The following is a 72,089-nucleotide window of genomic DNA, read 5'->3' as shown; positions in this document are numbered from 1 at the left end:
GAGCAGAACTTCCTTCCATCGGTGTTTGGAGTCGGCCAGTCTTTTCTTTAAATTCTGCAGTATAGTTTTATTGGTAGATTCAGCCTGGCCATTCGCGCTCTGGTGATACAGGGTGGATAAGATCTTTTTGATCTTGTATTCTTCGAAAAACTTGCTGACCTTGTTGCCTATGAACTGCTTCCCGTTATCACACGCGATTTCCGCGGGTACCCCGAACCGACAGATTATATAGTCATAAATGAAATCAATGACCTCTTTTTCTCTGACTTTCTCGAGTGTCTGTGCTTCAACCCATTTAGAGAAATAGTCAGTCATAATCAAAATAAATTGTGCCTTACCTGGGGCCCATGGCAGAGGGCCTACTATGTCCATACCCCATTTCATGAATGGCCATAGGGAAAGGACTGGATGAAGTTCTTCCCCGGGTTGATGTATTGATGGGGCGTGTTTTTGGCATTCGCTGCATTTTCGAACGAAGGTCTTGGCGTCTTCCCCCATCTCGTTCCAGTAGTATCCTGCTCGGATCAGCTTGCGAACCAATGAATCGGCTCCCGAATGGTTGCCGCAAGTCCCCTCGTGAATTTCCCTTAGAACATAGTCGGTTTCTCCTAGTCCTAAACATCTTGCCAAGGGGACGTGGAACGATCGTCGGTATAACTGGCCATCAACCAAACAAAATCTAGCTGCCTTGGTTTGGTGGGCTCTTGATTCCTTAGCATCGGATAGTAATTTTCCTGTTTGAAGATAATCTATGTATTTGTTCCTCTAGTCCCAGGTGAGGCTAGTCGTGTTTATTTCAGCATGTCCGGTCTCTATGATTGATCTCGTCAATTGAACTACAGCTCCGGAGTTGAACCCGTCCGATTTGATCGAGGATCCCAGATTTGCCAAGGCGTCCGCCTCGTTATTTTGATCCCGGGAAATGTGTTCCAACGTCCATTCCTTGAACCGGCGAAGGACAACCTGAAGTTTCTCCTGGTATCTTCGCATTTGGTCATGCTTGACCTCGAAGGTTCCGTTTGCTTAGTTGACCACCAGGAGAGAATCACATTTGGCCTCTACGACCTCTGCTCCCAAGCTTTTAGCAGCTCTAAACCTGCAATCATAGCCTCATACTCGGCTTCGTTGTTAGTTAAATTAGCCGATCTAATTGACTGTCTTATTACGTCACCCGAGGGAGGTTTGAGAACGATCCCTAACCCGGACCCTTTTACGTTAGACGCACCGTCCGCGTAAAGGGTCCAGATTCCCGTACTAGTCCCCAAGGTAAGAAGCATTTCCTTATCGACCACAGGAATCATGGCCGGTGCAAAATCGGCCACGAAATCCGCCAATATTTAGAATTTAATCGCAGTTCGGGGTTTGTATTTAATATAATACCTGCTAATTTCCACAGCCCATTTTGCTAGGCGGCCTGAGAGCTCGGGTTTATGCATGACATTCCTTAGGGGGTACGACGTTACGACGCATATGGGATGACACTGAAAGTAAGGTTTTAATTTCCTAGATGCACTCAATAAAGCCAAAGCAAGTTTTTCCAAATGTGGGTACCTGGTTTCAGCGTCACCGAGGGTTCTACTTACATAGTAAATCGGGTATTGCGTACCTTTCTCCTCTCGAATAAGGACGCCGCTCACCGCTATCTCGGACATCGCCAAGTACAGGTACAGTTGTTCGTTCGCTTTTGGCGTGTAGAGTAGAGGCGGGTTTGATAAGTACCTTTTGAGTTCTGCTAAGGCCATCTGACATTTGGAAGTCCATGTAAAGTCAGTCTTTTTCTTTAGCAGCGAGAAAAATTGATGACTCTTGTCCGAGGATTTGGAGATGAATCGGCTTAGGGCAGCTATCCGTCCCGTCAACCTTTGCACCCCTTTGATGTCGTTGATCACAGTGATATCTTCAATTGCCTTTATCTTATCCGGGTTGATTTCGATCCCCCTGTTTGATACCATGAATCCGAGAAACTTGCCCGATCCGACTCTGAAAGCATATTTTTCCAGGTTCAGCTTCATGTTGTACTTCCTTAATATACTGAAAGTTTCCTGCAAATATTTCAAGTGGTCCTCTGCTCGCAGGGAATTAACGACCATGTCATCTATATAAACTTCCATGGATTTCCCTATTTGGTGTTCGAACATGCGGTTAACTAAACGCTGATAGGTGGCACCGGCATTTTTTAAGCCGAAGGACATTACATTATAACAATATGTGTCAGACCTAGTTATAAAGGAGGCTTTTTCTCGATCCTCCGGGTCCATTTGTATTTGGTTGTACCCAGAGTAGGCATCGAGGAAACTCAGCATGTCGTGACCCGCAGTAGCGTCGATCATGCGATCGATGCTGGGCAAAGAAAATGAATCCTTCGGGCAGGCTTTATTTAAATCTTTATAATCTACGCACATTCTAAACTTATTCCCCTTTTTAGGCACTACTACAACGTTAGCTAACCAATCTGGGTATTTTACTTCGATCGAAAGGATCCTATATTAAAAAGCTTGGTTACCTCGTCCTTGACGAATACATGTTTTACCTCGGGTTGTGGCCTCCGCTTTTGTTTGACCGGATTGAAACCTGGATCCAGGCTCAACTTGTGTGTCATCACGTCCGGTGGAATACCTGTCATGTCTAAATGGGACCAAGAAAAGCAATCTGAGTTATTTTTAAGGAACTCAATAAAAATCTTCCTAAGCTCGGGCGTTAACCCCATGCCCAGGTATACCTTCTTCTCTGGTAGATGGATGAACAATATGACTTGCTCGAGTTCTTCGACTATGGACTTAGTGGCATCAGAATCATCGGGCACCACGAATGTTCTTGGCACCCCGAATTTTAACTCCTCGTCTGGTGTGTCTCCGTTCTGATTTTTCGAAGATTCCGGGATCAGGATCTGTGATTGCTATTTGGCATTCTTCCCTTCGCTCCGATCTAGCGCCTTTATAGTCTTAACAGATTCTTCAATCACGAACATTTCTTTTACGGCCTGCTGTTCATCACAGACGGTTTTGATACCTTCTGGAGTCGAAAATTTCAATACCTGATGCATAGTCGAGGGAATTGCTATTACGAGGTGAATCCACAGTCTGCCCAGCAATGCATTGTATCCCATGACTCCTTCTATCACATAAAATTTGGTCTGCTGCGTAGTTCCTACCATACTGATTGGTAAAGTGATCTCACCCTTCGTCGTTTCGCCTGCCATGTTGAATCCGTTGAGGACCCGTATTGCCGGCACGATCTGATCTAGTAGTCCCAGTTGTTCGATGACTCTCCATCGGATGATATTAGCCGAGCTACCTGGATCAATTAGCACACGTTTAATTCTAAACTTATTGACAAGGACAGATATTACCAGTGCGTCATTATGCAGCTGGGTGATGCCTTCCATGTCCTCGTCATTGAATGTGATGGGGCCATCGGGTCATCGTTCCGGATACGCTTTTCCCTCATTATGGAATTTTTTGTGCATTTTATAACCAGCCCAATGGGAACGTCAGTTCCTCCCATGATCATGTGTATCACCTGTTGAGCCTCTTCCGGCCTATCCTACTTGTTGGAGTACAGGTTTTTAAAATGGGTTTTGCTCGTTCACTTAGGAATTCTCGAAGATGTCCTAAATTGAACAGACGGGCGACCTCCTCTCTGCTGCCGATAATCCTCGGTTCGATGACCGTGAGTATGATGATACTTACAAATAAGACTTTTATCCCTCTTCTCTGGATCAGATTAGATTGGCCTCGGATGTCTTGTTTCTTTGTTTCGGATATCGGCCGCCGCTATGGTTGCTACATTGACGCAAAAGTTGTACTCGGATAACCTTGGAGTTTCTCTGTTTCCCGAGGCTTTATCGACAACATTTCTTTTTATCAGACCACAGCTATTTTGGCCTCGATCATTCCTTCGATCGTTCCTCCTATTATTCTTGCCTGATTCGTTGTTGCGCCCGTTCCCCCTTCGATCGAGCGGGTAAGGCTAGTACCTGTCATATGATGATCTAGAATCCCGATCTACCACTCTCCTCGAGCGATCACTCCCTTTACCGGAATGCCATGATACTGAAGCAGCCCTCAGAATCTTATCATCTTCGACCCTGATCTTCGACTGATACCTGTTGTGTACATCAGCCCAAGCGATCGCCGGGTATTCTATCAGGTTTTGTTTTAGCTCCATAGATGTGATCGAGCTCCTCGAATTGAGCCCCTGGGTGAAAGCCTGAACGGCCCAATCGTTAATAACTGGAGGTAAGTCCATGCGCTCTATTTGGAATCGAGCCACAAACTCGCAGAAGGACTCGTCATCTCGTTGCTTAACGTTGAACAAATCTGATTTTCGAGTTTCGACCTTGATAGCCCAGGCATGGGCCTTAACGAAAGCATCAGCGAGCATGGCAAATGAATCAATCGAGTGCTCGAGCAAGTTATGATACAAATCATAGCTCCCTTTGACAGAGTCTCCCTAAATTTCTTAAGTAGCACTGATTCCCTTTCGTCATCGACGAGATCATTGCCTTTAATTGCGCACGTATACGCAGTCACATGCTTATTTGGGTCCATTGTCCCATTGTACTTCGGATATCGGGCATGCGAAATCTCTTGGGGATTTTCATCAGTGCCGCACTCGGCGAAAATGGCATTTGAACAAATTTTTTCGAATCCGGTCCCTTCAACACTGGTGGAGCCCCCGAAATCTGATCGACCCTCGAGTTGTAGTTCTCCACCTTCTTGTCGTTCTCCTCTATCTTCTTTTCACCGGACTCAACCCGTTTAGTCAATTCTTCGAGCATTCTTATCAATTCGCTGCTTTGCCCGGGGTGGTTCTCGTTACCCCATAGGATGCGTCTTTCCTTCGTATCCAGGGTCTGTTCTGATGGGGCAATATCGGGTGCCTGACCCCAGTTTTGCAATTGTGCTATGATCTCTTGCTAGGCCTGCAACTACGCCATAGCCATGTCTAACTAGTTTTGGAGCTGTTGCAGCATGACTCCATTATTCTCGCCGGCCGGTATGTTACCCACCGATGATCCGACTTGAACAGGATTAACGGGGGGCGCGTTGTTGTTTGGCATGTCCCCGTCATCGTGCTCGTGATGGCTTGGTTCCATTTAGAAGTTGACAGAATGGGAATCCGACATTCTGGTACACCTGAAATCAAACCTTAAAGAACAAGTGAAGAATATCGAGTGTAACCGGAATGTTGTATTGAACCACCACTACTATCTAGGGCCCCACCGTGGGTGCCAAACTGTTTAACCTTAAAATGGAAAACAATTAAATTTATGCGTGATGCCAAAGATATGTGGCTAAGTTCAATTTGCTATTAGACTACAAGGGAAACCAATAAGTGAATAAGGAAACAGATCTAACCAGATGTTAATTAAGTCCAGCCTCGGGTATGAAAACCGAGGTCGATACACTATGCTGAGTACGTATACGATGAATAATAGAAATGAACTCCAGAACAAAAATGGAGGTTAATGCAAGTAATTCTTTTGCTTTTTGATATGAACTCTTTCTTTCTTTCTGTTGCCAACCCCCTACAATGGATGAAAACCTCCTCTTTATATAGTAGAGAAGTCCTAACCCTAATACAATTCTAAAGCAAAGGAAAGAAATCTGTGACAGCTGTTGCCGAGATCATCGCCGAAATATCCGGTTGAGGGCGGATATTTCGGTCTTCTTCTTATGGCAGTTAACTGCCCTTCCTACAACGCCTGGTCCCCAATCCGAATTCGACGCCTCCTTCTCGATGACCTGGTCGGGTCGTACCCGAGCACAACCATTACATCGGGAAACCGAGCATGTCCGTATCCTCGGTTTTACCCGTATACAATAATATCTATATTTGCTGCAAAATTGCATCTAAATTAACATTGTTGTACTGTAGGTTCATGTCTGAAAGTCTACGTTTGTTTTAGTTTTATCACATGTAACCTTAGCATATCACTATTCTTTTAAACAATTGTGCGCAAATTAAATAATAATATTCTAAATAAGAAATTTTTCTACCAATTAGAATTCACTCTAAAAAATTATATGTACATCATTCAACATACATTATATCTCATAAAAATATGGACATAGACCATAATCATAAAGTTTGTACGGTATTTTTTTAAAAGAAATAATTAAACATAGTAATGATTCAGTTATAAACTCAAAAGAATTATATTAAAAAAATCCAAATTATAAGATTGATCACTTGTGAGATTAATGATTCTGAGCCCATAACGTGCGTCAAGTATGCACATATAATATATCCAAATAAAACTCATGTAAGGTCTTCAAAATATACGTAAAACACCCAAAATAATATGTGGCACGTCATTTCTTGCTCCATTGAAATCTGCCTAGAAAATTTTAAAATTTTAAAATTCTGGATTATGTTTTCAAGCAGCCAACTTCTGCACTCCTATCTTCTTCATTCGATATCAAAAATACACAAATAACATATCGTTGGAAAGGTTTTGAAAGGATCTTTCCAGTGATATATAGCTTGCACACATCTGAAGCCTTAAGAGGGAGAAATCGAGCTCGAAAGTCTGGGTGTTCATGCTGAACTTTCAGATTTTTTTTATATTTTCGGGCAGCCAACTTTCGACACTCATACCTTCATTCAAATTCGGAATACAAATAATATATCGTTAGAAAGATATCAAAAATATCTTTACAGTGATACATGACTCGCATATCGTTGAAACCTAAAGAGGGAAAGAAAACAGTTCTCTAATCTGGACGTCCAGATTGTTTTCTGTTTCAGACAACTGATTTTCGATAATCATATCTCCTTCAAAGTTTACAAATAATACATCGCTAGAAAGATCTCAATTTTATTTCCAATAATATAACACTCACATATTGAAGCAGCCAATACAAGCAAATAACATAGTCGAAAATAGGAACATCAATTATATTTTTCACAAATCTTTAGGATGCAACATCTCTTAAATGGAAAATTCATTTTTTTTTCTAACTTTTTAACCATTTAGTGGTGGAAAAAACACATTTATACCATGCTCTGATACTAATTAAGGGGATAAATATTCAGGGATCAATGTGGATTAAGACATACCTTCTCATAAGTTCGATGTGTGTTACCACCATCAATTGCCTTGACGATTTCCTACAATATCACTCATGGAGTCTTGTAGTTTGTCCACAACAACTACACTCTATCAAAAGGGATTGCAGCTCAAAGTGTAATTTTGGAATGACCTCAAGTCATTTTCTTTTATAGTAGAACTTGTGTACATTCTTGCGCTTCGCGCTATTATTACAAGCATTAGTGTATTTATTATTAAATAGTTAAATAAATCCTTTTACAGTTGTTATCTTTTCAAGTAATTTTTTAAAACTTTAAGCTATTGAAAGTTATTTATTTTAATTTTATGTATATTCTAAATATGTAAATGTAACCGAATAAATAACGATCACATCTGTAATAAAAAATTAATGTGTTAACTATTGTACTCCGAATCCAAGCATTCCTTTAATTTACAGATGTAGGGAGTAATGAGAAGAGAATTCTCAAAAGAAATGTTCACATATGTGTGATTGATTTTAATAAAAAATGTGGATACATAGGCCTCCACGTCAATATTCGTTTCCCCTTTTTATTTCTCTCTTGTTTTCTTAATTTTTTTTCTCAATTGTTTGGACGGAAGCATAATTATTCTTATTAGTGTACTTGTTTTCTCGATTTATCTTTTTGGCATTTTATCTTTTAATTTCTGTTGTTGTCCAATATGTCTTTTTCTACAACAAAATTTTAATGAAAAAAATAAGGAAAAACATTTTACGTAGCAAAAGTCATTAGTCCAGCTTATTGACGTTCTCCTATATGTATCAATCATTGCTAAGTCGCTGACGTTAGATCAAGGAGTAGGACTACCTTCAATATATGACGTTTACTTTGTTGGAGTCGTTGGTTTGATAAGCCTTCTCATTTCCTTGCCTAGTCTCATTCAAACATCATAACCAATCCTATTTGAAGAATATAAATTAAGCCCCACGTTAGTGTTTGGGATTTTTGCAAAATTAGCCAAAGTTCATTTTGATAGAATGTTTAGGGAACATTTTAGTGTTCATATGTTTGCCTTCGGATACTACAATCTTCATACAAATAATTTGTCATACACAAAAATAAAATTAATTCAAATGCTATACTAATAGCAAAATTATAACTTAGTAAAAGCGAGCAAACCATTTAAATCTTGAATAAAACTTCCAAATTTAAGATTCTTAGTCGAAGCTTTATCATTCGGTTGCTATCACCTATTTGCTTGGCCAATTTATGTACTGAAGAAAAGAATGTCAAAAGAAGAAAACGCAGATAATACTCAAAATGTGATCTTGGACTGTGTATACATGAATAAAACAGAAAATTAATAAGGAAACTTGTAAATTATCTTGTTGTACACCAAAATAATAAGCACCCGGCGTAGTAGCGACACACTTATAAAATTTCTACCATGTACATGTAATAAAAAGTACAATAAACTTGAAGAAGACTAAAAATAACAATCGGTGAATCCACTTGAGGCACATATAAAGAGATTCAGTTGCATATAAAACTAACAATGAATGTAAACCTCTTATAGTAATTTTTGTACTTTCAATTGTACTAATCAATGTGTCCGAGCCTGCCCCACCGATATATTAAAAAATATTATTTGGGACGGTTGTAGGACTAAACAAGTTGCTTCTGCTCCACGAATATAGGATTCGTACAAAAATATAAGAAAAAACCCTCACTTGAATGAAGACAACAAATTCAAAACAACAATATATGATCAACAAATTCAAAATAACAGTATATGAAAAAAAAAGTATATCATTTGGAAATAAGACATGTATATATATATACACGGAAATAAAGAACTACGTATAGCTGCAAAATCAAGAAAGAAACTTACCACGCCAAAACAAATGCTCCAAAGACAAGTAAGCTACCACAGGGTCAAAATATCCTACTCTGAAATTGAATGTAAGTGGCGGACCTGTTTACCCCAAATTTGGATAATTAATTAAATTTATGGGTGAGGTATAGGATATGTGGTTGAGCCTTAATCTATTTGATAGAGAAAAGAAATATATGAATATGCTACGAAGAAGCAACTGAGAATCAGTGGTTTGCTATAGATTTTGTATCTAGTAATATATGAATATTGTTTGATCGAGCAGATCTAAAGGATGAACACGATAATTCGGACCAAAATCAGATGTTAGAGAGAGAGATTTTATATATTTTTGCTATTACAAAATGTTCTTGATATGAGGAAGCCAACCCCCCAAAAGTGAGACAATGATCCCTATTTATAGTATTGCCCCATGGGCTTCATACAACAAGTGTTTCTGAAAAATAAAGAAAAACTCTGAAATGTATTAGGTTGGATTAGGTTGGTCGTACGTTCTGACACCTGTACGATTGGCAGTTAAACATGGCAGGACGTTATCGACGCGTGGCAATCGCGTCACGGATCTCCCGGACCAACGGCCACGATCTAACGGACTAACGGCCACGATCAACTCGGCTACGGAGAAACCGGACCGAATAATATCCTTCGCTTTCTTCGGATCAAGCACTTCTCCGATCCTGAAAGAAAGCCTTCATGCTCGTGCTAATTTCTTTCTTCCCTCGGACTCCGGTCTTACCGGTTTAGCATATATCCGATTTTTACCGTATACAGATAGTCCCCACACTTTTCGGATCGTAGTTTTATCAGAGTAACGGGAAGTGGATGAATCACGCCTTCATTTCATTTTTCCTCCATTTTATTTTCCTCACTTCACTTTATTCTCTCTTCATTTCGTCACCTCTAATCATCTTCCATCTCAAGTTTGTTGCTGATTTAACCGTTTATCCCCTTTGGTTCATCGCTTGTATTATGAACGGTGGAAGTCTCGGAGGATCACCCTTAAGTAAGCCGGACATGGTTTTGCGGATCTTCCGGCCCTGATACTTGAAGCTAAGAGGGTCGAGAAAGAAGCTAAGAGAGCCCTCGAGACTGACTCCCACGACTCCGAGCTGATAGTGTCCGAACATTCCGAATCCAGCCATACCGCATAGACCAAGGCCTGTACTTAGCCTTTTATTTTTTGCCTTTGTAGGGGTTTCCGGTGTAAAGACCTTTGTATAAATGGAACACGCATTTTTCTTGATTTTCTTTATTCTTTTGTCTGAATGTTTGTTATGACTTTTTTGCCTGATTTATCGATCCGTTTTAAGGACAAGCAGACTCGGAGTCATTATTCCGCCTTGTGCCTGAATTTTGGCTTTTTCTCTTCGTCCGGTACGTTTTGTCCGGGAATTTTGCCCGTGGGACTTATCTTATGCTTTGTGAATTCAGACGTCTCCGAATCACGATGGGCATTTTTAGGGCCGGTATTTTTCGGCTATTTTTTAGGGCTGATTTTTCGGACACCTGAATCTCAGCCTTAGCTAAATTTTGATGTAACAGCCCCCGTTTGAGGCATTAACGACTTTGGCTCAGTTCACTATGACCTTGTTGCCTTTGTCAAATTTCGACCGTCATGCCCGGAATAGGGTATATGAATGAAGCAATGCCGAAATACGGCGATAATCACCGGGGTAAGGTGTTTTAACAAGAAGACATCCGAGATATCGTTATCCGAACTTTCGATGATTTTTGTATTGCAAGTATTTGTACAAGATATGAGAATTTTGTTTCCTTCTGCTTTTGCCGTAGCAAATACTAAATGGACACGATTCATTCTGATCGTTTGGTCCTTGCGCCGAAACCTAATGCAGAAGGTCCGGTCTTGATTTTGTCGTAGCAAATACTGAGTGGACACGATTTATTCTGATCGTTTGGTCCTTACATCGAAACCTAATGTAGAAGGTCCGATCTTGGTTTGTTGCGCTCCTCCGTTTTCCATTAACCGGGATAAACCTCGATGTGGGTATAAGTCCCCTAGTGCTTATCCGAGCCGCAAGATCAGGCAAGCGCTATTAAGCCCCCACTCGTAGGCCGTGACCCCGAGTTTCCGGGCGTTTGTCCTTATCTTTGTCAAGTAACACGTTGTACTTGTTGCCTTATTAAAAACCTTGTCGGAAAACCCATTTTGGGACAAAACCGTACTAAGGAAAAAAGTGCAACACGTGTTTTCAGGCCTAGATTCTAACTTTATCCGGTACTTCCTGCAAAAAAAAGAAAGGTCAATAGAAAAACACGATGAGTCCATACCTTAGCAGTAGTATCTTTTCAGATGAGCCACATGGATTCCCATTGATACGATCCTTTGCCCGTTACCTCGGTTATCTTGTACGGTCCTTCCCAGTTCGGACCCAATTTTCCTTCGTTGGGATTCTTGGTGTTCAAGGTAACTTTCCGAAGCACCAAGTCCCCAATTTGGAAATGTCGAAAACTGACTCTCCGATTGTAGTACCTTTCCATTCTCTGCTTCTGGGCTGCAGTACGGACCAACGCGTTTTCGCGAAGTTCATCCGTGAGATCGAGTTTCACGGCCATGGCCTCCTCGTTTGACTTCTCGGTGGTATACCTGAACCGGAGACTCGGCCCGTATACCACCCCGCCCGGAGAAATGACTCGAGCCATCCCTTAATTTTTCTGACCTGAAGCCTGGTTTTTCCGAATGAGAGTATGGCTGATACCTTTCCTTCGATGATCTGGACTCCGGTTCGTAATTTTTCCTTGGTCTCTCAAAACTTTTGTTCATGTTTACTGGCCCCGGGGGAAGCTCGAGTTGGTCATCCTCCACCCGAATCTTCGGCTCGTATCAGTTATGGACATCTGCCCATGTCACAGCCTCGTATTCCAGCAAGCTTTCCTTTAATTTTAACGAAGCCGTCGAGCTCCGAACATTGAGCCCCTTTGTGAAAGATTGTGCAGCCCATTCCTCCGGAACCGGGGGGAGCTCCATTCGTTCCCTTTGGAACCGGTTGACAAATTCACGCAGTAACTCATCGTCTCTTTGGGCTATACGGAAAATATCCGCCTTCCGAGCCTGCACCTTTTTGGCTCCGGCGTGTGCTTTTATGAACGGATCGGCGAGCATTTCGAAAGAAGTGATTGAATGCTCGGGCAGATGGTCGTACCAAGTCAATTCTCCTTCTGACAGAGTTTCCCCGAACTTTTTTAGCAACACAGATTCGATTTCATCTTCTTCCATATCATTGCCTTTTATAGCGCAGGCGTATGAGATCACGTGTTCGTGAGGGTCCGTTGTACCGTCATATTTTTGAACCTCTTCGGGATCAATTTCGGAGCCGCACTCGGAGGAAAAGGCCTTCTGATGTACCTCTTTGAATCCGGCCCTTTCAAAATAGGCGGAGCCCCCGGGATTTGATCCACCCGAGAGTTGTATGTTTCCACCCTTTTTTCGGTCGAGTCTACCCGCTTCGCCAACGTTTCGAGCATTCTCAGAACCTCGGTGGATGAACCAACTCTGGACCCATTTCTTTCAACCATCCATGCCTCATCTCTTCTGGGTTCAGCAACACCTTTCGCCTTCTCCGGGGTCGTTTTATCTCTTCCGTTTTGCAACTGGGCTATTGTGATTCCCTGTTCAGCAATCGCCGCTCTCTGTTCCTACAACATTTCAAAAATTAAACGTAAGTCAATATTATCATTCGGGGTATCCGGTTCTTTCCGGCCCTGTGTCCGGGACAAAGTAATTGAATTGTGAGTATTTAAAGGGTCAGTGGCCGGCTGGGCAGCATTCTCCTAGTCCACGGTGTTTCGTCGGTTGAGGCTCTTTCTCGAATTAACGGGGTTAGGGTCAGCGGGGTTTGGCAATACTCGTGGCCCGCTGCCTTCATTTTCGGCCACGATCTCGTTGTTGTTGACGTGACCAGATTGCCCACTGTTAGCCATTTGGTACGTTTTTTCAGAGACGAACAGAAGATGTTTTTGGTTTTGATGGGTAAGATAGAGATCAAGATCAAAGACCACTATTATCCTAGCCCCACGGTGGGCGCCAAACTGTTTACCCCAAATTTGGATAATCAATTAAATTTATGGGTGAGGTATAGGATATGTGGTTGAGCCTTAATCTATTTGATAGAGAAAAGAAATATATGAATATGCTACGAAGAAGCAACTGAGAATCAGTGGTTTGCTATAGATTTTGTATCTAGTAATATATGAATATTGTTTGATCGAGCAGATCTAAAGGATGAACACGATAATCCGGACCAAAATCAGATGTTGGAGAGAGAGATTTTATATATTTTTGCTATTACAAAATGTTCTTGATATGAGGAAGCCAACCCTCCAAAAGTGGGACAATGACCCCTATTTATAGTATTGCCCCATGGGCTTCATACAACAAGTGTTTCTGAAAAACTCTGAAATGTATTAGGTTGGATTAGGTTGGTCATACGGTCTGACACCCGTACGATTGGCAGTTAAACATGGCAGGACGTTATCGACGCGTGGCAATCGCGTCACGGATCTCCCGGACCAACGGCCACGATCAACTCGGCTATGGAGAAACCGGACCGAACGATATCCTTCGCTTTCTTCGGATCAAGCACTTCTCCGATCCTGAAAGAAAGCCTTCATGCTCGTGCTAATTTCTTTCTTCCCTCGGACTCCGGTCTTATCGGTTTAGCATATATCCAATTTTTACCGTATACAAGACCCAGGATTCAATGGTCCTGGTTGCTCATCTTAAAATTAACAAAAAATATATTGCTTTGAGTGGATTTGAAGTTGGCTCCTTCAAGGCTTAGCTTAAAGCCTACAACTTTTTTACCAGAGCACCAAGATCTTTTATTATTTACTGGGTGCTATTTATTATTTTATACCAAAATTTCAAATATTTTCTATATATCGACATAGAGTATATGCTACGGTTAATGGGTGCTCGAGCACCAGACAATAGTACATGGGTCCGCCCCTCCATTAGCTAAACATTCCTAGCATAACATATGTATTAATAGTGCACGATACATTGAGGGGTAACATGAAGAAGCATGCACATTTATATACATTAATTATTACGTGTAATTAGAGAATAGTGCTTTCAATCCCCTCATATCCCACTGCTAATGTGCTCAAATTCCACCAGAAATTCCATTTTAATTAAGCCTTAGTTGAAGCGGTTGGTTTTGTGAGAATTTCGAAACGGTGCTGTCCAACATAATTATAGGAGTTAAATGAGTGTTTTTTAGTTTTTTCACACAGGAGATAAATGAGAAAAAATAAGGAAAAAGCTCCCCACCCTCCTCCAGGAAAAAAAAAAAGGAGAAAAAAGATAAATAATATTCTAGGCCATAGAAAGATGTCACATCACCTTGTCTATGCCTAGCTTTATAATATATAGAAAGATAATGTGATCTTTAACCCCACTTATAAAGAGTTCCATACTTTTAACTCCCATTTAATGGCAGAGTTGCATAACTTTTCTCATCTTTATTAGGGAGGTACAACAAATAGACTTACATCATGTTTCATCAATGAACATGTAACTTATCATCCATTATGGTTGTCTTACATCAGTTGTAACATACAAACTAAACGTATAAACATACACTACAGACGAAAACATAACAAATAAAAACCTGTATGCCTTGACTTCACTTACACACACTCTCTCATACTATATACATGTCACAGTGACTACTATCTTGGGATTCTCAACTTAAACTTGCTACTTAAAATAGCATGCTGGGACGGGAATAGCATTGAGCCCCATGTCTTTAACTTGTACTATGGCACCGATCAGACAGAATCCATTATGTTGTAGGAGAACTTTGATAGCAGTTGTGGAACTCCAGCTATTATTGGCCCATATGTCTGCAGAAAATCGCATCGACTGCATTAGCTTGAGTATAACATAACTCAGGTTTTACTTTAATTACAAGGATGACAAGTACAAAAGGCACTAGACAATGCTCCACTCATTTGTAAGAGCCACTGTGGTAAAAGCAAACAGATTGAGTCAAATCACCACACTAATTTTCTATTCATGAATGTTGCCTGAGGTACAGTACCTTGAAATTTTCATGAACTTGGGACAACGGAACAGCAAGAAGCTTAAGGTTCTTCGGTACAATAAATTTGCAACTTTCGGGCAACCTCACTAGAAAGAGTTTCGTGCACTCCTACAGAGAAAGAAAGAAAGTTAAACCTTACTAAAACCAGCAGTGTGCACTCCTACAAAGGGAAGTACTAAGGGTTTCAAGAATTCCTGACAGCAAATGAGATAGATCTCAGACTATTATAACCAAGTACCTTAGCCCTTTTTATATCAGGTGGTGTAAACGGGTAAATCGGTGTTTCAAAGTCAGGTCTCCACCACATCCCCAGGCATTCACCTACCTACGTACACATCAAATAACGAAAGATATATAAGATGCTTAGCCAAAAAGTTAACAAAAAAAATTGAAAACACTATGTCAAATGTTGACATACCTCCCAGCTGTCATCTTTGCTCATGGATAGCATACTTGAGAGCTTACGTCTTAGACATTCAATTTCTGTGTATGTAAACAAGAATAATCCTTCAGCGCTGCAAACTCCCAGCTTCTACAAACTGAGAAAATATATCATCATACCTGATTCACCAGGCCTAACATGACCACCTGGAAGCTTGAACATAAAATTTCGTACTTGCAATAACAGTACATGTGGTTGCTTGAACAATTCAACCTGCAATACAATGTACTGTATATCATACATTTAATAACCACCAAAAAGTGTTCCTTTTATATGCGGTATGTAATTAGGTGGGTAATTGACATTTTGAACGCCAGAAGAATACTAAAGCCATTTATTTGGCAGCTTAATTTGTTTCGGATAGAATTCACACCCCTTATTAAGACCATCCATGAGGACTCCCATGAATAAGTACCGAGATTATTCACTTAATAATCATGGACCAATTTATGGAACTTGAACTATTGGAACATATGTTGGAACTACTTTTAACTAATGTTACCACTATCAAAAAAAAAAAAAAGAAGGAAAACTACAAACTTTTAACTACTCACAGGAAATTTGTTAACGTTGCAGACTTAGAACCTGGAAAGCTCCACAACTGACTGCTGAACTATCTGGATGACTCTACTTATCAGCAGTTTATGAATTAACTAGGGTTCAGTTGCAGAATGCCGTATGGCTCTATTTATTCAGCGCTTTATGAACCAACGAGGCGTAGTTGCAGTATCAAGTTGGTTAATAAAAGACACGGAACAAAATTACATATTCTAACTTCCCCAAAAAAAAAAAAAAAAACTTCAGCCTGGAGGCTTTTACTCATGGATATTAAATCAAAGGAGTAAGGTCTGCATCCTACAATCACACAGTAATTGCAACTCAATTCCAAAATGAGAACCCTAATAATTCAAATTATTTACTCATAGAGGAGAAAGAAGCCAAGGATAAGAGAATACAGCTTCTAGAGCTGGAAACCACGTTTTGTTTTTGAAAAGTTTGGGGGAGCAACGGTAAGGTTGTCTATCTCTGTGTGACCGGTAGGTTACGACTAAGTTGCTCGGACTCGGGTGCGGGTGTCCGATACGGGTGCTGATCTAGAGGTCAAATCTTTCATGATCTAAATTTTTAAGATTCAGGGGTATGGATCCAATACGGATAAGGGTGCAGGGATTCGGCTTAAAATAATTCAAATATCTAAAGTTCAGTTATATGTCTAAATTATGAGACATTATGTGGAAAACTTACAACGTATTCTGAGGAGAATCCCAGAAGGCATAACTTTTCCGCGAAGGGTGCTCGGTTGAACACCCTTGCTTGGCTGTGGCACCGCCACTGTATATCAACCCTTGGGGTGCGACCCTTCCCCTGACCCTACTAAAGTGGATGCTTTGTCCACCGGACTGCCCTTTTTTTTTTTTTTTTTTTAAATCCTTGTGCAGGGGCCATGGTAATATTCTCTGTAACTTCCCAATTCTATTGGACTTTCCCTTCGGCAAAGTAACTGGCCTGCCAAGACAGTTCCTAGTTGCGATTCTATATAACGTTAAAAGTATGAACTAGATACAAAAACAATATTCATAATATTGAATGTATGAGTCAGATGCTAAACTGTGATTTTACGTTTCTAACTTATTCTAAATTTCTAATCTCCTATTAGTACACAATTACTACATATTGATCTATAATGATTCCTTAACAATTCATCATTTTGCAAGCTATATTTATCTTTAAAGGTATCTCAATTGTGCCACCGATCCCGCTGGATCATTTTTTGATTGAAGTACCTTCTTTAGAACAAAGCTCCACAGCGTTGAGGCAAACACCTTAAACCCTTAGTGCTGGCACTAAAGCACGCTTAAGCGAGCAAAACCAGCCTCTGTCGCACTGTGCTTCAGGGCTAAGTATGATGAAGCAGACTTTTAACAACATTGGTGGGCAAATCATGTTTATCATCTCTGCATTTATAAGATTATAAAGGTTCCAGTTCCTAATTTAGAAACCTTCAATTATTTCTAAAATGCGCTTTTAACACTTTTTGGGACGGAAAATAAGAAATAGAGAGATTGGTATTATTCTTTTTATTTTCCTTTTTTATTTTGTGTGAACCATTACGTACCTAAAACTCAATAGTCTGACTAATTTGGATTTCAGTATCTGAAACTCCCGAGTATCTAAGGTTCTCCATACTCAGGTCCCCAAACCTAAGATCTCTGGTTAGGTCATGTTACAGGACATCTAATGGTTAGTTCTTTTCCACTTCTGCGATGGGGAAGTCCTACACGCCGAGATTAAAAGTGATTGAAGATACTTTTGATAAAAAATAGCTGAAACTGAAGACAATTTACTGATAACCTTGTTTGAAATATCTTTACAAGATATAATTCACAAAATTATCAAATTTTACCAGTTAATTTTTTCCCCCTCTGTGCAGCATCCTACCACAACAGTAAATGAAGCATTCCTCCAGCATATGGCATAAGGCCAGAATAACTACCCTCTTCGTCTCAATTTATGTGACGTACCTTCTTTTTTTTAGTATGCCCAAAAAGAATATTATACTCCTCCGATTCAAAATAAGTGTCCACTTAGTTGAAAATACTAACTCCTGCAAAAAAATATTCCCTCTGCACCAATTTATGTGATACTTTTCGCTTTCCCAGATTCAAACTGTATGAACTTTGACTGCCAAATTTGATATATGAAAAGTTGCAACTTATAGTACTTTTCAGGTAGTTTTCATATATATAAATTTTAATCTTAAAATATTGAGTTAATCTAATCCAATTTAGCTTCAAAATTTAGTCAAATTGACTCTCAAAAAGCGAAAAGTATCACATAAATTGGGACGGAAGGAGTAGGTATTTCGACTAAACCACCCCTAATCAAAATTCGGATATTACTACTAACTTGACACATTGGGATCTAGCCATTTAGCATTGGCAAATCTAAAAAAATAAAGTTAATTCCTTCTTGATTACAAAAGTGAACTCTTATTTAGAACCAAAATAAAAGGGCTAAGTGGACACTTATAATGAACCAGAGGGAGTTCTTATTAAGAAATAATTAAACTTGAAGCTTTTCATTTTGACTTAATGAGATAACATATAGTCACACGAATGTCTGTCTTATTTCAGAACAAGAATTTCAAGAACCTTTCTTTCTTTCTTAAACAAAGATAATCAGTCAAACACTGTCACCTAAATTGAGAGTATTGAATTGTGAACAGTACAACTTGTAGTCGAGCCCAAAAAGGAAAAGAGAAAAAGAAAGAAAGGAAGAAACTAACCAAAAGCACAGCTTGTACACAGGTCCTTAGTCCATGAGTATGGTAGCTGAAAATCATAGGATCAAGAAACAAAAATCAATTCCAACAACATACATATATAGAAAAAGTGCAAGTGAAAAAAATAAGAAGAAGAGAGAAAACATACTTCAGTTTCAAGCGTTGAATGCGTTCAGCCAAGGTCTCTTCCTTGCAGTGAAGTGCCTCTTTTGAACCGAAATAGTAATAACTCAATGGGTAAATGTCTAAAACGTTAGCACTGTTTTCATCAGCCATAGTGCCTATGAACTGAGATTGAAAAGACAAGTGTGTGAGAGTGATATTGAGGAGAAGTTGCGAGAGGTGATGACTTTCATCTTATACTCACTCCGTTTCCATTAAATGTGAATTTATTTTTAAAATAGAAAAGGGGTAATTTATTTTAAAACGAATTAAAAAGAAATAGATTCACATGAGTATTAAAGAAGCGAAAAAGTTGGAAGGGAAGAAAGGACGTGGCTGTTCCAGAGAGGGTTGAAGGCTGAAAGCTGAAATGGCAATAAAAAAGGATGAGGTGGCAGTGCTGCCTTCTTCTATTCTAGTTCTAGAAAGAGAAGAGAGTGGAATTTCCCTGGGCTTATTGAGCCTTATATGATTTTTTATTTTTATTTTTAAAAAATCCCCTCCGACGAACTGGTCTTTAACTTTTATCCCTCATATCTGTAGTTTTTAATTTTTATCTTTTCTGCTTATTTAATAAAAATATTCATATCAACTTCACTCAGCATAGTTCTGTAACATTTTTATTTTCGGAAATTAAACTTCTCTCTCGCTCGGCACAAGTTCTATAAGAATTACGTTATGCTGCATAAGTTGTATAGTGTTTTTCAGATTATGTTGAGTGTTGAAAGTTTTACTTTTTTCAGGATCTGATAATACATATGCCAAAGCTAAACGTTACCTATATGCCGAGCGAGATCTAAACTTATGTCTTTTTTCAGATTATGTTGAATGTTGAAAGTTTTATCTTGTCCAGCATAACTTGTGGGATGTTAGGACACATTTACTGAAACTAAATGTAAATTTTGTTGAGTGAAATCTAAATTATGCCCTGCCAATAATGCTTAAGGACAAAAATAAAAGACCACAAATTAAAGGGCAAAAATTAAAGACCACCCTGAAATAGGGATATTTGTGCGAATGACCCCCTTTTTGTACTTTTTTTTGCGTGGATTTCCCTTTGAAGGCATTGGTCCTTAATTTTTGCCCCTTAAATTTTTGGTCTTTAATTTTTTCCTTCAGTTAAAAAAGTGATCGAAAATATCCCGAGGTTTACTCAGTCAAAAATTTAAAAAAAAAATCGCAAGGCAGATGTTGGATTTGCAAGAAAGAGTTTGCCTTCAGGCATAGGCAAAGTCTGCCTTATAAGGTAGAACTCTGTCTTGCGATTCTTTTTTTTTTTTTTTTTGAGTGAACAGGAATTCGAATCCGGAACCCAAAAATTTTAAGGCGAAGCGCAAAAATTAAAGACCAGCAATTTAAGGGGGAAAAATTAAAGATCATCCCCGAGTAAGGTTAATCCTGCAAATTGTCCCTTTTTGTATGATTTAGGCCAGCTTGTTAGACTTGGGCCAGGAATAGCTTGTTGGGTTATTGGCACTTATGTCCCATTTGTGGTGGTCTTTAATTTTTACACCTAATAATAACAACTTTTTCATGGAGCATAAGTTATACTCAGTGCCCTTAAAGAATTTATGTCTGGCTAAGTATAAGTTCAATTGCTAAGTGCAAAAATTAAAGATCAGTCCATTTGAAAGATAAAAATTAAAGACCAATACATTTGAAAGACAGACCGTGCAATTTCTTCTAGCTTGTTAGAGTTGGGCTTTGGACACTGGGTGCCCAGTCCAATTCTTATCTCACACACTAGATGGCCTATGCCTGTGCTGCGCACGGGCCCAACACTTCAGATTATAGTGTATCTATGTATATGTAGTTGTGTTTAATATATATATATATATATATATATATATACTATGTTCAAAATACGATTAATATAACATTGTAGTTTGTGCTCCGTATCTAAAACTTTATTTTATTCGTGTTTGCTAAGAAAATTTATTAATACTTTTTTAAAAAGAAGACTTGTTTAAAAGAAAATTATTTTTCTCTCTTTGAAATAAAATAATAGCAATATTTAAGCATCAGTTGATATTTTCAATTTTAATTCGATTAATTTAAAAGTGTAAAATACTTATTATTTTTTATCAAATTTTGATTTGGATAATTCTAATTCACATTATTAAATTAATTTGATATGTTTGAAACGAAACAAAGTAGAAATTAATTTTCTATTTAAACGAAGAAATGCTATTTTTTAATTTTTAGTAAATATTTTCGATTTAACTCATTTTACTTGTCATGTTGTCTTTTGCATGGGTTTTTAAGGAAACGTGAATCAGAATTATAATTTGACTAATTTATCTTATTCATTAGTAAACATAATAAATAAATGACATGGCGGAATAGCAAATACAACAATTAAATATTTGAAGAAAAGTAATAATGTGAGGTCCATGTTTTTTGCTGTGCAATAATTTCTTTTGTTCTCACTAATGGGTTAATATGCATGTGGCAATGAATCCACTATTATTGACTTGATGGGGATACTTTGGGAATTACATGAATATTGTTTGATTTTTTAGTATATGGGGTGCACATTTTTTTATTTTTTTTTGACGTAGCCTTTTTTTTTTTTAATATGGGTCCATTTTGTTTTTCATGAGTATTTTAAGTATGTTGTTGTACAATAATTTCATTTGCTCCCACTAATGGGTTGATACGCATGTGGCAATGAGTCCAACATTATTGATTTAATTTTTTGATTTTCTAAGCATTTGTTTTTAACATTGTTTGTTTTATTAATATGGGATTCACTTTTTTTTTTTTAATATTGCTTGATTCTGTTAATATGGGGTCCATTTTTTTTTTGCCGTGAGTTTGGATGTGGCAAGTTCCACTTTTTTTTCTTCCTTTTTTTTTATTGCTCGGTGTTATTTAGTATGGGGCCCACCCTTTGTTTTTTAAAGGGACAACGGATGATGAAGCATGGGTCTAAACCCATGCTTTATATAGTTTCTTCTTTTTTTATTTTTATTTTTTATATTGCTTGGTATTGTTTAGTATGGGGCCCACCCTTTTGGACATTATTAGTTTGCACTATTTTTATGCATAATATATATATATACTATGTTCAAAACACGATTGATATAACATTGTAATTTGTGCTCCGTATCTAAAACTTTATTATATTAGTGTTTGCTAAGAATACAAAGTCTGCACTTTTTTTTTTTGACATTATTTATTTTTTTAATATGGGATTCACTTTTTATATATATATATATATATATTGCTTGATTTTGTCTATATGTGATACTATGTTCAAAACACGATTAATATAACATTGTAATTTGTGCTCCGTATTTAAAACTTTATTATATTAGTGTTTGCTACGAATACGCATGGTGTTTAATATGGGGCCCACATTTTTTTTCACATTTATTAGAGTAAGGAAAAAATGAAAAAGTAATTAAATTCTATCTTATTTTAATATATGAGTATTTTAAGTATGTTGCTATACAATAATTTCATTTGCTCCCACTAATGGATTGATACGCATGTGGCAATGAGTCCATCATTATTGATTTAATTGTTTGATTTTCTAAGCATTTGTTTATTAACATTGTTTGTTTTATTAATATGGGATTCACTTTTTTTTTTAATATTGCTTGATTCTGTTAATATAGGATCCGCTTTTTTTTTCCCGTGAGTTTGGATGTGGTGAGTTCCACTTTTTTTTCTTGTTTTTTTTTTATTGCTCGGTGTTATTTAGTATGGGGCCCACCCTTTTTTTTAAGGGACAACGGACGATGAAGCATGGGTCTAAACCCATGCTTTATATAGTTTTTTTTTTTATATTGCTTGGTGTTGTTAGTATGGGGCCCACCCTTTTGGACATTATTAGTTTGCACTATTTTTATGCATATATATATATATATATATATATTACACGATTAATATAACATTGTAGTTTATGCTTCGTATTTAAAACTTTATTATATTAGTGTTTGCTACGAATACGCATGGTGTTTAATATGGGGCCCACATTTTTTTTTAACATTGTTTGTTTTTTTAATATGTGATCCACTTTTTTTTTCCCGTGAGTTTGGATGTGGTGGGTTCCAGTTTTTTTTTTCTTTTTTTAATACTGGTTGGTGTTTAATATGGGGCCCACAATTTTTTTTTAATATTAGTTGTTGTTTAATATATATGGGGCCCAAAATATTATTTTTTTCATGGGGGGCCCCACAACGGACGACGAAAAAGGAGCCCCAACCCGTGCTTCTTAATAGTAGTAACTAGATGGCCTACGCCCGTGCTGCGCACGGGCCCAACACTTTAGATTATAGTGCATCTATGTGTATGTAGTTGTCTTTGAATAGTGATTATATATATATATATACACTATATATTATGTTCAAAACACGATTAATAAAACATTATAATTTGTGTTTCGTATCTAAAATTTTATTATATTAATGTTTGCTACAAATACAAAATCGACAAATTTATTAATATTTTTTAAAAGAGAAAACTTATTTAAAAGGAAACTATTTTCCTCTCTTTGAGATAAAACAATAGCAATATTTAAGCATCAGTTAATACTTTTAATTTTAATTCGATTAATTTAAAGGTGTAAAATACTTGTTATTTTTTATCAAATTTTGATTTGGATAATTCTAATTCAAATTATTAAATTAATTTTACATGTTTAAAACGAAACAAAGTAGAAATTGATTTTCTATTTAAACGACGAAATACTATTTTTTAATTTTTGGTAAATATTCTCGGTTTAGCTCATTTTACTTGTCATGTTGTCTTTTGCATGTTTTTTTAAGAAAACGTCGATTAGAATTATAATTTGACTAATTTACCTTATTCATTAGTTGATCTCTATTTGATATGTTTTTTTTTTACGACATTAATCTCTTTTCACATTATTCTATCTTATTTTAAAATATAAATATTTTAAGTATATTTATTTTAGTGAACATAACAAATAAATGACATGGCGGAATAGCAAATACAACAGTTTAATAGTTAGATTAGATCTCAGGCTAATATAAAAAAAGAAAGAAAATTGTATGGTTTGACTACTTAACTTTTTGAAGAAAAACTGTTTCATTTGCTCCCACTAATGGATTGATACGCACGTGGCAATGAATCCATCATTATTGACTTAATGAGATACTTTGGAAATTAGTATTTACTACGAGTACAAAATCTACTCTTTTTTTTTTACATTATTTTTTTTTTAATATGGGGTTCATTTTTTTTTTTTTTAATATTGCTTGATTTTGTTAATATGGGGTCCATTTTTTATATTGCTTGGTGTTGTTTAGTATGGGGCCCATCCTTTTTGACATTATTAGTTTGCACTATTTTTATGCATATAATATATATATATATATACATACTATGTTCAAAACACGATTAATATAACATTGTAGTTTGTGCTCCGTATCTAAAACTTTATTATATTAGTGTCTGCTACGAATACAAAGTCTGCACGTTTTTTTTACATTGTTTGTTTTTTTTAATACGGGATTCACTTTTTTTTATATTGCTTGATTTTGTTAATATGAGGTCCACTTTTTTTTTTCCCCCGTGAGTTTGGAGATAGCGGGTTCCGCTTTTTTTACTTTTTATTTTTAATGTTCAAAACACAATTAATATAACATTGTAGTTTGTTCTCCGTATCTAAAACTTTATTATATTAGTGTTTGCTACGAATACAAAGTCTGCACGTTTTTTTTTACATTGTTTGTTTTTTTAATATGGGATTCACTTTTTTTTATATTGCTTGATTTTGTTAATATGGGGTCCATTTTTTTTTCCCCGTGAGTTTGGAGGTGGTGGGTTTCACTTTTTTTACCTTTTTTTTTTTTTTTAAATTGGTTGGTTTGTGTTTAATATGTGGGCCCACAATTAACATTATAGTTTGTGCTCCGTATCTAAAACTTTATTATTAGTGTTTGCTACGAATATAAAGTCTACAGGTTTTTTTTTTTTGACATTATTTTTTTTTTTAATATGAGATTTACTTTTTTTTTATATTGCTTGATTTTGTTAATATGGGGTCCAGTTTTTTTCCCCGTGAGTTTGGAGATGGTGGGTTCCACTTTTTTTACTTTTTTTTTTAATATTCAAAACACGATTAATATAACATTGTAGTTTGTGCTCCGTATCTAAAACTTTATTAAATTAGTGTTTGCTACGAATACAAAGTCTGCAAGTTTTTTTTTTTTGATATTGTTTGTTTTTTTAATATGGGATTTACTTTTTTTTTTATATTGCTTGATTTTGTTAATATGGGGTCCACTTTTTTTTTCTCCGTGAGTTTGAAGATGGTGGGTTCTACTTTTTTTTACCTCTTTTTTTTTTTTTTTTTTTAATATTGGTTGGTTTGTGTGTAATATGTGGGCCCATAATTTTTTTTGGGCCCACAAACAGACGACGAAAAAGTGCCCTACTATGTTCAAAACACGATTAATATAACATTGTAGTTTGTGCTCCGTATCTAAAACTTTATTATATTAGTGTTTGCTACGAATACAAAGTCTGCACGTTTTTTTTTTTTGACTATTTGTTTTTTTAATATGGGATTTACTTTTTTTTATATTGCTTGATTTTGTTAATATGGGATTCACTTTTTTTTTCTCCATGAATTTGGAGATGGTGGGTTCCACTTTTTTTACTTTTTTTTTTTTAATATTGATTGGTTTGTGTTTAATATGGGGACCACACTCTTTTTTTTAATATTGGTTGGTTTGTGTTTAATATATGGGCGCATAATTATTTTGGGCCCACAAACGGACGACGAAAAAGTGCACCATCCGGTGCTTCTAATATAGTAGAAATGTCAAAGTGCCCAAATATCTAATCCTAGGACTACTGTTTAAGCTGTAGCCAAAGTCTATTTTTTTTTTTTGTAAGTTTAATCATTTTGAGAACAATTTCAGATATACGGGATTAAAGTTGCAAAAATCTGTGTTTGGTTACAAAAGTTATGTTTCAGTTGGTGTGATTGAACTTCAACCACGTATAACCGATGTGTTCAAACATCCTTTCATGCACTTCAACCGCATATGGATGGAGCGTTCAGACGTCTTTGTTTGATATTTGGTCTAACAGTCTTAAACACTTCAAACAATTCTATCTAAAGTTGGAATAGTACATGTATGAAGTTGGTTTTAAAGAAAATACTGCTATGTGTTGTATTGAGATTTTGTCTAATGTTTGGCCTAAAGGTCCTAAACTTCAAACATTTTTATCTGATATTTGACCTAACAGTCTTAAACTTCAGACATTTCTATGAAGTGAAGTTTGAGTTCGACTACACGGAATTTCATTTGAATCTTTATTTCGAAAACATGACTTGATTTGAAAACACATGAAAAGCTTAAAGGAGCATACCTTAAAGTCGTTCTAATAATAAAATAGCAACGTCGGATGTCCAAAGATACTTAACGACTCCAATCTACATATTTGAACTCACGGATGTCAACAACATATTACAATATCATCATTTAATAACTAAGTTCATCAATTTTATAACTAAGTTTCCAACACTTAGGCTAATTTCCAAAGTCTCAAGTAAAAATCACATTCTTCAGTTGGAGGTTGATTCTTGCGTAACTCCAAATTTGTTAACTAAATATCTTATGAAGTCTAGTTGCTTCATTAGAAACTCAAAACGACGCTATTTGAATCAACCCATTTCTATTCATTGTCTTCCGTAATCAATTACTACTTTTCTAAAATATTCAATTCAGGTGAATATAATTTTCTACCTTTGATTTAGCTAACAAATGATTCAATAGGTTCATTGCATCGATCAATTTCATTTCCAAGAACACCATTCATCTTCGCTTTCATTTTAATAGTATGTATGCGATGAAATTTAGGGTTTTATAATCCAACCTTTCTATTGATTACAACTAGTAATAAATATCGTTAAACTTCATAAACAATCATAAGAAATGAGTTTGAATGATTGTAATTACCTTAGAGAGACCAAATTTTGAAAATCAGCTTTCCGGTATTCTTGACCAGCTTGGAGATTCAAACAAGAATCTAAGGATTTCAAGGTTAAATCTTATTAATACTTAGTGTTAAGGACTTGGAATTAACCCAAAACACTTAAAACGCTTACCTTGATTAGTAGAAAAACTCTCAACCTCAATCTCCAACTCTACCCTAAAACCCCAACTCCAAATTTTCCAAAAACAAAACTTTGTTGCCTGCTTAAAATAAGCCCAGGTGCTCCCACGTGTTGTACCTTGTGTTACGTAACAAAACTCGAATTGATGAACGGTTAGTGCCATTTGAAATTAGACTTCAAGAGCTTTAATTTGATATAGTGTGACATCATAAACTGTTTAAAGTTAGGCATCATGCTCGCTCGTTTGAAACTTTAGTTTGTTGTGTAGTCTCCAAATTGGCTTAGCCCGAGGGTTCTCCCTAGATTTTATATCACTTCAAATACATTATATACTTATTATCATGCTCGAGTGATATTATACTAGTTTGTAGCCTCTTTTGCCACACAAAATGATATTTTTAAACCTTACTAGCATGCTTTAAGTATTAAACTTAATTCGAAATTTTTCAAGGCTCTACAGCTTCACTCATGGTACTTTCATTTTCGTACCTCAATCTAATTTATTCCTTTTTGGTCCGAATTAACTCAAAAATAAACAAAATTTTACTGGGGTTTTCCAATATAATACACCATGGAATTTTTGTTATTCGATATCAAGCAAAGTTCTTGAAGCAGAGGAACCTTTTTTTTTTTAATCTGAAGTTCACCTAAATTGGGTATCAGTTAAACTTATTTAAAAAATTAGGTACAAATTAAATGCAAACGCTCAAATAGGATATCCCATGAAGTTTTTACTCTCACACAGAATTACAAAATCCTCAAAGCTATACTCGGGTCAATGGACTTTTCAAAGCTTCAAATATTCTAAGGAAAAATTATGTGTTATAGCTACTTTTAGTACATAATTAGTGATATTAACTACCTTTTGTTTTAATTATTAATAATAACTAAATACTTTTTGAATTTAACTAATATAGCTACACAGTAATTTTCAGTTACTGGTGCACAAATACACCTAAAATTTAGCACTCCCAATCTCATATCCCCCTTTTAATGGTAACAATATTAATAACTTAATATACATTATCATTCTCTCTCCTTTTTCATAATTTTTTTACATTTTCTATTCTCACTCACTACCCATGTCAGATTTCATTTCTCAAATTCCTAAAAAATTCTCTCTCTCCTTCTATCAACCACCACCCCGACAGGTGGCGACGACCCCTCTCTCAATTTTTTTTTGGTTTCCATGATTTCAAGTTTTGTGGACAAATTAAACATAAGAAGGCAATTAACCTTTCCATTTTTTTTTATGTGAATGATGTTCCAACTAGAATGATCATTCATTATGGTTGACGGCTTATCTCCCATTGTGGGCAAGTTGTAGCTGTAAATGCCAAGACTATTGGGCTGTGGACCAGTGCCCATAAATTTGGACCGAGTTGCATTTGCTCTGTGGCTAGGATTTTTTTGGTGGTCTAGGGTTTTTTAGGGTTTTGAGAAGATGAAAAATATATGTATTTGTGTATGTTCTATGATATAGCTACCAATTGGTTGTGATTGGTGGTGTATTTATGTAAGTTTTTCTATATTTTTGTGTATTTTGTTCAAATTAATTTCATCAGTTCATCTAGTTTCAAATACATGAGTGACGAAAATACATTGTAAGTTTTCTATATATTTGTGTATTTTGTTCAAATTAATCCATCAAATACATGTGTGATGCAAATTGTTACTCACACAAATACATGAGATTTAATATAAAAATACATGGGGTTTGATTGGTAACTTCAAATATATTGATTATGCTATCAAATACACGTGTAAATCAAAATGAAATCAATATTAAAAACTTCAAATACATTACCGCTAAAATACATGGGTGATGCAAATTGTTAATCACACAAATACATGAGATTTAATATAAAATACATGAGTTTGATTGAAAACTTCAAATACATTAGTTATGCTATCAAATACATTGGTAAATCAAGAACGAAATCAATATTGAAAACTTCAAATATATTGGCTGTTGAATGTTTTCAAATTTCAAATTTTTGATTTTTTATGTTTAATGTTGAAGATTGGATGGAGGAATAGAAAATGGTTATGGAAAGGTAATCTAAAATCTGATTTTGTGGAAGGGTAAGGTAAAAATACCAATTAATAGCTAATTAATTGATCCCACCGTTATGGCCTTAAATCAAGGGATATGTTTTATTTTTTACTGTGTTACTATGTATTTATAAGCATCAAATACATCCGAAAAAATACCTTAATTTGAGAAAACATAGCTACAAATGATAATTTTTAAAAGGTAACTATAAATGATAGAAAATTACCAAAAGGTAGTCAATTTGTTAATTTTACCATATTCTAATAAGGCAGCTTGTCCCCTGGCCTGTTTGGTTCCAAACTTCCAATTTGTCCAAATAGTATTACTATTATTCTTTTGCGTGCCCAACGGTTACGTGTAGCCCATAGGACCATGCTGTTACTTTCTTGTTTGGCAATCAAGAAATTAGCCTAACTTCACTCACACGTATATTGATCAATACTCCTGCTTCAGATTCACATTTTGTTCTCAAACTTTACTAACTATTGTATGGGCAGATTAAGCATAAATTACCTTACTGTTTAGGTTTACAAATTTGTTACAAATTATAGTGAAAAAATATATTTTACCTCTTAGCTTTTCTCATACAAAATAGTTTTCTAATTTTGTTTTTGGACTGAAAATCAACCTTCACTTTAATTCTTATTTTGGACTCAAAATCAAGAATTTTGTGATTCTTATAGATCTATTTTATTGAAATTTCGTCTAATAAAATGAAAGAATTTTAAATCTTTAAAATAATTGATAGAACTATCATAAATGTAGTCATTAATTACACTCATCAAAGGACGAGTTCCCCGCCCAGAAAGGCAGGAACTACTTCACCATATTTTGAATTTAATGATTTTGACAAATCTTCTAAGTAATTTGTTTTGAACCAAATCGAAAATTGTTCTCACTAATTTGTGTTCCTTAAGATTTGACTTTCTATACCATGCATTGAAAGTAAACCTATCATAACGAACAGATAACTAGCCTGTTTTATGTAACTCATAAGCCCTTTATCGTTGAGAGAATTAAGTCATTAGGTAAAATTCTCCCTTGCAGCGGTGACTATTCTTGTATACCTAAAATTAAAACAAACGACGGGAATTGATCTATTTATTTTAGGTGTCAAAATCCTCCAAGTTTAAGGAAGATAATTTAAACTATTGTTGAAAAAGACAAATTTCGAAAAGTTATATATACAACGACCTCTTTTTCATATTTTAAAAAGAGCTACACTTGCCGCTGGAAGTCGGCATCTCTTTAAATTAATTAAACAAGAAAATTTTGAAAAGGATTTGGTAATTTTGTGGGACACTCTGCAATAGAAATTCCAAATATTCACAAAAATTACAAGAGTCGAAGAGGAGAATTTTAGAACTATAAAAGAATAGCCCCCTTCATAACATTTTCTTAACTCTACCTAAGTATGAGTTCTAAAATAACAGTATTCAAATAGAAACCAACTCATGATTCTTTTACTTGTTTTAAATACAAGAATGCAACTCGTTCTCATTGATAGACACATTAAAAAATGAGAATATATTTGATTTTGTTCAACTTTGCCTGAGCTTCTAACATTAAAAATTTGAAAGCCTTTTTTTCTTCGTACTCTAAATTTGTCTTTTTTCTTAAAAAAAAAAAAAAAAAAAGTACTTGTATTAATGATAATTATTCTTACGTTTAGCTCGATTGCCTAGTATACATAGTACCTATAGCAGTCAAACTAGGGGTGATTATTGGTCGGTTTGGTTCGGTTTTCATATTAGTGGTTTGGTTTATTGGTTTTCGGTTTGTAAGTACGCTAAACCAATAACCAAACCAATAAGTTATTAGTTATCGGTTTTCGGTTTATTGATTTTTGGTCATTAACGGTTCTCGGTTAACCAATAAAAAAATGTTTTGCTAATTTTTTTTTTTGCTTTCTCTTGTCTTCATTTGTTCATAAATACAATGCCTTAACGCATAAAAATCTATAAAAATTACAACTAAACAAATTCAAAGATCACTAAAACAAACTTGTTTTCTTTCTGATTAAGTAGCAAATCGTAGCAATCTCTCAAACACATCTTAACTAATAAACTTCTATGATGCAAAATTGCTGCTCCAGAAGGAAATAGCAAAAGACGGTCAGTTCATTTGAAAATCTGATGCCTCATCGCGTGGAACGAAAGTTAGAATTTAGCAAATAAAAAATTAGGACTAGGGTTTCTATCTAAATTGTAAAGCCACTTTTATATAATTAGGAATAAAAAGGTTGTTGTAGTATCATTTTATTATCGGTTTAACCATTAACTAAAATTTAAAAATCGTAAACCGAAACCATAGTCCAATAAGACAATTTATAAAATCATTTAAACATCGTTAACCCAATAACCTGATATGAATAAATCAATAGTATTTTTTCGATTCGGTTTATCGGTTAAACCGATTTTTCACACCCTTAATTCACACACATACAGATATAAAATAAAACTGTCATGCTTGACCAGACTGTCGACAATTCTATTGGCCTCCCTATTCTTATCTTCGATCCATTCATATAAATATATGTGCTAGATGATTATCGAATATCAATGTTCCAATCTGTTAGAGCATATAAAGCGTTTAAATGAGGAATGTTGCATGGAAGAATTTTGTACCCAAAAAAGTTAAGAATTTGTATGGGTAATATTTCGCCTTTTCGACTGTAAAATAACTAGAAAAGATAATTCAAATTGAGAACAAAAGTGAGTCCATAAAAACTTTTAGGTACTTAAAGTATATAGAAACTTTTAATTTAAGAAAAGTGACCATTGCTTTATGCCAACACAAAAAGGAAAAAAATAAAATAACAAAGTATCCTGGGATAGAGGGAGTATAATATGGTAAAGCTAAACCACTAATTCTTCACTGAATAACTATAACAAAAGAAAAAAAGCAAAAAAAAAAAAGGTCTCTTCGAGTCTAAAGAAACCCTCAAGATTTAAAGAGAGTGAGTTTCAAGAAAAAGAAAAGGTTACAATGATTGAAAGTTAGACATGAAATGGTCCTTTTCTAAAATATTGGATGGGAAGAAAAAGGTTTAATATAATTAGAAATAATATTATCTTGAGAATGATTTTCTTTAATGTGCTTTCCAAAGGATAATCGGACGAACAGAACAAGAATTTATCAATTCGATTTTTCCCCTTTTTATTTTGAGGATGATAGTGGACTAGTAAATTGGGGTAGAAAACTCTAAAAAAGTTATATCAAATAGAAGTAGGAGGGATTTATTTATCCCTTGGTTGAAGAAAATATATAATTAGTAGAGCTTTTCCGTGAAACTTTAAGAAGAAGAAAAAAACTTGCAAAGAGAAGAAATCGTCTCTACTTTATAGGCACAAAAAGTGAGTCTTAATTAAGTTAGTCGAACGATTAGTCTTTATTATTACTTCATTCATTCGATTTGTATTGTTTTTATTGACATGTAACAATCTGAACTATAAAATTACTAAGGCTCTAGATTAACTTTATTTTTATTTAATATCTCACTTAATTAACATTCTACTAATTAAACTAATAACTATAAAATTCAAAAAAATTACTTTTTATTTATCTAAAATGCCAAGTAAATTAAAATTAATTAACTTATCAAAACAACTAATAATAATTAGAACCGGAAAGACTATTAATAAAATTAAAGATATGTGTAATATGTAATCCCTCCGCTTTAACTTATGTGACATAGTTTGATTAAACACGAAATTTAAAGAAAAATATATTTTTTGGTATGTACAGTCTTAAACATGATATGAAATTATGTCACTACAAAAACATGTTATTAAAGATAAAATAAAAATTTAATGTTAAATTGCTTCAAATATAAAAATATGTCATATAATTTATTGGTACGAGTTTATAAAAAATAGTGTCACATTGAATGAAATGGATATCTATACTCTCTTTGTCTCATTAGACTAGACGGCTTATGCCTGTGCTGCGCACGGGCCCAACACTTCGGATTATAGTGCATCTATATATATGTAGTTGTCTTTAAATAGTGATTAGATATATATATATATATATATTATGTTCAAAACACGATTAATATAACATTGTAGTTTGTGCTCCGTATTTAAAATTTTATTATATTAATGTTTACTACGAATATAAAATCGGCAAATTTATTAATATTTTTTAAAAGAGAAGACTTGTTTAAAAGGAAACTATTTTCCTTTTTACCAAATTTTGATTTGAATAATTCTAATTCAAATTATTAAATTAATTTTACATGTTTAAAACGAAACAAAGTAGAAATTGATTTTCTATTTAAACGAAGAAATACTATTTTTTTTATATTGCTTGATTTTGTTAATATGGAATCCACTTTTTTTTACAGTGAGTTTGGAGATGGTGGGTTCCAATTTTTTTTTATTATTATATTGCTTGATGTTGTTTAGTATATGGTGCACCCTTTATGGGGTGCACCCTTTTTTTTGTTAGATATTATTAGTTTGTATTATTTTTATGCATATAATATATATACATATATTATGTTCAAAATACGATTAATATAACATTGTAGTTTGTGCTTCGTATCTAAAACTTTATTATATTAGTGTTTGCTACGAATACAAATCCAACACTTTTTTTTTAACATTATATTTTTTTTAATATGGGGTTCACTTTTTTTTTTTTTGGATATTGCTTGATTTTGATAATATAGGGTGCACTTTTTTTTTTCCCATGAGTTCGGAGATGGTGAGTTCCACTGTTTTTTCTTCCTTTTTTTTATTGCTCGGTGTTATTTAGTATGGGGCCCACCCTTTTTTAAGGGACAACGGACGACGAAGCATGGGTCTAAATTAAACCCATGCTTTATATAGTTTCTTTTTTTATTTTTTTATATTGCTTGGTGTTGTTTAGTATGGGGCCCACCATTTTGGACATTATTAGTTTGCACTATTTTTATGCATATAATATATATACTATGTTCAAAACACGATTGATATAACATTGTAATTTATGCTCCGCATCTAAAATTTTATTATATTAGTGTTTGCTATGAATATAAAGTCTGCACTTCTTTTTTTTTGACATTTTTTTTTTTTTTAATATGGGATTCACTTTTTTTAATATGGGATTCACGTAGCAAACGCACGTGGCAATGAATCCATCATTATTGACTTAATGAGATACTTTGGAAATTACATGAATATTGTTTGATTTTTTAATACGGGGTGCACTTTTTTTGGACATTATTAATTTGCACTATTTTTATGCATACATACATACATATATATATATATATATATATATATATATATATATATATATATATATATATATATATATATATATATATATATATATATATATATTACTACTAATATAACATTGTAGTTTGTGCTCCGTATTTAAAACTTTATTATATTAGTGTTTGCTACGAATACGCACGTGGCAATGAATCCATCATTATTAACTTAATGAGATACTTTGAAAATTACGTGAATATTGTTTGATTTTTTTAATATGGGGTGCACTTTTTTTTTTTGACATTATTAATTTGCACTATTTTTTTAATATTAGTTGTTGTTTAATAATTATGGGGCCCATATTTGTTTTTTTTACATTTGTTGTTGTTTAATATATATAGGGCCCATAATTTATTTTTTTATGGGGCCCATCAACGAACGACGAAAGTGCCCCAAACTCGTGCTTCTAATAAGTAGTAAATGTTGATGTTTGACAGGATGCCAAATTTCAGAAATTAAAGAGGATTTGTGACATAAAAACTAGATGTACGCAAGGTACCCAAAATATCATATTAAAAGAATGCGGTGAGAATTTTGACATGCCTTTTTTATTTTAAATGAATGGTGGTGCTATGTAAATATTAAATTTAAATATTTTTTAAGAACATCATTATTTTAAATTGACCAAATAAGAAAGTATACTAAACAAAATCAACAGAGTGGGTATTTTTTTTTTTTTTTTGAAGAATAAGTTGTTTTTGCTAGTTTTTGGTAAATAACCAAAAGTATTATCTCAAGAGCGTTTATATGTAGGACATGTTTGGTTGCTTAAGATTTCTAAAAGTCGGTTCTTTGAAAAAGAGTTTCACTCAGAATTCCTTTGAGGGAGGTTTATCCTAGCCTTTAGGTCCTACAAAAAATGGAACTTACCGAGCTGAGAGTGTGTGGAATTGAGAAATAGATGTCCTACCAAGGCTGTATTGGCTCCTATCTTACTTAACGGGGCCTTTTGTTGAACACTGATCAAAATTGTTTGCAATTTTGATACTTTTCCAATATAGAGTTATTAGTTATGTTAAATACCCTTTAGAAAAATAAGTTACTTAAAAATGAGAAAATAACTTCCTTGATAAAAGTAGGAAAATCAAGTTTCACAAGTGACATTTCACTCCTCCCCATCCTCCAACACACTCCATCCCATCCCTTACCGTCATAGCCAGTGATGGAGCTAGAATTTTCACTAAGGGTTTCAAAATATGAAGAAGTAACACATGCAGAAGTCAAGGGAGTTCAACATCTACTATATATACCTAACAAATAATTTTTACGTTAAATATAAAAGTGTAATTTTTTGCCGAGCACTTGGTTCCGCCCCTGCCCCCTACCTCCATCACCCCACACCTTTACCCCCACCCCTATTCCCCATAATATATGCCTAAATTATATATAAATATCTTTGAGTCATTTTTTTTTGCATACTTACTAAATACCAGAAAATAAGTAGGAAAATTATCGACAAAAAGGGACTGCTCAGATGGTAAATACCCTCACCTTCAATTTAAAAGTTGTGAGTTCGAGTCACCAACAGAGCAAAAAAAGGAGCTCCTGAAGAGAGGGGTATTTAAAAGACCTAGGAAAATTATTAATTTTTAGGAAAGTATTTTAAAAAATATATATATTTTCATGAAAACTATTTTCCTTTATACCAAACGCACCAGTAAATTAGGAAAGCACTATGGCATGAAGTGAGATGGAAAGTGGTGGTTAGAGACATGACAATGAATTTAAAATACCACTTATGAAATTTACTTTTCCTATCTTTATTAGAGAAATAATTATTCTTACTTTTAAAAACGTTTTTATTAGACAAATTATTTCGACGACCAAAAATAAAAAAGTTTGAAGAATATTTTCCTACATACCAAGACACCCAATGATGAGGAAAAAAAAGGATAGCGACAAGTCATAGTTTAATGGGAACTCAATGCGGGACGAAAGCGTAGACGTACCAGTCGGCTCATGGAATATGCTATCCATCAATCAACCTTCATCATTATTCACCATCACCTACTTCCTATTTATTTCACATAATTCCTTTATATCAATTTAAATTTCTAACAATCATTTTTTATTTTGAAAGTAAATTCAAGCATACAATCTTTAAAAAAATTAAAATATTTATACATTTAAAAATTACATAAAAATATTTATTGTAAATCATAATAATTAACAATTTAAAATATTTAAAAAATATATAAATAAATCACAATCAAATAATTTTTAACTGAGTCACACATTAATAGACACAAAGGAAGTAATTCATTGCTCTTACTATAAAAAGCCAAGCACACTCCCACTTTTTTTATTTCGGAAAAGGGCCAAATATACCGAGTACTGTTGAAAAAGGGCTAAATTTACCCTTCATTATATTTTGAGTTTAAACATATCCCTATCATTATATTTTGGATCTAAATATATCTCTTCTCCGTTAAAATTATCCAAAATAGACACTATATCTTATGTGACACTGACAACTCAATAGATCGACGCCACGTGACATGCCACCTCGCCACACGACCCATTTACCTCCCTCTTCCCCTTCTTCACCCATCACTGCCACCATCAACACCACCACCCCACCACCTCCACCTTCACTCACTAACCGAGCAATTTTTACTTTGAAATGAAGTTGCAATTAGTTGCAGTAGATCAAAAAACAAAATGACTTTTAACATTTAATTGTTTTATCAACTAATGTAGCATTGAAGCGTAGTTGATTAATTAATCAGATATTGCATCAATAGTTTCTTTTGTACTACTATTCAGATGATACTAATATTGTTAATTGATAAAGTGGCTTTGTAAAGGAGGTCTTCACTCTCGATGCTCTATTGCTTGTTTCTCTTTTCGTTTTTTCCCTTGGTTGCTCTTGAACCCCTCTCTGTATTGAGGAGAAGATGAGCAGAGGGAGTGAAGGTGGAGGTGGTGGTAGTGGTGGGTGAAGACGGGGAAGAGGGAGGTAAATGGGTTGGGTGGTGAGGTGGTATGTCAGGTGGCGTCCGCCTCACTCACTTATTAGTGTCATGTGGTGTTTACTTTGGATAATTTTAACGGAGAAGGATTATATTTAAATCTAAAATATAACGATAGGAATATATTTGAATTCAAAGTATAACGGAGGATATATTTGGGGCTTTTTTTAATAGTACGGGTGTATATTTGGCCATTTTTCAATAGTACGGGGTATATTCGGCCCTTTTCCGTTTTTATTTTCCTTGTCCTGCTCTACCGCTCACTTTTCTTCTGACTCAAAATTCAAGCTTGGCAGACTCAAGTTTCCTAATTCAGCTGTAAGTTTCCAAGTCCTATTTATGTTTTGATTTTAGCCTTTTTCCTTTTATACATGATAGCAGATCATACGTCCATATCAGGTTATATATATCTTGTTTTCTTTTCTTCTTTATTTCTGTGGGCTTAAGTGGGAACTAATCAACAACTTTATTCGGTAGTTTGAAGCCCCAAAAATCAAGAATTCGGAAAATTTGTTCATAGTTCTCAGACCTGGTTGAATTTTATAGTGGTAATTATCTTGGATCATTTTCTTTTTCTTCCTTTTGTGATCTCTTTTTATGAGTAAAGAGAATTTATTTTCTGTTGGGCTAATTCTTCTTTATAATTAATTCTGTTGGGTCTTTTTTTTTTTTTTTTTTTTCATTTTTGAGAGTAAAGTATAATTCTTTCTGGTGGGCTTATCCTCTATATACTCCAGGTAATTGATGTTTGTTAATTTTTTAGCTTTGTTCATCTGGTTTATGAAAATATAGATATATTCTTGAAAATTAATCAAGAAACTTTTAAGGTTACCCAAGTCTGCTAAATTTGACTTCTTTGGAAGATCAAGAACCGTTTAAATGATTTTTCGCTCTCATGAATTATCAGCCAATTGTGGCTAAACTTGCTTGAAATAATTTATAGATGTCTTCAAGCTTTAGAAAGTGCTGAATTAAACTACGGGTCAAGGCCTGTGATTTCTTCATTGCTGTAACTATGCCTGGAATTTATTGGTTCAGAAATTACTCATCTTTCTAAAATGATGTGTATCAATAGAGGGTTGTCATCATGTTGTTGTTTAATTGCATGTTTTAACTATGAGGAATTGGTTGATAGACGAAAAATGGACCTTTCAGTGTTATTGACATGATAAACTCTCAACAGTGGTGGAGTATAACCTATTCTTCCTTAATGAATTTGTTTGGTTGCTAGTTAGAGTTATGCAGGGATTAGTTATCGAAGGTTTAGTTATTCCCTCTTCTACCCTGCATAAATAAAACATAGACTTCCGCATAGCTTATACATGTATTAGTTATGCGGGATTGTAAACTAGTAACCAAAACACCGTACTTGGTGTGTTGAATTTTATACATAGCAACAAAAATGCTACCAAACATGGTACTAGTTATGTTGGTTTTAATACATGAATAACTTACTTCCTAACCAGCGAATAAACTACCCCAAAAATTAGTGGCTCGTTCCTTTTCTTATTTTGCCAGCATTATTCAATGAGCTAACTCTTATTGCATGGTAAATTAGTAAAGTTGAAGTCCTTTGTTTGATCGTGCAAAGCAGGTTATCTGAAGGTCAAGTAGAGGGGATAACTCAAAATACTAAAGGTAGAAACCATCAGCTTGAAAGAACTACACATGGACAAGAGTAAGCGCTTAGTCTACCTACCCTAACTCGCTATCTCATTTTTCAGATTTCTGACAGTTTTCCCTGATTAAAATGACTATTGTATATATTTGTTCGTTGGTGACACATTCTTCATGTAGCCCTTGATAAATTCTAGTATATCTTATTCCATTAGATTTCTCGTAGATATCTGAATGCTGAGTTCAAGTTAATTAAAAAGAAAAAAAATTATTGCACGATGAAATGTTTATGGATGACTGATTTTGTACAGTTGTTTGCAGTTTTGCATTTGGAAAAGTTCTAGGATATGTACATTTTTAGGAAAAAAATTGTATTTACCCTTCATTTGCAAGTTGAGCATTTAATATTCTTATAAGTATTAAATCTTAGATAGGGAAATTTGGTAGACATAATTAATTGGACATCTGGGTCTAACAGGTGCTAGTCTTGAAGCTGGAGAGGGCAGAAATAGCGTTGAACTCGTGAAATCAGCCTCTGAGAAACATCTTGACCTTTTGAGGCCAACAGCCCGATATTATTCAGCATTTAAAGGTAGCCTTTTTCTTACTCTTTTTTTTTTTTTTTTTTTCCTGATAAGTAATAAGAAATTTTATAACAGCTTGCACTAAGCCAGTTGATCAGACGTAATTACAGAGAGTGAAAATTCTCTTTTTTTGTCTTTTTTTTTTTTTTTTTTTTTTTTTGTAAATAAAGATTTTATTACCAAAAGTAATCGGTTACAGCTCAAAAAGAAATGTAGAGAAGGACATGTCCCTTAACTGCAGCAGCAACGAACAAACCTCTATACATCAATGGCTATTATCAGTAAACTATGATAGTAACTAAGCTCAGCCAATGGACTATGCAACCTTGGAAGTAAGGATCCTCTACAGTGGACTTCCTGTGTGATTTGTCTTAGAAAAATCGCTTGCTCTCTTCTTTTCTGCTGGTATAATCTAAAGTTCCCCCCTGCCACACAAAGTATATACGGCAAGCAAGAACTATCCGATACAGAATAGCTTTCACTGATCTGCTTTTTGCCTGTCCAATAGCCCATATAACTTCATCACTCCACTCTGCAGCAGGTCTTCTGATAATACCTTGCCAAGCTAGCATCTTTTCCCACACAATTGATGAATAAGGACATGTGAAAAAGAAGTGGTTCAAAGACTTATCAACAGAACACCATAGAGGGCAGGAAAGATCATTAACAGTTGCCCATTTTGCAATCCTATCATTGGTCTGTAATCTTCCCTGAATGGCCAAGTATAGAATGATCTTCCATCTTGGTGATCCTTGGTTATTACAGGTCAATCTTCTCCATTCCACCTTTGGCATGTCACCACGGAGTCTCTGGTATACATTCTTTGTGCTAAACTTGTCCATTTGAAGAATGTCTTGTTCCTCATATCCAGCTAGCTCAAAGGTCTGTTTAGAACCTAGTATCTTCTTGATCATCCATGATGCATCAGTAGGTTTTGCATCCCAAACAGGCCCCTCTTTTATGTAATAACTATGGGCCAATTGAATCCATAGTTTGTCCTTCTTCAGACATAAGCTCCATAGAGGTTTACAGATAGCAGCCCTATTCCAAGTTGATATGTCAAGAAATCCTAAGCCACCAGCAGCCTGGGGACAGCATAACCTTTCCCAAGAAAGAGTGAAAATTCTCTACTATGTTTAGTAATGCATGTACATCTTGTACAATGACCAGTTTGCACCAAAAAACAACAACAACAACAACAACATACCCAGTGTAATCCCACAAGTGGGGTCTGGGGGGTAGAGCGTACGCAAACCTTACCCCCACCTTGGAAGGTAGAGAGGGTGTTTCCGATAGACCCTCGGCTCAAAGAAAACCCAAAGCAGTCAGGAAAAAGAAATAATAGAAGTAAAGAAGTGTTTGCACCAAAAAGCAAGCAAAAAAAATATAAAGTGGTGAATATTTCTCCTATTGCCTTAGAAAATTCTGCTATTCTTTCAAGCCGACCACTCAACTACTGTGGCCTGAGGTATAGTGTTCCAAATGTTTTGGGAATTCTTGCATAAGCCCCCTGTTCCAGCACTGCAGCAGCTGTGTAATGGAGCTAGGCATGGTCCAACACACCAAATATTGCCAAAGACATGCTTCATGATTGATTTGTGACCCTCCAATGCAAAAAGAGGTGGCCAATTACTTCAAATCGCTCTTGATCACACAATGGACACCTACTGCAAAGCTGAAATCCCCTCTTTTGAAGGTTTATTTGAGTGGGGCAAGAGACCCTCAGAGGAGCACTATTGAACCAAATCTTTTTCCAAGGCCATATAACCCCATTGGCGTTAGATTCCAGCATAGCATAGCAACTTTTGACTGAAAAGGTCCTTTGGGGTGTCTCTTCCAACTGATAGAGTCAACTTTGTTATGATGCAAAACTAACTTTTTTGGGATAGCAAGACTATTTTGGCTTCTTATATGCCGATTACAATCTGGACAGCTCTTGGTGGACATATGTGCTTCCATTATGCTTTTTATCTTAGAACATAAACCCTTTTCCCATGACAATAACTTGTATTTGGCCTGCATCGAAGAAGCAGCATTTGCATTTAGCTCACAGATTGAAATGCTCATTTTCTATAATGCCTGACCCATATGGATCAGAAAAATAAGTAGAATGCTGTTAGGATCATTTTCTTTACAAACTTTTATTTATGGAGGTTCCCTGTCTTTGTCTTATCTATTCTAGCTTCTGAAATTAGAACAACAAAAAGCTATTGATGATTATTTCTCACACCCGTCAGCAAATAAACGCAGAACTCCTTAAGGATATCTTGAAATACATTAGAACATATCTTAATCTTTTCTTAAGTTTTACCCTCATTCAGTTACTTCTTCGAGGCCTTCATAGTGTGAGGATGAAATATTCTTATACATGCTCCATAAGAAAACTATTCTGATACAGGTTTATTACGTCTTCTGGTCTATCTCCTCCCCACAAATAAGTATTGTTCATAGGTTTTCTTTTCCTTTTGTTTGGGCTGTGGGATGGGGTAGAATCTCTGCTAACTTTATCTTTAATTCCCTGGTTCTATTGTATCTATGAAAACATGTATTATTGTAAAAATTCAATTTGATACAACCTTTTATCTATTTACCAATCATCTGTCCACACTTGTCACACAAAAAGATAAAAAAAGAGAGGCAAACAGAAATTCTGAGTTGGATACCTGTGATTATAGGGCAAGGAGGTGATGCAGAAGATCGTGAGAAGGGAAAGTATACGTTGATTAGAGATGTAGAGGACCTTCAAACAGGGTTCTATGATAAACCTCTTCCTTGCTTTGGTTGTGGAGTCGGATGGTTTTCGTAAGTGCTATTATATGTCTCAGTTAATCTCTCTCTCTCCTCTTCTGGAGAATCTGATTGTTTAAAATTATTTACCACTAGATTTCTACTGGGATTTCTATGCCCGTTGATGTGGTATTATGCCACAATACTTTATTTCGGAAACTACTACCGTAAGGATCCTAGAGAACGTGCCGGGCTTGCTGCATCTGCTATTGCTGTAAGTTGATTCCCACCCCCCTTGCTAACTTTTAACATCAAAATAATGGATCAATCAAAAGAGGAAAAAGGAAATTCATGAGATTGCATTTCTGTACATTTCTGGTTTTCTGTGACACTTAATTTTTTTTTGTCTATCTTGATACTGTGTTTATCAGTGTTAAACAGTTCTAACAGCGTTCAGGATTTACACTCTTATGCAGGCAATGGCGTGTTCTGTTGTGTTGCTAATTATAGCAGCAGCTCTCTTCTTGTAGCTTCTGCTATGCCAGTTTCATACTAGCCATAGCCAAGATGTCAGAATTGTGCTGTTGCTTGCTTTGTAGTCAAGTCAAAAGCCATTACTCGGATCCAAATTCTCAAATTGTAAATGCTCTTACGAGGGAAAAAAAAAAATCTTATACAGAACTATACACATGAAAATCTATACCTCCTTATGTGTTCCATCAAGATTTATTATTGAAATTCCTCTTGTTTGTATACATGTTTTTCCATGTAAAAAGTGCCATAATAATAATACAGATTTATGTGTAGGATAAGTTAAAAAGACTCTCAATCATCTCCATTTTTCAGAACAGAAATATATTATCCAGATTGCTTCAGTGTCCCATCCATTAGTGCTTCTAAATTTTCTTGAAATTGCTTCCAATATGTTTCATTGTTTGTAGTCTGTTTGGTCAAGTTTCCAATATCTGTTTATATTTTTACTGCATTTCAAATGAGAAAGAAGAAGTGCTTTAGAATGATAGTAGCTTATGTTTTCTCATATTATTTTAGATTAGATATGTTTTTTGAAAAATTAATATCACCTTTATGGTGAGAGGTTAGGCATGACCTCAATCTATATATTGCAAAATAAGCACATAGTTACAAAAGGGGTGGAGCACCTGAGAGACTCCTAATTACGAATGTTAGGCACAATCAAAAGGTGCCCAAATAAGAAAAAAAAGGTTTGAAGATGTTCTATCTTCCTATGAAATATGTGTACTCAAAACCATAATTTATACAACAAAAAACTTCTTATTAATTGTGATTCTGAAATTAATTAATTGGTCTTTATCATTCTTCAGAGAAGATCTCACTTTTCTTGGTAAGGTGTTAGCTTCCATGAAGAATGTAGGTAACTTCCTCTGTAGGCTCAAGTTAGCAAGAAAATTAGCAACACATTTGATCTCCCTAAAGCAGTATATGAACTTGTAATTGCCAGCTTGCTTGCTTTAGCTATGAAATCTGGTCATTTAGTCCTGCATTCTGCCGGGAGGGCTTATGATAAAACTGTTAATGGCATTAATCAAGACTTGTGAGCCTGATTCAACATGAATCCCCTTGAAACCCATTGTCGTAGCACCACTTCAATCCTGAATATATTGCATTAGATTCAGCCATGTATAGTTAAGAGGTCCCCATTTTGGTTTCTCAAGCAGCCTCCTCCTCCTGCCAAACCAGAGTTTCCTTTTACTAAACTCCCTATGTGTTAATCCATTTCACTTGGATGACCTTCATAATAGGTTTACATCTCTCTACTGTAAAGTGAAGTGGTTTTCAGCCAGTGAAGAGAGGAATGGAGGAAAATTGTGTATTAACAGGGGTGTATATCATCTATTGAATCTTGAATAACAATTTCCTGACAACAAAGAAAAAATTCACCCCCATATCTAGCTCTGCTCTAGCAATCGTGTCGTTGCAATAAGGGGTTGGATGTCTAATTGCCCGGGCGGTAATGACAGTATCTTGTACCTGAATCGATGACTCAGTTTTTCTAAATAATGAGGAGGACTGAGATGTGCCACAGAAAGTTGCACACCTTAAACGGGCACCATCATAATACTTCTTTGCTACACCATTCTGTAATTTTTCCCTAACATTTTTCTCAAAATGTGGAAAGAAAAGATTAGAAATTAGACATGCAAAATCAAGCTTTTTCTATGGGCTTATAGGCGATGTTTTGCATAATCAATAACTGATATAACCTATTATTATTTGTAACTCCATTGCATCCCATGAACGATTATATAATCTTTAACATATTCTAAACTTAAGAAGACATATTTTTTTTAAAGAGTACTTACTGAATTTGAAAACATTGAACGTGTTTTTAACACAGCTTTATGTATAATATTTGCTAGGGTTCAAATTCAACATTTAGTAGGCATTCAAATAATATTTAGTTGAGGTAAAAATATTTAAAGTTAAAGGTGAAATTAAAGTGTTCGAAAATTGTTATTACAATTACGTTTGAACATGAACTTAAATCACTACTAAAAAAAGGGGGCATTTTCGACCAAAAAATTTCGACCACAATTTTGGTCGGAAAAAAATCGACCACAGGTGGTCGAAATTTGCAGAATTTAATTTTTATTAAACTTTTTATAGGATTTTGACCACACTGGGTTGATTTTTTAACTGGAAAAGTGAATTTCGACCACGTGTGGTCGAAATTAATTTTTGTACAAATAATAAATGGAAAAAAATATTTTATACATAATTAAATTATATAAATATAAAACAATTATTTAAAAAAAAAAAAACTAATTTCGACTACAAGTGGTCGAAATAATTAAGTCAAATTTGGTCAAATATGACTTAATTATTTTCGACCGCATGTGGTCGAAAATTCAAACCCCATCGGGTCACTTTCTTTTTATTTTTCTCCTTCTCTTTCTCTCTCCTTAATTCCTCCTCCCTCTCCTCTCTACGCAGCCCACCACCCCACCTCCTTATACGCTCAATGCCGCACGCCACCGCCGTTTCCGACCAGCAGTCGAAAATCCCAACCAGACGCCACCGCCGTTTTTGACAAGCTCAGGTATTTTTTTTTTCTTTTTCAATCTTATGAACACAAGCCCCAAATTGAACTAGTTCTCAAGCATGTATTTCAATACCATGTTGTTAGTTGCATTACCTTCTATATTTAGTAGATTTGATAACCTTTTTTAAAATCCCAGTAGTTGTTCTAGGGTTTATATCATGTTATTTTTTTAGGGTTTTGAATTGAAATTGAATGAAATATTGAAATTAAATTGGTCTGGATGCCACCTTTATAAAACATAGATTGTTTAACTATGATGAATTCGGATGCTTTATATTGGCGTTAGGCATAATGAATAAGAGGTTCATCACATCACCGACTATGTTGGGGGCGGGTGGGGGTTGGGGTTAATGGACCTGAATTGAACAAAACGAATATAGCAAGTTTCATTAGTTGACTTTAACTAGTTGGGGACTGAGAAGTAGTTGATCCAAGTTGATGCGGGTGTGTTGTGTTTAAAGCTTTTAGCTTGATTGGTACAACGGTTTTAATTTTGTAGTTTCTAAATTTTGCTATTTATAATTGCAGGCGATAACAGCTGCATTTTTGTCAGCGGTCAGTGATATAGTGTCTCAGAAGATTACTGGCATTAAGAGACTTCAAATTAGACGCCTTCTTCTGAAAGTGGTACTGTTTTCATAGCTTCCTTTTAAACATGCCCGTGCGCTTCTTTTTCCCCCCTTTCCTTTTTTTTTTTTTTTGTGTGTTGTGGAAATCTGAAAGTTTTGTCACATGTGTTCAATTTTCTTAACTTCATTGTGGGAGAAACTCTGTCTACAAGACGTATAAAAAATGTCGAAAGCTTACACCCATATGATTCCCTACAAAAGACACTCAGTCAATATATACTGATAGGATTGTCTTCAATGTTCATCTCATAATTTGCTCAAATTTTCTGTAGACTGTTCTGAAATTAATTCACTCAAGAGAAAACTTCTAGTATATTTCGGCATAATTTGATCGTAAAAGCTTGATGACTTCTTTTGCCGCGCTTAATGTTGATGGTCTGATGAACCCTTTGCCGGTTTTGGAGAGTTTGATTTAAGTATATTGATGTTGAATATTGAAAAATAAGAATCTTATAACCTCTGCAAATAAATTTTTGTTGAAATGATTTGATTATGAGCTGCAAAGGCTTACTACAGTTGTAGTGTTATGACAAGACTTCTAAAATGGCACTTAGTATCAGAATCATGTATGCTTCGAATATATTCCTTTGCTTAGCATATATAAGTTGCTTTCTGGAATTGTTATTGGCTGCTAACATAGTTACATGCAGCTTTTTGGCTTTGCCTATCTTGGACCATTCGGGCATTTTTTTCACTTATTGCTGGACAAACTTTTCAAGGGGAAGAAAGACACAACAACTGTTGCAAAAAAGGTAAACAGAAATCCTTCTTCTTTGGATAATTTATAATAAGTATCTGGAAAAGAAGTTCCATATTCATCTTGTAGTCACTTATCACATCCTTTCTTTTTTCCTGTTAATAGATTATTTTCATTCTTGATCAATGATAAAACTCTGCTATATTATTTTCATTCTTGATCAAAATTAAATTAGTCTGGATGCCACCTTTATACCCGTCAGCCCTTGAAAGCATAGATGTTGCTGATGATGGCGCAGTTGATCCTAAGGAGTATGAAGCTATGAAGCATCAAGTTGCTTAGCTAACAAGAACACTTAATTCCTCGGAGGCTCGGATGTTGGGTATGCAAGCCTAAATTAATAGTTTATGATGGATATGTTTAAATGGATATGTATATTATCTTTAAGGGTTTGAATGTAGTTTTAGTTCGAATTAGAAGTACTTTTAAGTTTATAATGTTTAAGTGTTTGAATGATGTTTATGATGTTTAAGTGTTTGAATGTAGTTTATGATGTTTAAGTGTTTGAATGTAGTTTTAATTTTAAGTACTTTGAGGTTGAATTTGATTGTTTATAAGTGTTTGAATGGACAATGTTTAAGTGTTCAAGTGTTTGAACATTGTTTATGGTTGTTGTGTTGCATTGTTGATGAATTGGATGGCTGTTTTGGTTGATGAATTTAACTATTTGGAAATTGGCAGGTGGGCTGCCGCCAAAAGCAGGCAAATGCTGGAAAAAATATTCCAGATTTTCGACCACAGATATTTCACAATTTCGACCACATGAGGTCGAAATTGTACCTAGAAAAATTCAATTTCGACCACATGTGGTCAAGATTTAGCAAGATTCTTGCCAGATTTCGACCACATGTGGTCGAAATTGAATTTTTATTTTCTTTTTATATTTAAATATAAATAATGTTTTCAACCACACGTAGTCGAAAAAGTTAAATATAATTTAATATAAAAATAATTTTTTCGACCACATGTGGTCGAAAACAATTTTTCCCTTAATTTAGGTAGAATGTGATTTCGACCACGTGTGGTCGAAAATTTCGAGCACACGTGGTCGAAAAAAAAAATCGACCAAGCTGTTATCGACCTACGCGTGTGGTCGAAAAATTGGTCGAAATAAAGGTTTTTTCGACCTCGTGTGGTCGAAATTTTTGGTCAAAAATCCCTGTTTTTTTAGTAGTGAATTGAAAAAGAAAAGTTGAAATTGCGAGTAGAAACCTTATTTATTGCGTGTGAATATTGATTAAACCAGTTTTATTAATATTTTAACATTATTTCAAATATTAAAGTTAGTGATAATTACATTAATTTAAACTTTTTAAAATTTGTTTTACTGTTCAAAATTCAATCATATTTTATGATTATTAACTACTCCTAAGTAATATATTTAAATTTTTATATCTATAAATCACATTTGATTTCTAATGCTAATTTGTTAATATAATCTGTAAAGAACAAAAAAGAGAAAATATCACCATATTAAAAGATTTATCCTCAAATCAAAAGATTAATTTCCAACAATGTGATTGGGCCCCGTGTCGAGCAAGGCGCTTTTCCTATTTCTAGTAGTAGTGTAAGTATTATACAAGCAATTTATGTTTCGTCCATCCTTTCAGAGGGTGTGTATGAAGGATACATTTTTGCGAAATCAAATCACAATAATTCTCAAATCCCTCCCCCCACCCCACCCTTTGCCCAAAATCCCTAATTTAGCCATAAAAAATATATATATTATGTTTGTGGGCCTGATTTAAGGATCGGTTCTGGAAAGCTGTCTGATTACTATTGGGTTTAGGGTCTTTCAGAGTCTATATATACATGGTTTCCTTCATAATTATGTATCCTTCTGAAACATCTTTCGTTAAATAATAAGAGTTGGTCACGTGTGTTCTTCTTTTTACGTTATCAATACTATAATTCACGTTGTCTCATAATAGAAAACCCTAATTCTCCTGTGTTGCAATGGCACCTCGTAAGGCAGCAGGAAAAAGGTGGGAAGATCCTAGTCTTGCAGAGTGGCCAGAGAATGATTATCGTCTATTCTGTGGTGATCTTGGTAATGAGGTGAATGATGATGTCCTATCAAAAGCCTTTTCAAGATTTCCAAGTTTTAATATGGCTAAGGTTGTGAGAGACAAACGGACTGGTAAGACTGAGGGATATGGATTTGTGAGTTTTTCCAACCCATTAGACCTTTCTAAGGCACTTAAAACAATGAATGGGAAGTATGTTGGTAACCGGCCTATTAAACTATGCAAGAGTAAGTGGCAAAAGAGGATTGACTATGAAGCTCTTGAAAGTCACAAGAACCGATCACATAAGAAACCAAAGCTAGCAACGAAAAATATATTTCACAAGTGAGTACCAACCATGTTAATGGTTCAAGCGGCGAGATATTTCAGTTTCATGCTTTGATTAATGTATATGTTATTTAACCTAATGTAGGTGTGCTCACGATGATTAAGTTTTAATCTTAGTTTGTGGTTCCTTTTGAATAAAAAGAAAAGTGTGTTTGAAAGTCAATTATGGAAACTGGACATCTAAGATCTCTTTTACAATTAGTATTATTTAAATATATTAACAATATGAACTAATTATTTATTACGAAAGATTTAATGAAGTTTTTTTATTTCAACAACAATAAAAAGGAAGAGAGATTTAATGAAATTTTTTATTTCAACAACAATATAAAGGAAAAGGACTTCGATGCAGACACAGAAAAATATGACAGCAAAAGAACAAGAGGTACAAAGCCAAAGCGCAATAAAGAATCATAGTGATACACATCGAAGAACAGACAACTACTCCAGTACTAAATAATACTACTACTAAGAGTACGCATAACCAACACTTCCCTATCTAATCCTTGACCTCCACACTTTCCAATCTAATTTCATGTCCTAGATAGAATTTCGTTTCATTAAAATGTAAAATAATCGGGAAATAGAAAGATTGGGGATTATAAGATTTTGGTCACAGATGCATTGTCAACAATGCGAGAGATTATTTTGTCCTCACCTATGAGGATAGATTTTTTTCAAAAAAAAAAAGAAGATTTTGGTAAAGGATGTTTACCACCGTTTATGCTTCTAAGGAGAAATTTTCTTTCTGTGTTGCTCCTCTGCAGCAGAAAATAGTCTCAGCTGCTGTATAAAAGTACTAGGAGTATGTTTTTTCACACACTTACCCAAACGCTTCAAACTATAAGGCAAGTAACTTTTTGAAGAATAAATACTTCTAAATTTCCCAAAAACTTTACCAACCACGCTAAGAAGATCTTCGGCTATTAGTAGGTTAATTGTGCTCTAGAAATATGGATCATGAGAATGATGATGATAAGAACTTGACGCTCTTGGCGAACACACAAATTTGATGATAAACCAACAAACTATAAATACAAGTCCCTCTCACATAACAATACTCAACAATTTTCTTACAAAAAAATAACATATCTAATCTCCACAATTTCAATAGCACAAGCAAAACTTCGGAATACACTCCCCTCAAATTGAGGTCATGAAGTTGATCGTATGAATCATAGGTGAAGCTTGTTTTATAGCTTTGGCTCTGCATTGTTTTCTTTTTCCCCAATATTGGTTCTAAAACTTATAAAGCGTCTGAAATGAAAGAATTCTCAGGAGCTTTTGGCTGCCAGTCGCACATATTTGCCATCAACAACGAATTTAGAACTTGAAGTTATCTGCAGGAAATAGCAACATCGAATTATGTCAGCACTGTACATGTTTAGCCAAAGAATCAAAAGAAACAGACACTGATACGATTTGATAGGATTAGCTGACCTTATGCTCGATTGTGTTGCTGACTTGGCTTTCATCTTCTACCATGCCAGACTCATTCACAGACTTCAGAACAATCTTTTTAAGTTTCTTCAACTTCAGAGCTCCATCAGAATTCTGTCCCAAATGAAACGAGCGAATAAGAGAGATACCAGACAATGCATATAAATTAGTCGCTGTGACGTGATAAATAAAGACTCTTCTTTCAAAGAGGAAGAAATGCTCATGAAGATGTATATGAAACAAAAGTTGGAACATGTATATGAAAGAAAGGTTGCAAACTACTGACGAAATGGAGAAAACACATACAGATTTCAAAGCTGATGTGATCACTTTCTTCCACTTTATCTTCTTCTTGCTGTCATTTCCGTTAGACCCATCCAAGACAGCTTTATCGTGTTTCACTGTTTCAGTTTTGGCTTTCTTTTTGTGTTTTGTTTCCTGTTCTTTTTCAACCTGGATTACTTCACCGTTATCTAATTCAGCAGATAGTTTGGCGCCACCATTTTCAGATTCCCTGTCTTTTCTTTTCTTCTTTGAATGAGAATTATCATTTTCTGGTTCTTTTGAGTTTTGCTCCTTTGATTCCTCACATGCTTTGTTCTCAGGAATCTCATTCTTTTGATTTTTATCACTTGAGACGTCCACACCAAGGCCAGCTGTTTCATTCTGCTTAGGCTGCTGCTTAGCAGCGTGGAAAGCTCGTGCCTTTCCTCTGTGCTTCTTACCTTCAGCATGGCTTAGTAGAGTCTGCTTACTAGTTGCACTGGTATTACACAAACTGCAGATACATCACTTTGAGGTCAAATAAGGATGAACTAGATAACTCAGAAAAAGGAAAAGGCAGAAAACAACACAAAAGAAAAGAAAGAAAGAATAAACGAAAAATCAGAAACATGTCTCGCAACCCAATAATACAAGCCACTAAGAGGGAAGGAGGAAAAAAAAGAAGAGGATATTTGGGTAGGAAAGAGAAAACATGATTGAAGCTGTTACAAAGCTTCAGATGGATGAGGGAATAAGACGCAGAAGTCTATTCTGACTTGGAGTTAATGATTATAAACGAAGCCTGGGGGAAGACACACAACCTGTTGAGCTACAGATAATATTCCCTGTTGCAGCAACAGCACGATAAAAACATTTAATTGGACAAGGATAATACTGGTTTGTTTCAACGAAAGTGCCATCTCATTTCAAGCAAATATCCATAACCTTTTCCTTAAATTCTTAGAAAGCTAATGAGCAACGAGAAAAAGAGAAAGATAAAAAGCTTCACCAGACCTACAGAACCAAGGTGGACGGTCTGACAATCCAACATTGATGTCTACATCAGGCTTCTGCTTTGAATCACCGCTGAGCTTGGCAGGAGTTCCATTTGAAGCTTTTCCTTGGCCCTTTGGACCATATTTCTCCTAAAGAAGATACAGAAAATACAAATCTACATATCAAAACATCACTCGAATAAGACACACCAGCTTGGGAAGCAAATACTAAATCAAAGTAAATACTTGCAACATAAAGTAGGGTGATGGAGAGATGATGCAGCTATGATTTCCCTACGCAGATTAGGTTCCCGTTTGGGAGTGGCATGTATTTAATAAACAAGTATTGTCAACACTCATGGTACTTTTTAAGTGTTTGCTTAATTTATAAATGTACTTCTGGAAAAACTCATGTTTGGAGCTTTTGTAAATGATTTTGGGCATAAGATAAAACATTATTTCAAATAACAATTTAAAAGTTGGATGGTAATATTCTACCTGAAGTTAAATGCCTTGTAAGATTATCGTACTACTCTTTAAGTGTCATTCTAAAAGCTAATTTTGCAAAATGGCAAAACAGTGCCTTGTCAGATTATCGCACTACTCTTTAAGTGTCATTCTAAAAGCTAATTTTGCAAAATGGCAAAACAGTGCCTTGTAAGATTATCGCACTACTCTTTAAGTGTCATTCTAAAAGCACCATATCGAAAAACTCAACAATCATACTTCCAAACAGGCCCTACGCTAAGTTTGAATAAAGGAAAATATTTTTCATGGAAAATGTATTTCCTTCAGAAACCATTTCAGAATCATTTTCTAGAGTTTTGTTGGGTATAAAGTAGGTTATGTGTAATAATCATATAATTTGGAAAGGGTACGAGAGTAGTATTTTGCAGAGATTATTTTGTAACTTGTATTAATAATAGAAAACAGTGTCTAAGAGTTTGTCTGAGCAAGTGACATGTAGTAAGAGACTAAGAGTTGTGATACTTGGAAACGAAATTGATTTGTAGGAATGTCAACTTTCCCCTTTCGGTGGAACTTTTCCTTGGAAAATATTTTCCCATAACCAAAAACTGGAAAATAATTTCATCAACGGGAAAATATTTTCTGCCATATTTCAAACACATCTAGATGAAATTATACATGAAGCTTTTAGCAACCAAAAGTTGAAGCTATACAAGGTTTTAGCAATAGAAAGTGAGAATGATAACAAGATATTTAGTCATTTTGTTGATTAAGCACTCAGCTAATAACTTAGAAAGATAAGTACGGCCAATGGACCACGACCCTGGTGATATTCAATAACACTGGATAGAGAAAGAACTTACTACTAAGTAATATTTTAGAAGTTAGTTAAGAGAACAGTAATTGCATTGAAGTGTTAAAAGGAGAATGTGTGTGCATTTGCCATTCTTGAAATATCATGTGAGCCGAAGGACCACATGTCAGATATTCAACTGATAAAAACAGAAATATCGTGTGTGCATATTCCATTCTTGTTTCTAGATACAAATATTGGGGTCTAGACAGGACATGGGGCAGGTCCAACTTAGAGAGCACATGACCTTAGTTAGGAGGTTATGGAGGACACAGATTAGGATAGAAGGTTAGTAGATAGTTGAGCGTTGTTTTCATACTAGCAGTCGTAGTATCTCCCTTGTAGTTTCTTGTCCTTTGATTTCTGCTACTATATGTTGTTTCTTGTACTTCAATTACTGTATTTATTTGTGGTAGTTACGGCTTTTTTTTAATTCCAGACAGCTTTATCATGCTTTTTATAGTATTTTTCATGGCTTTTTATACTACTTTGAATTAATTGTCCGGGTCTACCGAAAACAGGTAAGTTCTGCGTATACTCTACGCTCCCAAGTCGGGAATAGCCTTGAAGATTATCCATACAATGAAAACATGTAAAACATAAAGAGAGAATATTACCGCTTCAGAGATGCATTGAGTATGAGTTTCCACTGTTTGACGACCAAATATCTCCCCACAATCAATGCAAGACAGCTAAACAAAACGCACACAAAACCAATAAGCTAACTTCAAAGCATAATTACATGAGTGAAGGGAGAAACGACCAAAAAAGAAAACCTTGTAAGCAGAACACATTCGGAAGTGGTTAGCCAATTTGGGTTTCTTGAGATTGTCTCCACAGTCTTCACACTGAAACCAAACCATTCTTTCAGGAATTATGCACAAGAGCTTAATGAATTTAGCAAGTCAAGAAGAAAAGAATGGCTTTTAAGGAGTAGGGTTTACGGATTTTGAGCAAAAGGCTGATTATGGCGTTACTTTACTCTGTTAAAATCCAAGTGAGCACAGCGGACAGGGCGAGTGGCGAGAGCCAATCTTTTTCTATAGAAAATCAGGGCCCAATTATTTTACAGATCCAAATTCTTTTTGGGCAATTTGCAGGATTGGCCGGAATTGCCCTTCTTCTGGGTGGTCTTTAAATTTTGACCCTCATATTTGAAATCTTTAAATTTTGCCCTTCGACTAAAATTTATGGGTTCCAGGTTCGAACCCCCACACAGTCAAAATTTTTTTAAAAATTCGCAAGGCAGAGTTTAATTTCGCTATGCCCCCACCGGCATACTCTTGTTAAGGAATTATCAAATTTATGTCGGACCCGACATACTCATGCCTTATGGGCAGACTTGACATAAGTATGTCGGGTCCGGCATAACTTTGGTAATTCCTTCACAAGTTTATGTCGGGGTTGCAATTTGCGACCTAAACCTTGTCTTGCATTTTTTTTTTTTTAATTTATGCTTGAGCAGGGGTTCGAACTCAGAACCTCATGATTTCTGCGTGAACACTCAGAGTTGCAATGCGAAGGGCAAAAATTAAAGACCAGCAATATGAGAGGCATAATTTAAAGACCACAAATATGAGGGGCAAAATTTAAAGACCTTGTCTTGCGAAAGGCAATCCGCGCAAAAAAATGTTGGCCCTCGCTGGGGGTGGTCTTTAATTTTTATCCCTCAAAATGGTGGTCTTTAAATTTTTTCCTTCAGGAAAAATTTCTGCCCATGCAAATTATGCCTGTGCGGTCCAAATTCTACCTTAAGTTGCAAAATTCTGCCTAGTGATTTTTTTTTATTTACTGAGATGGGTTCGAACCCACAACTTCGAGGTGTTAGGCGAGGGGTAAAAATTAAAGATTACAATTTGAAGGGCAAAACTTAAAGACCACCCCAAATGAAGGGCAATCCGCGCAAAAAAAAAAAAACTTTTGGGCCACCTAAATCATTTTTGCACGGATTGTTCTTCAAATTGCTGGTCTTTAATTTTTGTCCTTCACTTAAAAAAGTGATAGAAAAAATCTCGAGGTTCTGGATTCGAACCTCTGCTTAGTTAAAAGAAAAAATTGCATGGCAAGACTTCGGAAAAAGTCTGCCTTATAAGGCCTTAAAATTCTGCCTTAACGCCCAAAAAAAAAAAAAACTTTTTTCTACCTCTGCCTTGAGGCTAAAAATAAAATAAAAATTACTATGTTGTAATTTTACAAAGCCCGAATAGGCCTAATTTTGCAACAAAATTCTGTCGTGCAAAAATTATTATTTTTTTAATTGAGCTAGGGTTCGAACTCAGAACCTCGTGATAATTTAGGCCAAGCCAAAAATTAAAGACCACCCCCAAGTAAGGACAATCGTGCAAATTCCCCCAGCGGAATCCCTAATTTGGAGCCCAGAACTAAGTTGGCTGATTGCAGAGGGTTAAGTTCCCAAATGCCTCCATAAGGTCTTTATTTTTTGGCCCGCTTGATAAAATTTTGTAAAAATAACCTCCGCTCCAGAAAATTATCGAGACAAAGCTTTTCTTGCCCATCAGGCATCGGGTATGAGTTGTGTATATAAATTAGTTTTGTATATAAGGAAGAGTGAACCTGCTCAATTGACCACAAGCTCTGTCTTAGGCAAAAGCTAGAATTTATGTCTCATGAACAACAAAAATTGTTTCCATCGAATTTTTTCAAGTTAAGATCATTTTTTTAAAATTTAGTTAAGTAGAGATGAAAATTCGAGACCGAACTCTTTTAAGGACGCCAGGCGTCATTTCCTGGATTGCAGAAGTTGCTTACTAGGAGCTAAGAATTACGAAAATTTTGAATACCATCCTGGCCAGTTAAGGACACACTCCTAATTTGCCATTTTGCCTGATATCTTTTTTCGATTTTTCCTTTCCTAAATGTCCCTTTCTCATTCATATTGAAAACAAAAATCTCCAAATAATCAATATAGATCATGTGACAAAACTCTTCATTACTATTACGAATTTTGAATAACTAATATGGAATTTTGGTTTTAGGCATAAACTATGTATTAATAGAACGTTTGTTTTGTTTTACAATTTTGGTTAGTAGATATTTTCTTTTATGCACGTATAATAATTTATATATTATTTGATGTAAGATAGAACAGGTAACTAACTAGCATGTGTTGAATTAGCAAATATTAGCTTTAGAAAACCTATAGTAAAAAAGGTGTCGTTAAAGTAGACGTCTTGTTTTAATTATAAATAATGTACTAAAGAAAAAAAAATCTAATAAAAATTAGGCAGATGCTAATATTATTTTTTAACACTTGTCTATTTTATAAAGAAATTATTTAAAATTATTCTAAACTAAACAATAAAATTAGTTATCATAATATCTACGTAGTAACCTCTACATTATTATTATTATTGTTATTTCATTTTAAATTACCCAGACATTCATCATACAATAATTTGTGTACGTATTATTATTAATCGGAATAAAGCGAGAGTTGATTTCTCAGAAGATCATCAACTATCGTAATTGTACCACCAAAGTCACTTAACTTTGTTTTGTAACTGAAAAGTCACTCAACTTTCATCTTTGTAATACAAAAGTCACTTAACTTTGTTTTGTACCTGCAATGTCACTCAACTTACATCTTTGTAACACAAAAGTCATTCAACTCATTTTACCCAACTTTTGTTGACGTGGCATTTTTTAAAACGTTAAATCCTTATTTAATATAAACCCACACATTTTTACCATTTAGTGATCCGCCCCACTGAACAGACCCGCTATCCAAATTTTTATAACAAAACACTAAGGACTAAACTTCTACTAGTAATTTTTTACTAGTAACGTGCTGGATTCTCTTCCCTACTCAGGCCTTAACGTTTTGCCTCAAGATCATCTGGTTACTATGACGCTGCTGCTAAGCTATTTGCAAGTAGTAATAGTTCTTCAAGGAAATTTATACATTCTATTCACAAAATATTACCGAAATCAACTGGTCTAGTTGTACCATTGTTCTTCTTTTCATCTAATTCAGAATTCAGAATATAATTCTCTCGAGCAAGCAGTTTGAATTTAAAAAAGAATACCATAAGAAGTTGGTCGTGATTGCGGGGAAAGTAAATGTCACATCGATAATCAACGTTTCAATTCACTTAGTTAATGTAGGAAGTAGTGATTTTGTTCAAAATTACTATATCAATCCTCTGCTCTACAAAATTTATACTACTGATCAATTTTTAGATATCCTCATCAAGTCCTACACTAAATTCATTGGATAGCGAGTCAAGTTAGTGGGACGGGTCAGTAAATGGTAAAAATGGGTGAGTTTATATTAAATAAGGATTTAACTTTAAAAAATGTCATGTCAGCAAAAGTTGACTAAAATGAGTTGAATGACTTTTGTGTTACAAAGATAAAAGTTGAGTAACTTTTCAGTTACAAAACAAAGTTAACTTACTTTTGTATTACAAAGATGAAAATTAAGTGACTTTTCAGTTTCAAACTAAAATTAAGTGACTTTTTGTTACAATTGCGATAGTTATGTGACCTTCTGAGCTATCTCCTTATATTATAATTTCTACTTTCTACCTTTAAGGCTTTAACTAGTTCGTAAATCAAATGATTGGGAATGTAGAAATGGAAGCAGTGTGGACTTTTGCCAGTTTTTGAATTGTTCAACTCAAGATTTTTCTTGTGTTGACTATATACCCTTAATTCTTTCTCATGATTAGATGCAGCATTACTCACCTGGTTAATTGTAACACGTTTTATCTTATTTTTCTTTTGAAAACTTTTTAGCAAGGAAAAGAAAATACCTAAACTGACTTTACTTGATTACATTTTCTCATGAATATATGCTTCTTTTTTCTTTTTTTGGTCCAAAAAGAACTTATATTACTTATGTACTCAATATATGTTGTTAATCTTTCTCATGTTGTGCAATCTTTTGCAGAAATAAAGCTGTGATTCTTTTTCTTTTAAGTTCCTTCAAATCATAGGAACGAGCAAATTAAATACACGTCCACCGTGTATTAGGTACAAAAGTATAACATAAAGTCAATAGAAAATTAAATATTAGGAAACATACCCAAGTCAAATTAAAGCTCTCACCAGTTAAGCATCAATTTTTTTTTTTTAATTTATAACGTGCTGTCACATATGTTAGAAAAATAGGAAAATATAATCGAAGAAGAAATGGCTTTGAGGCATGGATAAATCGAATTTCTTTAAAGAAATATTGCTCGTATAAAAATTGGGAAAAATACAAGCAATTCCCTTCAGGATGCAACAAAGTTCTTGTTTATACCTTCAGATTTTTCTTTATGCTACTACAAGGGTGTCTTTATATTTATAGAATTTGATAGATGACTTTTCAGAATAGTCATGTCCATTCAATTTAAGATCTCTTATATTACAAACTATCTAACAATCCCCCACTATTTTCTAATATTTCTTATAATATCATGCATATCGAAGAGTATCTTATACTAATAGATTTGTGCTTTCGAAGAGTATTAAAGTTTTGACGAAGTTTTTGGTATTTTTAAAGATTTGAACCACAACTCCTTGTGCCAAAACCGAAAATATCACACGCATAATATTATTTAGTAGCTTAGAAAACCCAGTATTTGCTTTAGCACGTTTATAGCCATGTGCTCATCCTGATTCCATGAAACTTACGAGACCAATCCTCTAAGTCTTGCGTGAAGCGGCACCACTTCAATATTCATATAGGTGAAATTAGCTATTATATCTCTGTTACTGCAAACATTTACTAATTTCATTAAGAATAAATTCAAGCTCTTCTCGTAACAGTTTGCACTATGGAGTTTGTGACTATGCCCCTGTTATTTCAAGCATTTAACAACTCTTTAATTCACATATTGTCATGGAATAACAAATTTATCATAAGCATATTAAATATACATGTTATTTTCAAAATTATCATGCATTTCAAGATCATCACAAGTTGAGTCATCCACCCTACTATTTATGAAAATAAATTTCACATAAAGTGCAAAGGGTAGAAATTCATAAAAAAATAAGTGAAGTTAATAATTGGCAATTGGTGCCACAATGCGAGACCAAAATGACCAAAGGTATCACTTATATATCTTGTGTCTGCTTGTGATCTTCAAGGGTAGAGCACCGCTGGAAACAAAGGAAAATAAAAGTTCAAACCATCATATGGTTCAGAGACCAACCTTTCATGACCGTTTCTTCATTCGCCGCCAATCGAACTTGAAAAACGGTTCATGAAATTAAGTTCATGAAATTAAGTGAATAGATCTTCATATATCTACTTATCATGGCATATTGAAAGTGACACATTGGTCATCCAAGAACCAATTTCGTTAAACAACCAGCACAACCGCAAATGTTCTTCATTTTCCTTTTCTTAATTAAGTCGAGTATTATTACACTGTTCTGAATTATCAATAGTAGTTGATGTGCCGTGAAATTACGGAATATTCGATATTGATTTCTTAGGCTTTTGTGACTCTTCAAACACTTTTGGTTTTACTTTTAGTATGTTTTTGTCATTTTGTAGGATAAGATATTCGGAGAGCATAACATAACAAAATGAAGCAAAATAGGCCAAGAGCACACCTTGTAAAACATGCGAGCCGCATATCATGCCTGCGAATCCACAAGTCAACCGCATAGACCACTGAAGAAGAGAGATGAAATATTGCAAAAGTGTGAGCTCAACATGCGAAGCCACAAATAAACCGCACATCATGACAGGCCACTGAAGAATAGAGGTGAAAGGTTGCGCAACTTGCGAGATCAACATGCAACTCGCATGTTAGACTTGAGATACAACAGTTCTAATGCAAACCTTGTCCAAAATTTGAGAAGCCTAAAGTCAAGAACATAACATGCGGCTGCTGAGCATGGTTTGCGTCTCGCATGTTTGTCCTGCGACACAACATGCGAGATGCATGTTGTGTCTGCAGGGTTATTTTTGTCTAAAGTTTATGCACGTTTTTGGTGGATATAAATACTCTCCTAGGGTTTTGCAAAAAGCATTCTACACTTCTATTGTCTTTTTGTGGAGGCTACATTTATTATTGGTTGTTGAAGCTTTAAAGGAATCTTCCACTTTAGTTTGTTGTCTTCTTCCATAACTTTGTAAGCACTCATGAATATTGTATCTACTTTTCTCTTTTATTTAATGGAAATGTGTAGCTAAATCCATTAGCTAAGGTTGTGGGACCAAACGTGTTAGAGCCCGTTTGGATTGGCTTATAAGTTGTTTATAAGTTATTTTCAGCTTTTTTGAGTGTTTGACTGGCTAGCTTAAAGTCATTTTGTGCTTAAAATAAGCCCAAAAAATTAATTGGACCCGTTTGACTTAACTTATCTAAAACAGCTTATAAACTGAAAACAACTTATAAGCCAAAAAAAATAAGTTGGCTGGCTTATAAGCTGTTTCCAGCTTATAAGCTGCTTTTTTTAAGCCCATCCAAACAGGCTCTTAGTTATGTGATTGAGTTTCACATTTAACTCTCGTTTATATATTAATGATGCATTCTATCAACTCTTCATGCTTTAATATCTCTTGATGGCTGCAAACATCATTTGTGCCTAAGTACTCTCACTTTGCTTGAGAAAGAAAGTGAAAGTTAGGAAAAGGGCTAGATAGCAAGGATTTGGGTCATTAAATCCATCTAATAGCTTGAGCTAGAGATAGGAAAGCTAACTTGTAGCATAATGGGTGTTTACATTCTTCACATTCTAAGGCTTGAGAAAACTTAGTAATGATATTTATCAATTTGGTTGAAGGACTTTTGATAAAATTACGTAACCCGTGGTTAATCACATCTAGACATTTAAAGAGGTTGAATTGATATCCACTTGCATTACTTTCCATTGGAACCGCAACCTTAGTCCCTTGTACCAATAGTTTACATTTTATAACAACAACTCTTAGTCATTAATGAACAACCTTCAAACCAATTACTATTATATTCCCCTCTCCCTTGAAATATAGACTAATAGTCGAGCGTTACACTTAGCAAGTATATTTCTTCATTGTATTCTCTGTGGGATTCGACCCCAACCTTGTTGGGTTCTATATTTGACAACGACCGCTTACTCCTAATGTTAAAGGTGTAATTTGGGCGTATCAGTAGTCATAATCATTCTATAACACAATATCTCTTTAAAATTGTTAGAAAAATAGGAAAATATAATCGAGGAAGAAATGGCTTTGAGGCGTGGATAAATCGACTTTCCTTAGAGATATTGCCCGTATACAAATTGGGGGAAATACAAGCAATTCTCTTTAGAATACAACAAAGCTCTTGTTTATAACTGTAGATTTTTCTTTATGCTACTTCAAGAGTGTCCTTATATTTATAGAAATTGAGAGATGACTTTTCAGAATAGTCATATCCTTTCGTGAATAAATGTGTCCATTCAATTTAAGATCTTTTATATTACAACTATCTAACAACATACAGAGTATATAAGAGCAGGTATTAAATTATATTCGGTCGGTTCCAAATATTAGTTATTTTGGTGAATTGAATCTATTTCAAAATATTAACGTTATAGAAAAACAAGAAGTCAATTATAATTTTTAGTTTCTTGCAGGTTGCAAGATCTACAATTACTAATCTTATAATTAATGGGGTATTTATTAAGTGACATTAAACGAGAAATGAAGGATAATTTAGACAAACACTCTGATGATTAAAGCTATTAAATATCTTCTTATGAGTTGTGCCAAAAATTTGGAAGGCAATTAATATAAACCAGAGAGATTATGTGATCAAAGTGAACCTAAATTGTTGAACAATGGCAGTTCGATTCGGCTCTCGGTAAAAAATGTAAAACGGCAGAATAAGTGACAATTAAGGGTGTGTTCGGTAGGGAAGAAAACATTTTTCGGAAAATGTTTTCTAATTTTCTCATGTTCATTTGGTCAAAAATTTTGGAAAATATTTTCTTTACGAAAACAAGTTCCTTAAAAATGAAGAAAATGACTTTCTTAATAAAAGTAGGGAAAACAAGTCCACAATGCATTCCACCAACCACCCAACCCTCCCCCAACCACTCCCACCACCCCACCCCCACTGCACACCCAACCCCGCTCCACCACCCCCACCCCCTTCCCCCCCCCCCCCCCCAAAAAAAAAATTAATTTTGTTTTGAAAAAAATGTTTTGAATTTTTCTTTGGTTTTTTACACCACCGACCCCCCCACGCCCACCCCCAACTACCAAAACCCCAACCACTTCCTCAACCATGCACCACCCCACCCCGCAACCACTCCCACAACCCATGCACCACTCCTCCCACGCCACACCCTACCACCACCCCGCACCCCACCCCACCTCACCCCTCAATTTAAAAAAAAAAAAAAAAACTTTTGGGTTTCTACACCACCACATCCCTCCCCCCGCGCACCACCACTCCTCACTCAACCCACCCCCCAACCACTCCCCCACCCCGCACCATACCCCCACCCTCACCACCCCCAACCCACCTCAATTTTTTTTTTCTTTTTTATTAAAAAAAAGTCTTAAAAGTTTCCTTTTTTTAATTTTTTTCACCCCACCCACCCCCCTTCCCGACACCCCACCACCCCGTCCAATTTTTTTTTTAAGTTTTGAAAAGTTTCTTTTTTGATTCTCTACAACCACCCCTACACGCACCCCGTAACCCCCCACTCCCCGAATTTTCTGCTTCCTATTTAATTTTACCTTTATTAAAAAATTATAAAAATTGAAAGTTTGCGTGGTTATTGGAGGGAGTGGGTGGTGTAAAAATCAGAAAAAAGTACCTTTTAAAACTTTTTTTAAGAATTTTATTTTGGGGGGGGGGGGTGTGGTGGTTTAGAAAATAAAATTTTAAGCTTCAAAAAAAGATTGGGGGTGGGGGGTGTGGTATGCATCTGCGCGGGGGGGGGGGGGGGGGGGGGTGGATGTGGTGGTTTAGAAAATCCAGAAAAAAAATTGGGGGTAGGGGTGGGGGGTTGTGGGGGTGGGGGGGGGGGCATTTGGTGATTTAGAAAATCCAGAAAAAAATTAAAAACTTCTAAAAAAAAAATTGGGGCTGGGGGGTTGGTGTGGTATGGGGTGGAGTTGTGGGGCTTGGGTGGGTATTTTCCTGAAAATATTTTCTACCAACCAAATGAATATGAGAAAATAAGTAAGAAATTCACTTATTTTCTGCTACCCAAACGAACATAAGAAAATAATTAGAAATTCACTTATTTTCCAAGAACACATTTTCCAGGAAAACATTTTCCTCCATACCGAACACACCCAGTGCAATCTCACAATGTGGGGTCTGAGGAGGGTAAAGAGTACGCAGACCTTACCCCTATCTATAGGGAGGCTGTTTCCGAAAGATCTCGGCTCAAGAAAAAAAAACATGACGAGAAAAGGTCAAATAGGCACAAATAACTCAGAGCAATATGAAAATGCAACTAACCTCGGAATTCAATAAGGTGTGTACTCTATTACATGTTAAAGGTGCGTACTATATTACATGTTAAAGGTGCAAGCTACTTTAAAATAATCTTCTTATGTATTGTTTGTATAGTTAGAATATTTCTTTATAAATAGGATATTTGTCAATTTTTTAACAAGGCCTTTGTTTTCATTGCTCAAAATATTAATAAATTCATTAACTGCATAAGACTTTTGAACAATTTCAGAAAGATATTTGGTAAAATACCTAAAATGTCAAAGTTCTCTCAAATGATATTATCTCTCTAGTCAATCAGCAGATCCATGTTCATTATATGGTCAAAATAAGAGTTACGTGCCCGTTTGGCCATAAGAATTATTCACTTTATTCTGGAATTTTTTTTCACTTTTTTTCCGGAATTAGCGTTTGGCCATAAAAATTTCAAATACAACTTGAAGTTGTATTCCAGAATTCCAAAGACAAGAAAAACTTGTTTTTCAAACAAATTCACTTTTTTCACAACCAAAACAACTACATTTGAACAAAAAATACAATTTCAAAAACTATGGCCAAACACAACTCTAACTTCAACTTCAAAATTCCAAAAAAAGTGATTTTTTTTTTTATTTCTATGGCCAAACGCCTACTAAATTTCATTTTACCCCATTCCTGTCAATCAACAAAATAAAAAAAATAGAAGGTCAGAATTTACGAAAAAGACATAACTACCCCTTGTTTGGAAAGAAAACTAATGTCATCAATTCTCTTTTTCCCGATGCGTTATTTATCTCTAGCAATATCACTAACGAGAAGATAAACTATATAAAACGGAAAAAACTATGCATTCAAATTATTAGTTTAATAGAAAATCAAAATAAGTTTCTTAAAAGCTGGTTTAGTTTTCCGGTGATAATTTTCTCATTTTGCTTGTTAACTCTTTGGTCAAAGGGGGTCCTCTTTCCTATTAACGTTAAGAGGATAAAGGCAGAATTTAATCATTATATAGTATTTATTAAGAATTTTGATGTACGAGATTATGTATCAGAAAACGAATTGAGGACAGCTACACGTGGAGTAGCATTATAGGAAAATTAGGGCCCCTAACTTTGACAGGTTATAGACTGTTGTTTGAGGTGTTATATTTTAGTTTTTCCACAAATGAAGAATATATATGCAAGCTAGCTAGTACTCTTAATTAATGGGGTTTGCTTTTCATAAATTCTGCATCTAAATATGCAGCTTCTTGTTAACGGGCTTAACGTAGATTCTGGCATTCATCTTTCTTCCAACTCAAGTTCCTTGACTCTGTACTACGACTGGTGATCAATAATTCAAACAAATTGCTGAAAAACTACAAAAAGAATGTATCTTAATCATCAATTAATATATTTAAAGTTTTTTATTTTTCTTTTCTTAATTTGTTTTCATGTTCTTTTTATTTTTTTATAACCATCTAGTATTCGAAACTCACTGACCCGACTAATCCGTACGCGTACCATGTAGTGCCTATTAAAGGAGGGGAAGCACTTACTATACTAGAGATTTCACTATGCTCGAAACCTCAGACCTTTTGATTAAGGGTGGAGAAATCTCATCTGTCCCGCCACATCTTTTGGTGGTGGGTCCTGTTCTTTTCTTCAAGAAAAAATAATACTACTCAACTAGCCTTAAGATTGAAACTATTATAGAGCCCGTTTGGATTGGCTTACAGCTTAAAGCTGTTTGCAGCTTATAAGCTGAAAAAAATAAGTTGGGGTAGTCTAACTTATTTTTTTTGGCTTATAAGCTGTTTTCAGCTTATAAGCTGCTTTAGATAAACTAAGTCAAATGGGTCCAATTATTTTTTTGAGCTTATTTTAAGCATAAAATGACTTTAAGCTGGCCAGCCAAACACAACAGCTTATAAGCCAACTTATAAGTCAATCCAAACGGGCTCATAGTTGTTTTCACGCAGTATACCCAGGGGCGGACCCACGTAGTGTCAAGTGGGCTCAACTGAACCCACTTCGTCCGAAAATTTGTTGTTTATGTTAGGAAAATTATTGTGAAATTTCTATATATAAATCACTTGAACCCACATGATACAAAGTCAAGCTCTGGTCCAGTGGGCAAGTGGGTTCAAAGCCATGGTGAATATCCGGGATCGATTCTGCTTTATTACATTTTGCATGCTGCTGTTTTGCTCAGTTCAGTATGTATGTAGTAGGGCCAGTGGGCCAATTTGGCTAACAATGTTACGGTAAAAACGGGCCCATTTTTAATATGCTATTCAAATGCCAGCTAGTAAATTTATTTCTCTTTCTATTTTACCTTGTATATTTTGTTTTCTTACTCAAATTTTAAAAAATATATCTAAAATCTATTTTACTTCAAAAAACATTTAACTTTTTATTAATTGAATTTTGGTACTCTCTTTCATAGTTTTTTGCTAAAACATGCAACTACATTCTATCTAGTTTGTTAGTTTACTTTGATTTAATTAATTAATTTATAGTAGTTTTGTGTAGTTTAAAGCCCCTTTGTAGTGTCTTTTGTTTGTAAATAACAACATTGATAATTATACATGATTTGTTAAACTATTTTGGATATACAAATTTTAAACTCTTGTTGAAGTAAATTTTTTAAATTAGATAGAATCTTTTTTAAAGTAAATGTAAGTAGGTTCTTTGTAAATTTTTTAAATTTTGCTCAACTTTGTTAAATAAAAAAGGTGTCGGGTTTAAAAAAATCCTGTTTTGAGGTTACATATTTAAACAAATAGAAGAGGTCAAATTTTTGTTGTGCTCGACGCCACTTGCACTATTGGCGATCACCATTGATCATCGTTATTTACTGATTGAACCCATGAACCCACTTGTGTAAAATCCTGGATCCGCCATTGAGTATACCAAATGTTAATTCACCTACAAGTTATTGACAATTCAAAACCTAATGTAAAGCCCCTAAAAAGAAAGAAACATTAATTTTCTCACGTTGAATTGACCTATATTGAACCTAATAATGCCTCTTTCTTGAAATGCTGAAACAAATTATTGAACAGCCAGCCTTTGTTCTCCCAAAAGTTGTAGTAATATTTTTTAATTCAAAGATAGCTGGAATACCATAACAGGTTGGTGAAAGTGTACTTCGTGGGTACTTCCCCTCCAAAGGAAAGTAGAAAAGATGTTGTGATTTGGAGGCTGGTGTTGACACACATTGTCCAACTAAAAAAGGAAGATGAATTGGATATGTACAGTTCAGCAATAAAATAGTACCTAAAACCCTGCTATAGAATGTCCAATAATCAAATACCAGATATCATCTACTCAAAACGAAGAAAGAGAGAAAAACATATACTATAAGTCTTCAATAATTGCTTGAAAACTACTCAGGCTGATAATTCCATTTCTTCATGGCTTATAGAATAATATATTCAGATAATTAATTTGTTCTACAAATAATAATTGACTTGTGCTAATTGCGTGTCCAGATTAGGAGCATACGCCAAATGATTTGTCCAATCACACACACAAGTCTCCTTTAAATTATTATTTTTTGGTTTGATCTCCTCTCTACGCATTTCCCCTCCCCCACCCCAACCACTTCGATCGAAAATCATCTCTGGATGATGAGTTGTTAAGAAAATGGATATTAGCCGAAATCAACCTCAAAAATTAATTTATGAGGTGAGAATTATTCAAGAGAGTAAAATAATCTCATACTCAACTCATGCGGCACGATCCCCGCACTCTCAGGATTATATATATAGTGTAGACAATATAACATGAGGGTCCCGCTAGAGGTGTTCATTGTACGGTATGATACTATTTTGAAAACTTTAGTTCGATAATTTTGATTTTGGATTTTAAATGTTCTACCATTACCATATATTTACATTCGATTTAGGTTTTATGCGGTACTTTAAGCCGGTAATCATAATTTTTGTTTGACCTCGACTTACATACAATGTAGAATTATGACTTTCACAATGGTGGCCGTATTCTTTCATATTTGAAATGAATGAATATTGTCTAGTGTTGGCTGGAAACGACACACGTGTTTGATTAATCAGTATTAAATATGACCATGTGTGTAATTAGGAATTTAGTTCTAAAATTTTCGATTTCAGTATGGTAATTATATATTAAACAAAAAATTAAAATAGTTATGATTTTAATACCATTTAAGAAAATAGACTGTAGACTCAACTTAATCCCAACAACTAGCTCATGAAATGAGAATTGTCAAAGATAATATAAAGAGTGAATCACATACCCAATTACCTATGTGGGAAACTAACGTGCGTAACATTGGCATTTTTTATAACTTAATTTCTTCATATTGGGATTCAATATATTAACGGCGGTAAGAAAAATTAAAAGGTGATAGGACAGTTGATCCTTCAATTACCTATAAGAATTTCGAGTTTGAGCCATGAAAATAAAAAATGTTCGATCAGGAAACACTATTCTTTTCAAAGGGCTTATTCTGTGTGAACCCAAATTAATTAGTGGGTCTAATTGACTTCGAACGCATGATGATTAAATGAAAAAAATGAAACTATATAGTGCAAACTATCAGCAGTTTCTTTACTAGATTAGCAGTGTTTTCATATGCCTATAATTGATCGGTAAACACTTGTATGTACCCCTGTGTTTATATAGAATTAGACAATTCAATCTTAGAGGCTAAGAATTAAAGTGAGAATACATAGCTAAGTGAAAATTCATGTATGAAAGATATGTGTGTTGCATTTATTAATCTGATGTAAACATTGAGTACATTTTTGTCCCTATGGCATATAGGTTAATTATAAACGCACATTTTATCTTTTAATGATCTCACTTAATAGTACAATTACACTTGCTACTATTCATGCTTTCATAATACCAAATAATTAAGTATATAGTTAAGAGATATAGTAGATGAAAAATTACGTATTCTAATGATCCACTAGTAATTAAATTGTCAAGCCATCAATTTTTGATTAAGTTACTCTAATCAAGCACCTAATTTGTGGACAAATTAGTGATTGAGTTGCGTGCTTTCATTAAAAATATACGGAGATATCTTTTAAACTACACTCTAACAATTTCAACACCACAAAGCATGTCGATGAAAACTTATTAAAATAATACAGTAAACACGCGGACATTAATCCCTAGCGTAATCAAATCATAGAACTAAATTTTGACGATAGAGTATAATTTGTTGAAAAAAAAAAACAGTAGAGCCGTAACTAAGAGCCTGTTTGGATTGACTTATAAGTTGCTGAAAACATCTTATAAGCTGTTTTCAGTTTTTTTGAGTGTTTGACTGGCCAGCTTAAAGTCATTTTGTGCTTAAAATAAATCCAAAAAAATAATTGAGTCCGTTTAACTTATCTTATCTAAAGCAGCTTATAACACACAAAAAAAAAGTTAGGCTATCTAATTTTTTTTTTTTTACTTATAAGCTATTTCCAACTTATAAATGACTTTTTTTAAACCCATCCAAAAAAGCTCTAAATGAAACAGCTTATAAGCTGTTTTTTTAAACTCATCCAAAGAGGCTCTAAATGACAAATAATAAAAGTGAATGATTGAAGTAGATATGGAAATAGAAAAATCACGTGAGAAAGAAGGAGATATATAAAAGTAATTAAAAGGGGCCCCAAAGTAGTCCCCATAGCCACCGTCCCTAGAAAAAGGGATGATTGTCTTTTCCAAGCTGTTCTATCTCTCTATTCCCTCAATCCCATCCTAGTTTTATGTTTTGAACTTTAAAGAAAGAAAAAGGGCAGACCCTAGACCCTACTTCGAGTTGTTGCAGTAGAAAATATCAAAATAGAAATGCCACCTCCTGTGTCTTAGCACTACCGCTTAGGGATCGTTTGATTGGAGGGATTGGATGAGATTGAATTATTAATCCCATGGGATTGAAATTATCACATGTTTGGTTGGTAGGATAACTTCTTTGTTATCCCACCCCAATCCCATCTATATGGGATAAAAGTGGAATTAGTAATCCCTTATAGAAGGTGGGATTAGTTATCCCATCTAATCCCACCCAATCCCATTTATATAGGACAGCTTATCCCTCCTACCAAACGACCCCTTAAGCCTTATATTTGGTTGTGACAGTGAAGAATTAATCCAGCATAAAATTCCGCAAAAATAAATATTTGTTTGATTGGCCGCATAAGAAGAAGAAATAATCTCCCGATAACTATTTCGGTGTTTTGTTGCCACTATAAAGTAAGGTCCGTATTAAATTATGTGAAAATCTATTTATTATTTTGTGAGAGATAGAATATTAAATAACATATATGTATAAGCAATGAGGTGATGAAACTATTTTATTTTAGGTGTAAGTAACCTATGCTTTCTTATTAACCATCGTATAATCATATAAACAATTTAGACATTATAATTCTCGCCCAACTATTAACTGAACCGAATAATATGTAATTTAGTGATAACAATAAATAGTTTCTAGCATAATAGGTGTAAATTCAAATTTCACTGTCTCCCTTCGAGTTCCTCCTTCCAATCCTCCAAATGTTATTGTGCGTGCAAATACCCCCCTCTCTCTTAGTAATACTCCACTTATTTTCTTGTAAGTTAAATTATAAATTTAGATTATCTCGTGCAATACAATTACTAATTAGATTAATTCATGCAATGCAATTTTGTTCGTTCATAAGAAACCAATTTTTATCTCTTCAAACCAATTGATCTCTTTTCAGTTTTCTACATTAAGTTTTATTTCGACAAAAAAGCACTTCTCGAGGCATACACAAATTTGAAAGAAAAAAGAAAAGAACATACACAAATGCTATAGCCTATAGAAGTGGCCTTTCAACAATAAATATGGAATTGGAGGGTTTTCAAATGACGTCTTTTACAAAAAAATAAACTAAAAATGACTACATTTCGACAGATATGAAGCACTAGGGTTTCATAATCTTTTCTCTTTTCGTGCGCATGATTTTCAGGATGAACAACTGTTATGTACGTGACACATGCATTTTGTTAGTGTTTATTGTGCTAATGCATTAAAAAAAAGTGGAGCCAGGTCACATCGATCGTACTCCCTCCGTTTAATTTTACTTGTTCAGTATTTTAAAAATAAATTTTCACAATTTCTTTTTTTCTATTTTACCCATAGTATTAATTATTCACTTCAAATCATTTTCCAAATTTAATAAAAATATGTACCAATTAATATGGGTAGATTGATAAATTATGCACTTCATTTATTATTTTTTAAGGAGTGTTCAAAGTAAAAACTGGACAATTAAAATGTGGACAAGGGAGTACTTTATAAAGGTAAAATTTTTAGTTTTTCAAATGTGATGGAAATACTTTTAAGGAAAACGCCGAAACAGATGCATGAAGTATTGCTTCACTAACTTGTAAAAGTTAAAAATTCTATATTGTTATGAAATATTAAATGTGGATGTCCACCACTCTAGAAATAAATTTTCACTTTCACTACACAAATATAATGTCTCTTTCATTATCTTCCACCATCTTAATGGTTCTTCCATTATCTTCCACCATTTTAATGGTTCTTCCATTATCTTATATTTTGAATGACATATTTATTGTTACCCTTTTGTATGCCTCTATGCACCACTATAAATAGAGGCATAGGGATTCATATTGTATATACTTGACCAACACTTGAAATATATTGGGATGAATAAGAAAGCTCTCATCTCTTGTTTCTCTTTATCTCTTTATTATTCTTGCTTCATCTTTTGATATATTGTACTAACTCTTTAGAATGATTTTATAACACGTTATCAGCACGAGTCTCTAATTTTTTATTGGAGTTTAATTCATATTACAATTACCGGGTTTGAGAGCTTGACGGTACTGGAAATAAAGTGAACGATTCATAGTGAACGCAGTCAAGCATGCTTACAATTTTTCATGAGGTGCTGAGGTAAGTGATGCCTTAAACTAATAAGGCTAACCAATCCCTTCTGGACTTGATTGGATTCTTTATTAGTCCGTTTACTCTGTATCGTTTAATCATATGTACGTGCACCATACATGACATGAAATATTAAAAGAAGTACTGAAATTTTGGTAGAGTTTATAAATATATATGACCATCAGCAGTGGTAAATATTTTGGAGGCTTACTGTGACTATAATGGAGAATATGTTAAAAAATTCTCTACGTTATATATGTGTTTCGATTTGCTCCTGAAGTAGCAATATCATAAAAGGGTACTAAGCTATCATTATTTGATATGTTTAAGACACGTTCAGATATGCTCTTGATAGATATCACAAATACAAATACATTCCCTGAAGTGAATGTGACAATATTTAGTAAAGACTATAAATACAGACGTGCTCTAAGTAGTGAGAATATCATGTCTCACCTCCAGAAGAGGTAGAATAATTGAAAAGAAATATCTGAATATTGTATTTTTTAATCCTGAAGCAGTAAACATTAAAATTTACTCATGAAGAGGCAAATTTTGAAATTACTCCAGAAGAGATAAACTTTGAGATTTACTCCCGAAGTGGTACGACTCTGCAATTGACTCTCGAAGTAGTAGAACCCTGAAACTTACTCTCGAAGTAGTAAGAATTTGAAATTTACTCATGAAGTAGTAAAATACTTAAATTTACTTCCGAAGTAATAGAACTTTAAAATTTACTCCTGTCGTAGTAAAACTTTAAAAATTATTCTTGAAGT

The 72,089-nt window shown here is 34.5% G+C and overlaps 4 protein-coding genes, 1 long non-coding RNA gene and 1 other non-coding gene across 10 annotated transcripts; 3 read left to right on the top strand and 3 right to left on the bottom strand.

Moving 5' to 3' along the window:
- Positions 1 to 14,428: 14,428 nt before the first annotated feature.
- LOC132618611 (pre-mRNA cleavage factor Im 25 kDa subunit 1) lies at positions 14,429 to 19,280 on the bottom strand. The gene is made up of 7 exons (XM_060333642.1): positions 18,850 to 19,280; positions 18,705 to 18,750; positions 15,538 to 15,631; positions 15,395 to 15,459; positions 15,215 to 15,301; positions 14,974 to 15,084; positions 14,429 to 14,776 (listed from the first exon to the last, which is right to left on the bottom strand). Exons 1-7 carry the CDS (start codon positions 18,975 to 18,977, stop codon positions 14,702 to 14,704), a joined length of 606 nt encoding a protein of 201 aa, XP_060189625.1. The 5' UTR covers positions 18,978 to 19,280; the 3' UTR covers positions 14,429 to 14,701.
- LOC132620547 (U6 spliceosomal RNA) lies at positions 16,813 to 16,915 on the bottom strand. Its single transcript, XR_009574990.1, has one exon. It is a non-coding gene; the product is annotated as a U6 spliceosomal RNA (small nuclear RNA).
- Positions 19,281 to 37,322: 18,042 nt separating the features above from the next.
- LOC132617845 (large ribosomal subunit protein eL20z-like) lies at positions 37,323 to 42,836 on the top strand. Of its 4 annotated transcripts, none has more exons than XM_060332916.1 (7): positions 37,324 to 37,574; positions 37,734 to 37,804; positions 38,851 to 38,934; positions 39,352 to 39,465; positions 42,133 to 42,259; positions 42,341 to 42,458; positions 42,661 to 42,836. In XM_060332916.1, the coding sequence occupies exons 3-7, from the start codon at positions 38,925 to 38,927 to the stop codon at positions 42,712 to 42,714; spliced, it is 423 nt and encodes a 140-aa protein (XP_060188899.1). In that variant the 5' UTR covers positions 37,324 to 37,574; positions 37,734 to 37,804; positions 38,851 to 38,924; the 3' UTR covers positions 42,715 to 42,836. The 4 variants fall into 4 exon arrangements, with proteins under 4 accessions (XP_060188898.1, XP_060188899.1, XP_060188900.1 ...); XM_060332917.1 differs by lacking the exon at positions 37,324 to 37,574 and adding an exon at positions 37,594 to 37,655; XM_060332915.1 differs by lacking the exon at positions 37,734 to 37,804 and having other exon boundaries at positions 37,323 to 37,574.
- A 2,147-nt stretch (positions 42,837 to 44,983) lies between these two features.
- Positions 44,984 to 47,258, top strand: LOC132617846 (uncharacterized). Its single transcript, XR_009573855.1, has 4 exons — positions 44,984 to 45,263; positions 45,795 to 45,893; positions 46,546 to 46,647; positions 46,855 to 47,258. It is a non-coding gene; the product is annotated as an uncharacterized LOC132617846 (long non-coding RNA).
- A 1,171-nt stretch (positions 47,259 to 48,429) lies between these two features.
- LOC132618886 (uncharacterized) lies at positions 48,430 to 49,169 on the top strand. The gene has a single exon (XM_060333883.1). It carries the CDS (start codon positions 48,609 to 48,611, stop codon positions 49,005 to 49,007), a length of 399 nt encoding a protein of 132 aa, XP_060189866.1. The 5' UTR covers positions 48,430 to 48,608; the 3' UTR covers positions 49,008 to 49,169.
- An 810-nt stretch (positions 49,170 to 49,979) lies between these two features.
- On the bottom strand, positions 49,980 to 54,043 carry LOC132618035 (UBP1-associated proteins 1C). 2 transcript variants are annotated; one of them, XM_060333097.1, is made up of 7 exons: positions 53,971 to 54,043; positions 53,803 to 53,874; positions 53,644 to 53,718; positions 51,725 to 51,855; positions 50,753 to 51,224; positions 50,447 to 50,560; positions 49,980 to 50,346 (listed from the first exon to the last, which is right to left on the bottom strand). In XM_060333097.1, exons 2-7 carry the CDS (start codon positions 53,818 to 53,820, stop codon positions 50,281 to 50,283), a joined length of 876 nt encoding a protein of 291 aa, XP_060189080.1. In that variant the 5' UTR covers positions 53,821 to 53,874; positions 53,971 to 54,043; the 3' UTR covers positions 49,980 to 50,280. The 2 variants fall into 2 exon arrangements, with proteins under 2 accessions (XP_060189080.1, XP_060189078.1); XM_060333095.1 differs by having other exon boundaries at positions 53,803 to 54,035.
- Positions 54,044 to 72,089: the final 18,046 nt, after the last annotated feature.

The sequence above is a fragment of the Lycium barbarum genome, chromosome 11, assembly GCF_019175385.1.
Source record: "Lycium barbarum isolate Lr01 chromosome 11, ASM1917538v2, whole genome shotgun sequence".
Taxonomy (NCBI): domain Eukaryota; kingdom Viridiplantae; phylum Streptophyta; class Magnoliopsida; order Solanales; family Solanaceae; genus Lycium; species Lycium barbarum.
This window is presented reverse-complemented; position numbering and strand designations above follow the sequence as displayed.

Excerpts from the sequence above, each read along its gene's own strand:
- LOC132618611 (XM_060333642.1), bottom strand. The coding sequence starts at position 18,977 with ATGGCTGATGAAAACAGTGCTAACGTTTTAGACATTTACCCATTGAGT. Across the intron at positions 15,460-15,537 it reads TGTTAGGCCTGGTGAATCAG|AAATTGAATGTCTAAGACGT; the intron begins GTATGATGATAT and ends TTACATACACAG. Across the intron at positions 15,085-15,214 it reads CTGATATAAAAAGGGCTAAG|GAGTGCACGAAACTCTTTCT; the intron begins GTACTTGGTTAT and ends CTTTCTCTGTAG.
- LOC132617845 (XM_060332915.1), top strand. Across the intron at positions 42,260-42,340 it reads TGTGGAGTCGGATGGTTTTC|ATTTCTACTGGGATTTCTAT; the intron begins GTAAGTGCTATT and ends ATTTACCACTAG. Across the intron at positions 42,459-42,660 it reads TTGCTGCATCTGCTATTGCT|GCAATGGCGTGTTCTGTTGT; the intron begins GTAAGTTGATTC and ends ACTCTTATGCAG.
- LOC132618886 (XM_060333883.1), top strand. The coding sequence starts at position 48,609 with ATGGCACCTCGTAAGGCAGCAGGAAAAAGGTGGGAAGATCCTAGTCTT.
- LOC132618035 (XM_060333095.1), bottom strand. The coding sequence starts at position 53,889 with ATGGTTTGGTTTCAGTGTGAAGACTGTGGAGACAATCTCAAGAAACCC. Across the intron at positions 53,719-53,802 it reads GAATGTGTTCTGCTTACAAG|CTGTCTTGCATTGATTGTGG; the intron begins GTTTTCTTTTTT and ends CGTTTTGTTTAG. Across the intron at positions 51,225-51,724 it reads CGTCCACCTTGGTTCTGTAG|TTTGTGTAATACCAGTGCAA; the intron begins GTCTGGTGAAGC and ends ATGTATCTGCAG.